Source organism: Schistocerca nitens, chromosome 5, assembly GCF_023898315.1.
Source record: "Schistocerca nitens isolate TAMUIC-IGC-003100 chromosome 5, iqSchNite1.1, whole genome shotgun sequence".
Classification (NCBI taxonomy): Eukaryota; Metazoa; Arthropoda; class Insecta; order Orthoptera; family Acrididae; genus Schistocerca; species Schistocerca nitens.
Window position 1 is genome coordinate 574275237 of NC_064618.1, and position 72089 is coordinate 574347325.

The 72089-nt window shown below is 40.4% G+C and overlaps 1 protein-coding gene across 1 annotated transcript; it reads right to left on the reverse strand.

The window, feature by feature from the left end:
* Nucleotides 1–15084: 15084 nt before the first annotated feature.
* LOC126259996 (V-type proton ATPase subunit e 2-like) lies at nt 15085–40324 on the reverse strand. Its single transcript, XM_049957140.1, has 4 exons — nt 40124–40324; nt 39944–39991; nt 16302–16389; nt 15085–16199 (listed from the first exon to the last, which is right to left on the reverse strand). The coding sequence occupies exons 1-4, from the start codon at nt 40219–40221 to the stop codon at nt 16179–16181; spliced, it is 255 nt and encodes an 84-aa protein (XP_049813097.1). The 5' UTR covers nt 40222–40324; the 3' UTR covers nt 15085–16178.
* Between the last annotated feature and the right edge of the window lie 31765 nt (nt 40325–72089).

Sequence of the window (72089 nt, forward strand, 5' to 3'; positions counted from 1 at the left end):
AAAGTAAGTTAAGTGTCTCAGGGAGGTTTCACAACTGTTCACCAATATTTTTTTTTAAGAGTTCGTGTTCACATGTGGTTGTATATATCGCAAAATCAATAGAAAATGCTGTGTGGAGATCTTTTTTGAAAGTGTATTTAGAAAAATATTCAGTTGGATTTAGTAACTTCTGAAGCAAAGTGTGTTTGGAAGGTTTCACAAGTGTGTCACGATCCTTCTAGAGTCAGTGTTCAAATGCAGTGGTATACATTTCAAAATTGAGGCAAACTACTGCACAGCAATCTTTTTTAAAGCATATGTAGAGACATATTCAGCTGGATGTAGTAACTTCTGAAGCAGCCCTTGCTCAAAGACATGGGTATTTACTACAAAAGTGCACAAAATATCTCAGGGATGGTTTCACAAGTGTGCCTTGCTCCTCTGTTTTTGTGTTTTCATGTTAAGATATTCACAGACAAGATAAGTTTCTAGTTAACTTAACTCTGCCCAAAATGGACAAGTTCTAGTGTGGTGGTATACACCGCAAAATTGGGGTAAACTACTGTGCAGCCATCTTTTTGAAAATGTATTTAGAGACATATTCAATTGGATTCAGTAACTCCTGAAGTAGCTCATGCTCAAAGTTAAGGGTATTTCCCACAAAAGCGCACGGAGTGTTTCAGGGGTAGTTTCACAGGTGTCACGATCTTTTCTTTCAGAGTCCATGTTCAAGTGTGGCAGTGGTGGTATTAAAAAAAAAAAAAAAAGGTGTAACTGATCAATATTCTCACATTATCTGCAAAGTGCTCTCTCTCTCTCTCTCTCTCTCTCTGTGTGTGTGTGTGTGTGTGTGTGTGTGTGTGTGTGTGTGTGTGTGTGTGTGTGCATTGTTTAGTTCCTGTGACATCTTCATGTTATGTATGTGACAATATTCTGCAACACCCGATGTAAAAACTCCAGAAGCAGTTCATATTCAATGACCAAGGATATCCATGTGCTGGGGGAGGGAGGGGGGGGGGGAGGAGGAAGGCCGTAGTTATTTCCAATGTGACAGGAAGTACACGACCACTCCTGCGGCTCCTACGTGGCCATGCCAAAAGCTGGCATGTGGCCTCTGGGAGCAGGGAGTGTGCACACTGGAGTGAATGTCTTCCTCTTCAGAAGACTGACTGACGAATTTTATCGAATGATCTCAAGTTACAGCACATGCTTTTATCAGCATGAGTTGCAAAGTATAATTTAGACCCATCCTACTGAATCTTCATTACATGGTGAAGCATATTCATTTTCACAAAATATCATTGCTATTGAAACAGACATCCGCTACACGATTACAGCTAATATACCCATTAAACTCCTCCTCCTCCTCCAGCACAGAAATCTCATCCACTGCGTACAGTAATCAGTTACATCCATCCTCCCAGTCCATCATCTAGACAAAGACCGAGTCCTTTTCCTACCATTTTTTCCCGAAACTGCCATCTTGGGTTGCATCACAGGAGGGGAGAGGAGGAGGGCTGACATCACCCTCTGGTGGCAATGTTGTGAACTAGGTCAGTTGGAAACCATACCTCATGGTGAACACATCGGATGGAGCTACGTCTATGACAACTCAAATTGTTTGAACAAACAATGCATACTTACGTCTGTCCTATCTGGTAGCCTAGCATAGACTGAGGCCTTTTCCTGCCAATTTCCAGATGGGGGAGGGGAGGCAGTGTTACTTTAGTAGATGTAGCCCAATTGACCCATTTTCCCCTCTAAATCTGAACTTCCCACCATGACGTCACTGTGATGTTGCCACATCTGTGGCCACCACCTTGGATCCTCCATCTTGAATTAATTTGGCAACAACACAGAGTGGGGCCATACTGACATTTTCCCACTGCTCATGAACTGCTCCATTCATTCAGAGATCACATGGTTACAGTGAACATCGAGAAATCATACTTTGGCACCACCTAAGGTCATTTCCTTGGTCACATAATTACTAAGAAGGGAATTTCTCCCGATTCCAAGAAGATAGCAGCAATAGCACAATTCCCACAGCCCACAAGTAAGCATCAGTTACGTGGATTCCTGGGGGCCATTAATTTTTACTGAAAATTCCTACATACCGTGACTTTCAGTAACCCACAAGTCAGTACACTCACTGGAAAGAACACAACATGGCAGTGGGATGAAGAGGCGAAAAAGAAATTTCTAGTGCTAAAATCTGCATTAGTTGATGCAACCACACTGTTGCACCCTAACCTAGGGAAGGATTTTTGCTTAGTGACAGGTAGTTCACTCACAGGCTTAGGTGTCTTGGTCTTTCAACAAAATATGGGAAATGGAACCATGGTCTGGAGGACGATTGCCTTTGGCAGTCGTGTTCTTGCAAAAAGTGAGTGAAACTACTCGGTGACCAAGTCAGAGGCACTCTCTGTGGCTCCAGAAATTCCTCTACTTCTTGTATGGTAGAAGGACAAAAGTGTATACTGACCACAAGGCTCTTGAAGTTTTTTGAAGTGCTAAACTCATAACAGGTGACTAACACATTCAGTACAGCTCCTACAAAAGTACACATTTCAAATTACACACATTAAAGGCAGTGATACAGGGTGTTTAAAAAATGACCGGTATATTTGAAACGGCAATAAAAACTAAACGAGCAGCGATAGAAAGACACCGTTTGTTGCAATATGCTTGGGACAACAGTACATTTTCAGGCAGACAAACTTTCGAAATTACAGTAGTTACAATTTTCAACAACAGATGGCGCTGCGGTCTGGGAAACTCTATAGTACGATATTTTCCACATATCCACCATGCGTAGCAATAATATGGCGTAGTCTCTGAATGAAATTACCCGAAACCTTTGACAACGTGTCTGGCGGAATGGCTTCACATGCAGATGAGATGTACTGCTTCAGCTGTTCAATTGTTTCTGGATTCTGGCGGTACACCTGGTCTTTCAAGTGTCCCCACAGAAAGAAGTCACAGGGGTTCATGTCTGGCGAATAGGGAGGCCAATCCACGCCGCCTCCTGTATGTTTCGGATAGCCCAAAGCAATCACACGATCATCGAAATATTCATTCAGGAAATTAAAGACGTCGGCCGTGCGATGTGGCCGGGCACCATCTTGCATAAACCACCAGGTGTTCGCAGTGTCGTCTAAGGCAGTTTGTACCGCCACAAATTCACGAAGAATGTCCAGATAGCGTGATGCAGTAATTGTTTCGGATCCGAAAAATGGGCCAATGATTCCTTTGGAAGACATGGCGGCCCAGACCGGTACTTTTTGAGGATGCAGGGACGATGGGATGGCAACATGGGGCGTTTCGGTTCCACATATGCGCCAGTTCTGTTTATTGACGAAGCCGTCCAGGTAAAAATAAGCTTCGTCAGTAAACCAAATGCTGCCCACATGCATATCGCCGTCATCAATCCTGTGCACTATATCGTTAGCGAATGTCTCTCATGCAGCAATGGTAGCGGCGCTGAGGGGTTGCCGCGTTTGAATTTTGTATGGATAGAGGTGTAAACTCTGGCGCATGAGACGATACGTGGACGTTGGCGTCATTTGGACCGCAGCTGCAACACAGCGAACGGAAACCCGAGGCCGCTGTTGGATCACCAGCTGCACTAGCTGCGCGTTGCCCTCTGTGGTTGCGGTACGTGGTCGCCCTACCTTTCCAGCACGTTCATCCGTCACGTTCCCAGTCCGTTGAAATTTTGCAAACAGATCCTTTATTGTATCACTTTTCGGTCCTTTGGTTACATTAAACCTCCGTTGAAAACTTCGTCTTGTTGCAACAACACTGTGTTCTAGGCAGTGGAATTCCAACACCAGAAAAATCCTCTGTTCTAAGGAATAAACCATGTTGTCCACAGCACACTTGCACGTTGTGAACAGCACACGCTTACAGCAGAAAGACGACGTACAGAATGGCGCACCCACAGACTGCGTTGTCTTCTATATCTTTCACATCACTTGCAGCACCATCTGTTGTTGAACATTGTAACTACTGTAATTTCGAAAGTTTGTCCGCCTGAAAATGTACTGTTGTCCCAAGCATATTGCAACAAACGGTGTATTTCTATAGCTGCTCGTTTAGTTTTTATTGCCGTTTCAAATATACCGGTCATTTTTGAAACACCCTGTACCACCACTGTGGGCGACTTGTCACGTTCTCCTATAGGCTTCGCAGAAACCACCAACAACGACCTAGAAGACGAACATTTCAGCCTCTGTTATATGAGGAACATCGCGTTTCAAGAAGACGTGTCTGCTACCATGAAGGATACCCACAGTCAACACAACTAGGATCCTAAAATGGTTGAACTCAAACTAAAATACAAGGACAAATGGGAGGCAAATATAAGACAATATTACATACTCAGGAAAGATATTCTATTCCACTGTGGGTGTACTGAAAATGCAACTTGGACACTGTACCTTCCTGAACACCTAGTCAAGAAAGTCATTTGGCATACGCATCTGAGCTACAGCCAATTTTGTGCAAGGAAATGCTTCCTCAAGCAGAGGACCCTCATGCACTTCATCAATATGGAGAGGCTTTTTAGACGAGTACTACCAGTGTGCTAGTCTTACCAGAAATCTGCACATACCATGATGAGCATGCAGACACACCTCTACCCAGTTGTATCAAACAAGATAAAACACATGGCTGCAACAGACTTCACTGGACCGATTCTACATATGAAATGAAGATTCGGCCACATACTTGTGTTTCTGGAACTAACATCCAAATTTGTTACCCTAACTCCCTTGGAATGTATCAAAAGCCTTTCAAAGGGACTTTCTGCCACAAGTTGGACATGTTGGTAAGATGATATCGAACAATGGCCCATAGTTTAGCTCTAACCTCTGGAAAGTTACATTACAAAGTCACAGAGTGAAGTCTGTTTATATATCCTCCCACCATCCCAGCTCAAACCCGTCAGAGCATATCATAAAATAGCTTGGAATCCTGTGTAGGCCCCACTGCTCCAACCAGCACACATCCTGGGAGGTCTTTCTTCCAGATTTCCAGAACATACTGAATGAGGTGTAACCCACATGCCCCCTTCTTGTGCTGCAACAGACTGGACCAATGCTACATACGAAATAAAGATTCTGTCACATACTTGTGTTTCTGGAACTAACCATCGACATTATTGGAAAGTTAGTTGACTTTCCACTGAGAGACAGAAACCAAGACGACACCATTATTGAGTTAGTGCTCAACAGCACAAAGGCAGCGGCACTCTGTAGGAAGACACACGCTGATAAGAAGGCACACATTAGAGTCTCATATGGGCAAAAAAGTCCTCAAATCATTCTGCCTACCCAACAAGGCCAAGCACAAATGCCACAAGTTTTACTCCATTTACAATGCCGTGTTCCGTGTCTGGAGAGCAGCCCATGCAAACTTGCTGGAATTGGAATTTATGAAGTCACACAAGTCTAATGGGTTAGACAACGTATGTCATGTGAAACACTTCTGGAAATGAACAATGTCTATTGCTAGTCCTCACAGACAAATGACAGCACAAATGGTTCAAATGGCTCTGAGCACTAAGGGACTTAACATCTGAGGTCATCAGTCCCCTAGACTACTTAAACCTAACTAACCTAAGGGCATCACACACATCCATGCCCGAGGAAGGATTCGAACCTGCAACAGTAGCAGCAGCGCAGTTCCGGACTGAAGTGCCTAAAACCGCTCGGCCACAACGGCCAGCACAAATGACAGTAATAGCAAATTTTTCTTGTGTATATTAGGCTAATGTTTTGTTCTTCTCTCTGGCTCATGCCATTAGAACGCAAATTAAAAATGGCTGCCACTGGACTCAGTGGTATCCCAATATTAGGTTAGGCTAGTGTTTTTCTTATCTAGTGCCCTAATTAGGCTACTATTAAGATCTCTCTCTCTCTCTCTCTCTCTCTCTCTCTCTCTCTCTCTCTCTCTCTCTATTAAATTTTGTTCAGGGCATAAATATCCAACGTTATTTCAGTGTTGTTCATGTTGCTCTCTTCGCCACATTGGTTGAGCACTTCATGTTAACTGGATGAGTTGCCACTGACAATACTCATTAACCAAACAATAATTGCATCATTTTAAGATAAAATATCATTAACTAATTTTAGATCTTACGAAGTAACATTCAGATGTTCACGTGGGCTTTGTAAGTGGTTCAGCTGATGGAGTGGGGACTCCGGCATGGAAAAATATGCGGAAGGTTTTGAAGGAGGTAGCTGCACAGAATTATGCCATTAATGAGCTGCTGTGCCCCTTTACACAAATAGTGGAGGGAAACTGGTGTTCAAAACATGCTATTTCTGCATCATGTCGATGTGATCTTACCATTGAGGTAATGGCCCCCACGACAGAAACATGCCCTAGCAACATTTTTCAGGCATGAACATATATGACCTTGCTCTTGTAAGGAGGACCACACTCTGCCCACTTCCTTTGCTCGTGAAACTCACTCAACCCTTAGTTGCGACTGGGTTGCAGTATTATCTTCAACAGGCATTGCACACTCGTCACGTAGTGGTAACTGCAAACAACATCGTCACTGTATTATCCACCTTAAGCACAAACCTTCCCCACGACATTAACTGGAACAAAGCAAATTATTCAGTAACTGCGCACGTGCATACACCTCAGATTGACCAATATGATGTGTGACATATCTACAATTTCACAGTTTCTAATGCCACTTGCAAAAGTTTCATATACAAAACTTGCTTAACAAGATGAGAAGGCCTACTACGGCATTGTATTCATGTACCCTGCAGAGATCTGTATGGCCTTGCAGTGAGCCCTCTTCGCAGAGTAGTCATGAAACACCAGAGTGCACAATGCCGCATTCACAATAAGCCTTAGATACTTGGGACCTCTGCCTTGCCTTTCTAATTTGCAATTTTCACATATTCTCATCTTGTTTAACAATATTTTCTACTTGGGTTGGCAAGCAACAAAGAGATGGCGCAAAAAAAAAAAAAAAAGAGCTTGTATAATAATAATTACTTTTGTGCATTTCATAGTTATTTACACAGGCCTGCAGTATTTCAAGCACTATTACCACACCATCACTAACAGTTGCATGCACAAAGGTACTATGGTTGCTTTAGATGGTGCTAAGCGCATTTCTCTTCTTTAACTTTTCCCACGTTTTCCTTCATCACACTAGTTCTAGAACTACAGGGGCACCCCGACGTAAGTTACTTTATTATCCTTACAATAATCACTATTATTGTCTACTGTTTAAAATGTGTAAAATGTTATTTGTTAAAATGTAATTTGTCACAATGTAATAAATCTAGTTTATTCAAGTGTAATGGTTGACTTTCCTTTATAAAGTATTGTGGACAAAACTATGTTGGATGTATTTCATGTCTAGCAAACCGCATGTCGCCAGAGCTGCACCCAGCAGAGACGCCCAAATAGAGACAAAGGTGCAGAACACGTGGAGGGGGACCAACAGGTTCCTGTCACAAGACAAGACAGAAGAGGCAGACACTATGGCACATGGCCTCAAGCAGCTACGCAATGTGGACAGCTGTTCCTTTCAGCAGGAATGCAGCCTGTGCAGGTCAGCCCATGTCATGGAACTGCCATACAGCCCCCCCTCCACCCCCCCCACCCACCCCTACTCCCCTCCACTCTGCATCCCGGACAGGCTTGCAACAGACCAGTGACCCACTTCCTGGTCGCATCCTGGGGAACCCCTTCCTTATGTCGCAGGACACCAGGAGTGGTCTACACTCAGGCCGAGGGCCTCCCAGACTCCCAGTGTCAGGTAGCACGCGCCACCGCATGTAGCACTATCTACACCGTTTGCCCAGCTGCTACAGATGTCTTGCACATGCACCAGTCTGATGTCGTTGATAAGGCAGATGCAATTTAGTGCGCACACTATGTCAGAGGCTACACCAGTGGCACAAGTCGCCACCACCCTCCAAATCACAGCAACAAGACTCTCATGTAGGCCCACAGCCCGACACTACAACAGTGACCAGTGCAACAGAGGTATCCACTACACATCTTCACACCATCACTCCCTCTTGCCATGCCGTGCAACCCACTCTGTTAAGTGCACAATGCACTACACAGTAATTAATGCATGCGGCACTGCAGTGAGTATTGAGGCTTTTTGTGTGCAGTCTTTGTCTTACTTGAATTGTTAGGAAACACGTTCACCGCAATTCTACATCAGTGAGTTTATATGATCAAATTATTGTTATTATTGAATCACCGAAGCTTGACTTGCATGTCATTGGTTTCATTGTATCCATGTCTTAACTGCACAACCAAATACATAATTTCATGATTAGACATTACACACATTTGCTTGATTGCTCATGTCTAGCTTGTCCTAATTCATACCTCTATCTAAATCATAACGTTGAGGCGTGCACCCACACTGTTCTAGCACAGTTTATTCCATTTATGGATTTTTAAATATTTACACGTATTTCGTGTTCATTGGCATTATTATTAGATTATTTCATTAATCTTAGGGTTTTTCATCTCGCTCAAATATTAATTCTCAAGGCTCCTTGATTAAAACTACAGTATTGGGTGACGTTACACTCTTTATCGTGTCACCCCTCCGTTCTTTCCATAATTCTCTCCTGTTGAATACAGTATTTCAAGATAAATTAATTATTACAATTTATATATGATTAATGTCAATATGTCTATACATCTTGCCAGACAATGTGTTATCTTACATTGCCCTCAATGGCGAGAGGTCACCCTTTATTCGTATACAGGTGTCATCATTGGCCATTAATACAACCTCTGTCAATAAAGTTCGGTTAATAGTCCTGTAACATTAACATAGATGAACTATGAACTACAATTACCTTACTGTCTTCAAAATAGTCACCTCCCATAACTATGCCCCACTGAGCTCTGTGATACATATTCTGGAAACGTTGCACAAAGTCTTCTTTCGGGATGGTGGTCAAAAGCCGCATCATGTTGTGTTGGATGTCAGGAATACCACCAAATCTCTTTCTTTTCAAAGTGAGTTTGACTCATGGGCATAGGAAGAAGTCTGGAAGATTGAGACCTGGCGAGTATGGTGGATGTTCAAGTTGTACCACCCCCTTTCTTGCCAGGAACTGTTTGACGATGTTGGCTGTGTGTGGACGAGCATTGCTGTGAACAAAAAACGAGGAACCTTGATGTGCATACTGGGGTCTACTGCATAGACGTTGCATGAAACGGGTGAAAATTTCAATGTACCGTGCAGCGTTCAACGTCGTTCCTTCAGGTAGAAATTCCTTGTGGATAATGCCTTGACTATCATAAAAAGGTGGTGAGTGTCATTTTGATGCACAATTTTTTGACTCTGACCTTTTTCTGACGAGATGATATCAGAATGCCATTCCACGCTTTGCTGTTTCGTTGCAGGGTCGTACTGGAGAAACCAGGTTTTATCCACAGTGACAATACGGTTCAAGAAATTGGGCATCGCACCCACCTTTTCGATAAAATCCTCTGAAGCCTCTAAATGTGCCTGCTTCTGGTCGTCAGTCAAGTGATGTGGTACAAGACAACATGTTTTCCTCTTCCCTAACTACTGGGTAAGGATTTGTCGTACAGATTCATGGTTCATCTGCAGTTCATCCGCTATCATGTGTACATAATGTCCTCACTTTCTCATAGTTTTCGTCACTTACTGCTGTCGCCAGTCGTACGCTAAGGGGATTGTCAGAAACACTTTCCCGGCCTTCTTGAAAATGGGCGAACCATTTGTACACACACTTCACTTCACGGCCAGTGCTTGATCCCCATAAACATGTACCAGCATTGCACACATTTCTTTCGGAGTCTTGCCAAGCTTAAAACAAAACTTTAAACTGATCCTCTGTTCGTTCATTCTCCTGTTCTCAGTTCAGAACCAATGCACTAAACAAGCACATCCTCCAACAGCTCTAACACAGAACACACATAACGCTCAACTGAACTATGGTGGGGGCAGGTTGTCAATACCAGCCACTACACAGGTGCAGTGTTGAGAGTCGCCGGTGTTACCTGATCGACCTTTCTGACTTCATTCACCAAACTTTGTCAGAGGTTGTATATTTACTTTAGTATATTGTCTATCTGTGTTTCATCTAAATTTGTACATACATGTTACACTATGTGGACTGGCACCCAGTCTTTGATTTATGATTGACGTTTGTCCCAATTAGCACATATGTAAGCTACACACACGGAATTTTATAGGACCTGTACCACACCTATCTTGCTCTAAACTACACACAGACCAGCAAAAAATTCTAGTGTTAAGAAGGGGCCAATGTAAGGCGACAACCTATATGGGATGTGTCTACTGGAGGTGCAAGGCCCATAAGAATTGCCACTTTGCCTTTTTTTCTTAATAATTAGAGAAGTAATGACAAGCAGCAGCACTGATGTGAACAAATTTGCGTTTCATCGCACTATGCTAACAGAGATGGCTAAGGAACGAGAAAAGAGAAATGAGAATGTACTGCATTGAGTTAAGTGCAAATAATTTTTGCAGACAGAATTTTGCGTGGGATTGGACCCAGGGAGCCAGTAGCATGAAGCCAGCAGCACTTTAGCCTCAAGGTCAAATTTTACAACCTGCAGCACCCCAGCAGGTGCTGGCCCCGCTAGGCCGGGCACCTTTGATGCTGCCCAACAAGGAGCCGACATTTCCGGGAGAACACTGTGAGGCAAGCAGAATGTCTCTCCAAAACGAATAATGCAGGCAGATGCTGTTTCCCACTCGGCCATGTTGCCCTGGATTCAAGAAAGCATCACAGGCGAAATTGCCAGCAAGGACCCCCACTCCATATTTTTGGAGTGTGGGACAGAGGGGCGGAATGTGTCCGTTTACATGCTGGTGCCAAAGAAATGTCTGGAAAGTTGTTTGGACAAGCGGTGACCCCAATGGCTACTGACTGGGCTGATCGACGTGGCATAAGCAGTGTTTCCCACGCACTTACAGCCGATCGGAAGTAGCACTCATTGCCAAAAAATTTGTTAGAATGTTGCAATAGGATAGACACAATAGTGGAGCCATAAGCCACAAAAGATTTTGGCAGAAATGAGACACTTGCGTTTCAGCGTCTGTTCACCAAGGCCGCAGTAGTCTGTACCATATGATATAGAGTATGGCGGAATAGCTGTGCACCTTATCCGGAACTCTGGATAATTTTGCGGAACTGTGTCATATACACGCACCGCTGTGGTTGCAACACCACACCTGATCATCAAAACAGCACAATACGAACAGCCAGCTGGGGACCCCGTTGTGGAGCAGACTAGGTAACACACACAGCTCCGGCCGTAGCACAATCAGCCTTGCACATCATAGAAGTTAAATGGTTTGTCATTGGCCCTTTGAGCATCGCAGCACATTCTGGCATTAATTTTGTGATTCGATACTGACAGAAAGAACATGACTTAGAATCTTGTGCTCCGATTCCATTCAGGGGAAATGCCAATCCACAGTCCTAAGTTTTATAGATATACATTCACGTTACACTCCTCTCTCTTAAGATATTAATAGTCCACCGTCAAGAGGCATCACTTCAATAATTCAATTTGTTAGTACATGTAATGGTCAACTGGAATAAACCAGATTATCTTTCCCAATATTCAGATTACACATATATATCAGCACACTAACCCTTACCTAAAACAGAGTCACAAATCTTGGCAGTGTTAACTTGATGTTAGTAACTTACAAACTTCAATATTTTCTATGAGGTACACAACCTCACTCAATCCGATTCTTCAACAGAGGCCAGGATTGCACACTCTGATGTCATTAAGCACACAAGGATCGCATTGGGTGAATTTGTAATAGAATTCCGTGTTCAGACAAAAGTTCATTTGCATATAACCTGATATTTGCACAGGAAACTCAGAGGTCACTTCCCAAGCCAACCAACCTAGGTAGCCTCACCGATAACGCTAAGGACTGAGGTTGGGAGAACACGCAGGCACAGACCTAGTCCTCCCTTACCTTCCCCACTGTCAACACTGCAACCCCATCACTGTACTGAATGGCCCTTGTCGATGTTGTTGTTGTGGTCTTCAGTCCAGAGACGGGTTTGATGCAACTCTCCGTGCTACTCTATCCTGTGCAAGCTTCATCTCCCAGTACTTACTGCAACTTACATCCTTCTGAATCTGCTTAGTGTATTCACCTCTTGGTCTCCTTCTATGATTTTTACCCTCCACACTGCCCTCCAATACTAAATTGGTGATCCCTTGATGCCTCAGAATATGCCCTACCAACCGATCCCTTCTTCTAGTCAAGTTGTGCCACAAATTTCTCTTCTCTCCAATTCTATTCAATACCTCCTCATTAGTTATGTGATCTACCCATCTAATCTTCAGCATTCTTCTGTAGAACCACATTTCGAAAGCTTCTATTCTCTTCTTGTCTAAACTATTTATTGTCAACGTTTCACTTCCATACATGGCTACACCCCATACACATACTTTCATGAACGACTTCCTGACACTTAAATCTATACTCGATGTTAACAAATTTCTCTTCTTCAGAAACGCTTTCCTTGCCTTTGCCAGTCTACATTTTATATCCTCTCTACTTCGACCATCATCAGTTATTTTGCTCCCCAAATAGCAAAACTCATTTACTACTTTAAGCGTCTCATTTCCCTTCCCAACCACTGAATCCCTTTCATGCCCCTCGACTCCTATAACTGCCATCTGGTTTCTGGACAAATTGTCAATAGCCTTTCGCTCCATGTATTTTACCCCTGCCACCTTCAGAATTTGAAAGAGAGTATTCCAGTCAACATTGTCAAAAGCTTTCTCTAAGTCCACAAATGCTAGAAACATAAGTCTGCCTTTCCTTAATCTATTTTCTAAGGTAAGTCGTAGGGTTAGTATTGCCTCACGTGTTCCAACATTTCTACGGAATCCAAACTGATCTTCCCCGAGGTCGGCTTCTACCAGTTTTTCCATTCGTCTGTAAAGAATTAGTGTTAGTATTTTGCAGACATGGCTTATTAAACTGATAGTTTGGTAATTTTCACAACTGTCAACACCTGCTTTCTTTGGGCCCTTGTTGATAGCTACTATAATATGCAGTGGGAGAAAGAATGAACCTAGAAGGCAGAGACCTAAATTCTAGTTCATACATTAATCTTAAATGGTGCTCATGTCTTGTCAGAAGGTCCTCCCCCCCCCCCCCCCCCCCCCCCCCCACCACAAATATTGCCTGAAAATGTGCTATTTGCCTTTCTACATGTTGCTTGATCTGTAAACAAGACTGAAGAGATACGGACAACTAATTGACAGTTTGAGCAACCAACCATTAGCTAAAGTTCTGTGTTCAGTTACTGGTGGACAACTCTATGCACCCACTGAATATGATACAGATACATGAAATGACAGAAGTAATCTTCATGTTGTAGTATGAAAAGTAACTAATTACAGTAAAGTTTCGTGTCATCTGGTTCAACAGAATGTGGACAGTATTCTTTCTAGTCAAGCACAGAAGTATTCCTTCACAAACCATCTGTGCTGACGTATATCATGTATCAACAACATGGCATGGAACAGCAGTGAAGGTTAGATGACCAACTTCTTTTATCTGGAAGTACTTTTAGATACAGCAATTCAACTCTGTGTCAGTATATAAAAATTACATCTACTTTCTCATGACAATATTCCCCCACTGATAATCGAAATACCTACCAAGTAAGTTACTGCTGCTACACGTGTAAAACATACTAGACTGTAGTTTAAATTTGAACAAATGTCACATATCACGCTATCTCCATAGAAATTGCGTCAGCAGATCGGCTTCTGTCAATATTATCACTTGATTACCTGACAAAATGAATTTTAATACATCAATATCGAGCTTACACTGTGTAGTCAAAAGTATCCAGATAACTCTATGTAATGTGGAATTGTCCACTAAATGTTACAGGAGCCAGGCATCTCACTGTAAAAGGAGGTGGGGAATATCGTGTTGTCAGTAGAGGGTCAGTTAGAGCTGACTGCATCAGTCAGGAGAGCTCACTGAATGTCACCTGAATAACAAATCTATCACGTTCATTTCCTCCCTTCTAAAGCTTTCCAAGTTGTGTGTAGCAAGTTAAAGCAGACTGATTACAATGGTTGAACAGATCTTCATAAACCACTAATTTCTGTAGTCAAATGCTAAGTGAGCCTTGAGCAGCTGCTGGTGAAGTATCAGTGCAGCAGCAGTGCAGTAGCGAGTCGCATATTTAGCTTTCATATTTGTTTTGTAGTTTGATTCTTAATATATTTTCGAGTGTGTGTGCGCTTGCATATTTAATTACATAAAATCCTTGTGTATTCTCGTATTTGAGAGGAGTAATATTGCTTATTGATAGCCGTAGAGTAAAAATTCGCGGAGTCGTTAGATATTAGCAGTAGGATGGATAGGGTGTGTGCGTGCTGGTCCAACGTTAGGTGTGTGATGGAGCCCCTTAGGGAAATAGCGTACAGGGCTGGAAAGAATTCCAACATGCACTCTGTCTGCTGGGAGGCCTCATACAAGATGTGCAGGCGGCCTTGCCTGCAGCTATCGAGCGTATGGGGTGCAGTCGTCTGCAAGTAGTTGCTCACGTCGGCGCCAATGATGCCTGTCGCTTGGGTTCTGAGGCGATCCTCAGTTCGTACGGGTGGCTGGCGGATTTGGTGAAGACCGCTGGCCTCACACGCAGGGTCCAAGCAGAGCTCTCTATTTGCAACATCGTTCCCAGAGTGGATCGGGGTCCTTTGGTTTGGAGCTGAGTGGAGGGTCTCAACCAAAGGCTTCGTCGACTGTGACAGTCTTGGCTGCAGATTTCTAGACTTGCGCTATTGGGTGGGGAATTGTAGGACACCCCTAGATAGGTCAGGGGTGCACTACACAAAGGAAGCTGATTCGAGTGCCAAAAGTTTCTCAGTATCGTGTTAGGCATGTTAACGTGTTTTGTTTTTGGTGTTTCCATATTTGTTGTCTACCTCCTGCACTTAAAGTGCAAGATCATGCCGCTTTCTATGACCAGTTCCCATAATAAAATACACTAACCTTTAAAGGTGAGCGCAGCACTACAGTGACATCTGGCCAGATTTAAAAGACATGTTTAATCAATTTATTGACAATAATGAAACAAGATATTTTATTACACTGATGAAAAACTTATGTTAGTAGCTTTCACAGATAGTAAGTATCACTGCCAGAAATCTATGCTACTCCAAAACGTTTTAACAGCTGAAAACTGAAAACGATTACTTGTATACAACTACATGACTGTACACAAACACCCTCCTATTACCCTTTGTGGAATGTTTTTTATTAAATGATCACATTAGTTTATCTTAAATAATAAATGTTATTATACAACAGTATTTACAATGCTTTCAGAAATAATAAACAGTTCTGACAATAATATAGACGATAATAACAACTTAATGGAAAGAATAAATTTCTACTTCCACACTGAGCAGCAGACTAGCACAATGAAAGAGAATGCTTGAGATATTCAGTAGGCAGAGCATGTGAACCTCTAGAGTTAATAAATTACTTTCGTTGTTGCAGATACTCTGTTATACAGACTAACTGATGAAGCCTCACCAAGAAATTGTTTCACAAGTTTCAAAATCCAGCCTCATCAGCTCTTTCTTCAAGTTTCTGAGCCACTGGTCATTCAATGATGACAAAATAGATTAGCACTGAAAAGAAGTCTGTTACAAGGAGAAGCAAGGCAATCAAATCTGAATGAGCAGCAGCTACAAAATTTGAAAAGCAGCTCATGGGGCCATATTTTGATGCAATTGTTGAAACACTGACTTGGGGAAACTCTTCCAGCAGCTATAATCAGTATGACAGAGCAACTGCGAGAACAAGTGGAATTAGTGAGCTTTTAAATGTGTGACAGGCTTTGACTGCTGAATATATCTAGCACTCTTGTTCACTGTGCTGCTCTATGAATAAATGCCTCTTCTGTGTGGTCAATAGTTAAGAATCCTTTACATACTGTTATTCCATCTTGGATTTTACATTATTTGAAAATAACTTAATCATTTTCTGCTACATATACACAAACATACAAACACCAACAAATGAACTGACAGTTCTTTCCTGAACTAGAATGGTAACATAAAACCATTTCCTCATGTGTAGAGAGATGTCCTCCCTACTTTATGTCATGTTTGTGACCCATTTATTTTGGTGTGTATCCACTCTGAAACAAACAGTTCAATGCGTTTTTCACGTTAATCATGTTAAGACTGAAAAAGAAGTCAGACATTATGATGCATGTAATCAGAGAACAAATAATACTCACCCACTGAGTGGCCATAATTGCAAGAGTTGTGTTTGAAATTTTAGGGCCAATCAAAGGATTCATCTGAGCCATGTAACAACATAACCAGCTGGAAAATAATAATAATGCAATGAGTGAATAGGAAAACATTCAACCGAGGGCCGCAACATGGAAAAGTACACACACACACACACACACACACACACACACACCTTTAAACCAGCATTGAAGGTTTGTGTGGTGTGGCTAACACTTGAACAGGTTTTTCTTAAAAAGTGCATATTAGCCCTCACTTCACCCTATTACAAGTTGCTGAGGTCCAGTCCTTCTTCTCTCAAGTTCTTGTGTGCAATCTATTCTCTGTGCCCTGTGATACGTTATCCCACACACCACCCTAGGACAATGGCTCCTGTACCAAGGTGGTAGTTCTGAAAGGTAAAGGTACCAGAAGACAAACTCCTTTAAGTATTCACCACATTTTAAGTAAACATATGAGAGGTTGATACATTGTCTAGTCTGCTTTTGTGAGCATTCATTTCAACTGTTTCATTTGGATTCTACGTAAGAAGCATTTTGAGATACATTCCATGAGTTGCTGCCTTTTGAGGAATAGGTGAAGACCACAATAAAGTGTTTCTTAATACTGTTGATCTTACAAATATATTAACTACAATTGCAATGTAGCTTCCTGACCATAAATTACGTATCTTCACATGGTATTATGTCATCTTTAAATGAAAGAAGTATTTCCTGTCTTAGCACACAATTCAAAGACAATGCAAGCACTGTGCTGGACAAAGAATGATTTTCTGTATTTGTTACTGTGCTTTCATTGTGGGTACAATGTGTTCTCTCCAAGTCTACATCATGCTATAAGGAAACCATTTGGACCCTACTTTGGAGGATAAGATTCCCTGAGGCCTAGGAAGAGGTCAAAGAGAGAACGGTTTCATATTTACTGAGGGTTCAACCAATTATCAATTTCAGGCATTGTCAGTGATTTCAAGACAAAGTAATTGTTTGTTGTAGGCCAAGATAAGGAAAGTAAAGATAATTTCATAACAGGACAAAAATCTCATCTGCAGTTCAATGACTACAGAGCTCCCACATGCCTCAGTAGACAAAAAAAACTGTGTGTAGGAGGGCTCCGAGCAGATGGTCTCCATGTCATTAATCTAATAGTGTACACATGCAGCTTGCAACAGTGCAAAGCTGGGCACATTTATTGTGGAATCAGCAACATCAAGACTGGATTGTGAATGGAGAAAAGTTACGTACACCAGCAGCAAAACGCAATCAATACCTTCACTGTGTGATATCACTGGTAATGTTACTGACTAAATGACACTGAAGTGGGGTTTCTACACACAGATTTTTGATATTCTTTTACCACACAATTTGCAGTAAATATTCTTGAATTTGAATCAGTAACAGCTGTCAACATGAGTGATTTAGAGGTACATGTAATGAAGCAACTTCATACAAGTTTTTCAGTCCAGGCTGTAAATGAGGTAAGTCCCTTTCAGAGTATACTGACGAACTAGCTCCACTTTTTAGTAATCATATACAACTTTTCATTTGATGAAAGATCTGTACCTAAAGACTGGAAAGTTTCACAGATCACGCCATTACACAAGACAGGAAATAGAAGTAATATACTGAATTATAGATCCATATTTTGATACAGATCTGTAAAACTATTTTGGAGCACATACCAAGTTCCAGCATTACAAATACCTCTAAGAAAATGATCTACTGACACACAAACAGCACAGATTCAGAAAACGTAGTTTTATTCACAAAAGGTAAAGAGTGTTATAAAAATGGGATCTCAAGTTTATTTCATATTTTTAGACTTCCAGAAGTCTTTTGACATAGTTCCTCACAAGCAGCTGCAGATCAAATTGTGCACATATATCGTATTGTCATGACTATGCAAACTGATTTGTTATTTCCTGCTAGAAAAGTCATACTTTGTAGTAATTGCTGGGAAGTCATCCAGAGGAACTCAAGTAATATGTGGTGTTTTCCAAGGAAGTGTTATAAGTTGTTTCCTATTCTTAACTTACATAAATGATCTGGAGACAACCAGAGCAGTCCACTCATATTATTAGACTGACAGCGTCATCAGCAAATGAAGTTATCAGCCAATATGATTCAGGCAATATCTCTGCATGGTGCAAAAAGTGGCAACTGATCCCAAAAAATAAACAGTGAGGTTCTGCACAAACTAAAAACTTCTGGTTACACGATAAATCAAAGAACTTTAAAGGTAGTGAGCTGAACTCAACATCCTGGGGTTACAGTTACAGATAATGAACTGACACTGTCAGACAACAAAATTTGTGAGGAAGGTGAACCAAAGATTGCATGTTATCACAACAACATTTTAAAGGTGTCACAAATCTAATAAGATGACTGCCTACAGTACACTTGTCCATCCTCACCTGTAGCATAGCTGGACAGTACAGTTTTTGTATTGGATGACAATGATGGAAGACATTCAAAAAGTTCAAAGAAGGGCAGCTCGTTTTGCTTCACCAGGAAAAAGGAGGTACAGTATTCTTAGGAAAAAATGAGGCAGAGTATCACTGATCCGATATTTGAGCTGGAATGTGAATCATTAAAACAAAGCCATTTCTTGTTACCTAGGTATATGAAATTTCAGTCAACTTTCTCCTCCAAACGTAAAAATATTTTGTTCACGCCACCGACACAGGGAGAAATGACTATTGTAGTAAAATATAATACACTGGAGCTTACATGGAGAATCTTAGGTGTCCACTTTTCCCCACCTGCTATATAGGGGTGAAACAGTAGAGAAACAGTCAGAGCAGTTCTATGAACCCTATGCCAAACACAAGAGTGTGAACAACAGAGGAATTATATAGAGGCACCGTTCACAAGAAAATTACATTTTTGTTTGTAGAATGATTCACTTTAATCTGTTGGGAAGTACATCACAGAAAGGTATCAGTTTGGTGGTGGTGTTGGCCAAATGAACACAGTTGATCGAACATATATATGGTGCTTTAAACTTGTGCAAGTGTGTTCAGATTTTTCTATGGATACAAACTTCTTCCTTATGAATGATAATATCTGCCCACGTCATCGAGTGACTTTTCTTGCAGGTGCATTTATTCTCTGCAAGGATACCAAACTTGCCAAAGAGATCTTCAGGTCTACTTTTTGTCATCAATCTGCCGACTGTTCTATGCAGCTCATCATGAATTCTTCCCTTGTGCCAATCTCTTCACCCTACATCCTCAATTATTTGTTGGATGTATTAAAACCTCCATAATCTCCGTCTTCCCTTAAGAGTTTTTACCATTTACAGCACCCTGTAATTCCACGAAGTTATTCCTTAATGTATTAACATGCCTTATCACAGCCCTTTTTGCCAATGTTTTCCGTATGTTTCTTTGTCAATACTGTGGAGAACCTCCTCATTGCCAATCAATAAGATAAGGAATGAGGAGGTTCTCAACAGGACAGACAAAAAGTTCATCTACTTTTAAAATTCTTTTACAGAATATCTTAAATGCTCTTCTTTTCCACTTTTCCCACAGTCCATGATTCACCACTGTACAATACTGTGCTCCAAAAATTTGTTCTCAGAAATTTCTTTCTCAAATTAAGGCTGATTTTTGATACTAACAGACCTCTCTTAGCCATGAATGCCCTCTTTGCCTGTGCTGATCTGCTTTTTATGTCCTCCTTGCTTGATCCATCTTGAAATTTGGTTGCGACACATCAGAATCACTTAATCTGATCTACTCTGTTGTTCCCAACTTTGATGTTAAATTTATTGCTGACCTCATTTCTGCTGCTCCTCATTACTTTTGTCTTCCTTCTGTTTACTCTCAATCCATATTCAGGACTCATTAGACTGTTCATTCTATTTGACACACCCTTTAAGTCTTCTTCACTTTAACTAAGGGTAGCAACGTCACAAGCAATTCATATAACTGATATCCCTTCATTCAGAACTTTAATCCCACTGTTTAATCTTCCTTGTATTTCCATACCTGCTTCTTCACTGTTTACTTTACATGCTACAAGCAAAACACAATCACTGTCTTACGATCTAATTAAAGCACATCATTCTTGGTCTTCCATTCTCACTGTTCCATCTTCTTGTACATACTGTATTTTATCAGTCTTTCCCTATAGCTTACTCCTATTTTTCTCCGAATTCCCAACATCTTGCACCATTTTACATTATCAAAGCTTTTTCTAAGTCAGTGAATCCATTGAATCCGTCTTGAGTTTTCTTCAGTTTTGCTTCCATTGTCAAACACGACATCCGAACTGCATCTCTGGTGCCCTTACCTTTGCGAAAACCAAACTGATCGTCATCTAACGGGTCCTCAACTTTCTTTCCCAGTCTCCTGTACATTATTCTGGTCAGCAACTTGGACACACAAGTCATTAAGCTGAATGTGCGATAATTCTTGCAGTTATCAGCCATTGCTATCTTCAGGATTATGTGGATATATTTTTCTGAAAGTCTGATGTTATGTCTCTCAACTCAGATTCTATACACTGACAAATAGTCACTTGGTTCACAGTTCCCCAAAGATTTCAGAAATTCCCTAGGGATGTTATCTACCTCTTCTACTTACCTTGATCACAAGTCTTCCAAATCTGCATTGAACTGACTAATACTGGATGACCTGTGTCTCCCATATCGACTCCTATTTCTTCCTCTACTACGTCCAACAAGTCCCCGCATTCTTAGAGGCCTTTGGTGTACTCTTTCCACCTACCAGCTCTCTCCTGTCACGTAACTGTGGAATTCTCATTACACTAAGTTTTGCCACTCGAAATTTCACTAAAGGTTGTTTTGACATTTGAAGGGCTCAATGAACTAATGGGGTATCCCCCAGTGTGATGAAAATTTAACTAGGTACACATTATGTGAGCTGTGTCCACCTGGCATCAGTATATTGAACTATCAAAAGTATAGGATAGCTCCACATCAGTACTAAGAAGGGTAAGATAAGAGACCTTACAAAGCAGTCTCAAAACTTCTAAATAGAATAATGGTGTATCCCATTCACTAATACCTGGGTTCTGAATGGCTAACTGGCTACTGAACTGATCAATGGGAGAGCAGCCTTATACCTTGAGTTTATAATAAACGTAGCTGACACATCAAGTGACAATTTTCTTACAAGTAACAAAACTATAAAAATTAAAGGCAGAAAGAAGAAGAGAAATCCAGAACATTGAAAATATTACAGCAGAAAGAAGGCATCTAACAGTGGACAAGAATATATTACAGAGGTAAAATTATACCTGCTAGAAGTGTGCAGCAGCATTCAATGTTGCTAAATACTGTACAATGGTGTAGGTACAAAGATACTGCAGAAGGCAGAAAGAAAGGACTTTGTAATACTTATTATAAAGTACGAGTTCAAAATGCTCAACATGGCTATCTTTTAGGCTCTGTTAAATGAGTTTCTTGGAATAGACAATACATTAAAGACATTAAATGCTGAAGCATGAAGAAGACAAAAGTTTTAAATATAATGTTAAAACAATAACCAAGGTTGAGTTGTGCAAAAAGTGCATTTCTGTTGGTGCATGGAATCTCAAATAAGTAATTCGATTATTTCAAAGGTATGGATTACATTTATTATTTCAAAAAATGATTCTAAGTTTCCTAAATTATATTCTTAATGAAGTTTCAGTTAGTATGAAGGTTATCAACACTATTTTATACCCACAAGGCTACTCCATTGTTGTTGTTGTTGTTGTTGTCGTCTTCAGTCCTGAGACTGGTTTGATGCAGCTCTCCATGCTACTCTATCCTGTGCAAGCTTCATCTCCCAGTACCTACTGCAACCTACATCATTCTGAATCTGTTTGGTGTATTAATCTCTTGGTCTCCCTCTATGATTTTTACCCTCCACACTGCCCTCCAATGCTAAATTGGTGATTCCTTGATGCCTCAGAACATGTCCTACCAATCGATCCCTTCTTTTAGTCAAGTTGTGCCACAAACTTCTCCTCTCCCCAATCCTATTCAATACCTCCTCATTAGTTACGTGATCTACCCATCTAATCTTCAGCATTCTTCTGTAGCAACACATTTTGAAAGCTTCTATTCTCTTTCTTTCCAAATTATTTATCGTCCATGTTTCACTCCCATACACGGCTACACTCGATACAAATACTTTCAGAAATGACTTCCTGACACTTAAATCTATACACTACGTTAACAAATTTCTCTTCTTCAGAAACGCTTTCCTTGCCATTGCCAGTCTACATTTTATATCCTCTCTACATCCTCGTTTTGCTTTTGTTGATGTTCATCTTATATCCTCCTTTCAAGACGCTATCCATTCCGTTCAACTGCTCTTCCAAGTCCTTTGCTGTCTCAAGGTTTTTATTTCTTCTCCATGGATTTTAATACCTACTCCAAATTTTTCTTTTGTTTCCTTCACTGCTTGCTCAATATACAGATTGAATAACACCGGGAAGAGGCTACAACCCTGTCTCACTCCCTTCCCAACCACTGCTTCCCTTTCATGCCCCTCGACTCCTATAACTGCCATCTGGTTTCTGTACAAATTGTAAATAGCCTTTCGCTCCCTGTATTTTAACCCTACCATCTTCAGAATCTGAAAGAGTATTCCAGTCAACATTGTCAAAAGCTTTCTCTAAGTCTACAAATGCTAGAAACGTAGGTTTGCCTTTCCTTAATCTAGCTTCCAAGATAAGTCGTAGGGTCAGTATTGCCTCACGTGTTCCAATATTTCTACAGAATCCAAACTGATCTTCCCCGAGGTCGGCTTCTACTAGTTTTTCCATTCGTCTGTAAAGAATTCGCGTTAGTATTTTGCAGCCGCGACTTATTAAATTGATAGTTCGGTAATTTTTACATCTGTCAACAACTGCTTTCTTTGGGATTGGAATTATTACATTCTCCAAATAGCGCAAATCACATTTTATCGTATTTCAAAACTGAATTTGTAGTTCCTAACAGGAGATAGTCATTGTAAGTATTATTTAAGTTGTTCCTCCAAATACCAATGGCAAGACGTCTAGTTTAAATACTCCAACAGACATAGAAAATACCACAACAGGCCTCATGTGTGCAAAGATGATGTCAAATCTGCAAAGCAGCACACTGCATTGTTCACTAGGTACTGATCTCATTCACTTTCTCAGACTATACATAGACATCATATTCTCAATTTCAGTTCAGTTTAGTTAAGAAATGTATTGACTGTATGTCACATAGTTGCTTTTTAAACCTACGTGAATACAGATTCGTTTTCAGTAACTATTTCAACATAGCCTTCAAACTTCCATGAAGGGCTCATGTAAGATGATGATGAAGCTGCAAGCAGCCCGCTTGAAGATATGGTCTTACATAATCTTCTACATCTAAAGAATACTAACCTGAGCTACAGAAAATGCAAAGAAGCAAAGAAAATGTCTCAATCCCACAAGTGACACACTGATTATTGCAACAGAAAAGCATTACTGACACCTACAATTTCAACCAAAGTTGTGTTTTATTTAAGACAACTATGGACCCAAAACTTTGGTGTTCATGTTTGTAATACAACTTATGTGCTTGCATGTGTTTAGCCAGCAGGACAGGGAGCAGATGAAGTGGGTAGCTGTTTGCTTCAAGCTATCCCAAAATTAGAGAAAACATTTAACACATTTTGATAGTGATTTTTGTGTGGGAAAAAATAAGAACTTTCCCATTACGTGGATTTGGATCTACCTGATTGAAATGGGCTGGATTGAGAGTACGGGGAAAAGATATTTGGTACCTGGCCATACCTATTTGTTTTTTGATGCAGACTCTGACATCATTGGAAAGTTACTGACAAACCCTCAAGATCAGGCAGACCTGATCCGAATGCAAGGAAAAATAAACCATCTGCTGCAGTGGAAATGCAGAAAGATGATTTTGTTGGTTTAACTCTATTAACAAAAATAACAAAAAACCGTCTAGTAGGACCTCCAAAAGATATCAGTTCCAAGATTTCAGGGAGGGCATAAAGTTCATGTACAGTGATATAGGCGACTATATTAGTAGGGCATGTCATTTTTGAGGGCAAAAATAAAATTTCATGATTTTTGTGAATGAGGCGGTCCAAAAATGTGGCTTTTGATGTGTGATATCCTTTTTAAAGGGTTTTTCTTTATTGATAAACATTTAGCTCAGTACATTTGGGCTTGATTATAATACATATATAAATATCCAACAAAAGGGTCATAAATTAATATAAACTAATGAAAAATTGGTTCAAAAAGTGATTTAATGAACTCAAACAATTTTCTTTGCAATCTCCCAAACAATTAAAACACATTATAAAAATGTAAAAGCTTCAGTCACCAATATTCATCAAATCTTGCTCCAATTTGTTCCTAGAAATCATTCTTCTGAGTGCTTTCTGGCCTCTAGCACATCCCCCTTGCTTCTCAGGAATACACGCTTTGCCAGAAGCCTTCGTTCCTTGTTTCACACACCTATCTAGCAATTGTCTATGAAAAGGCTACTTTTGAACATGCATTGGCTCTAGAACAAACTTTCATATTTCTGTTTTGATTTTAAAAGTAACTGAAGATTCACATACTTTTTCTGACCACACTATCAATTCTAAAACAAATTGCATATGAATTTACTGTAGGTGCCTTCCTAGGGTGAACAGATAGGTTCCTGGTGTATCATCATCTTCATACCTCAACTCAGTTACCTTCCTTCTGCGCTCCCTGCTTTCTTTTCTTCTTGGTCTTCCATGCATAAAGTGTCTAACACACCAATTCACTAAATGTGAACCATGATGAGCGTTGAATTGATGGCAAAACAATATATGCTAGTGCCTTCTTGCAGGATTTTAAAAGCTTCAGTTGAAGAATGTGGTGGGGTCCTTACATCTGAGAGAATTTCGATTTTGATTGTAAACCAACAGAGATAGTAAAAGGCATCAATGTATTCCATAACAGTTTTAACACCACCAAGGTATTGCCTTTAAGGCCATGTTTTCAAAGCCATATTCAACAAACCCTATTTGGAGTTGTTAACCAGCAAGAGTGGCTTGCAGGACCAATTTCCAATACTAGCATTTCAGCTGGAAGTACATCTGCCCTTATAGCCGGAGTTATCCTGTGACAACAAGCCCGATACGTAGAGATATCTTTTACAACAGTGTCACTCATTGGAACCAGAAGCTCTGGCAAGGAAATTCTGAGAAACGAGGATTGATTTAAAGTTCTGTTCCACTATGAAGTATGTTGCCAAAGATACAGCTCCACTAGCATTAGACAAAGTTTTCCCATCCAACTGATCAAGTGGCTCAAAGATACTCATTAGTATGAAGAGCACAAACCAACCAGATGAGTTTACGATTCTGCTTTGTCTCAACCCAATGCATGACTCCTTCCCAACCAGTGTTAAAATTCATTCAGTCTCCACCAATAGTTTGCAAACTTCTATAAATACTGCTTCTTTTAAAAAATCCACTAGATGATTATCAATTACATCAGCAGGTTTACTTCCCATTAAGTTGTTCTCTGGAGTAAAATGGCAAAGGTACCTTCCACCTGGCTGACCGCAAACAGTGTAGTGCTCTTCTTTCACAATACTTGGAAACTGACAGCTTGAGTTATCTGCTTGTAACACAGCTTCACTGGAATTTTGGGGTTCATAAAATAACATACATTCAATCTTGCATATCCTGCATCAATCATGAAATTCTTCAAGTGATAGATGATTTTCTCTTGGGTCCTTGTTACTGTATTGTAATAAAACACTAGTCTCCTGTCTCCTTCAATAGTTAATCCAGCACCAAATGTGTAGCTATTTCAATGGCATCTATAGCACACAGAGTGGCATCATATCTAATACCTCACACTGCAACATTGTGCAATTGTAATGTATAATACTAGCTCTTATTTCAAATAGAGGGTTCATCAGGATTATCACATCATGTATGCAAAGGGTCTTCAGAATCTTCATCTTTAACATCATCTGCCTCTTCATCTTTTATCAGACAAAATAATTTCATTTGATTGTAATGTTAACTCTTCCTTCATTTTCTGCCCATATTCAGGAAGTCTTCTTAATTCATTTTCTTGCCTCTTCTGCATTTTAATTTGTCTTCTGTGCTCAGGTAGATCCGTTAACCCAATCTGATGCCGACCAACAGATACAACTTTCTTTCTTTGACCTTTAATAAGCATCAGTCCTTTGACAGGGATCTTCACATCCTTACAAGAGCAAGAGATGTGCACTCCATGTTTACAGTTAGCTTCCCTTTGACATTGACCCTCAAATTCTGAACATAGCTTAATCTCACACTTGCAACTGAGGATATCAAGGTGTTGTCTAACATTGCTATGAAAGTCTCTTTCACTTTTCCTCTGCCAGGTGATATGTTCTGGCATTTTCCCAGTTTTCCTCTCCCTTCTTCAGGACTGTGTTGAGTGTTTATTACACAGCTGATGACTTCTGTACTTGGCTAGTGCGGCTATCTTAACTGCTTAAGCAATGTCTGTTCTAGACCTATTACTCCACGCAGCTAGACTTAACACCACTGCCATAACACTCCCTTATTACATTAGTTTCGATATTCAGCCTTGAAACTCTCGTGATTTACCTCAGGATCCAGCTATGCTGTGCCCCCTTCTTCCTCAGCATTGTACTTCTTTCTTCAAGGTAGATTTCTATAAATGAAGTAGCTATAAAATAAAACACTACTTCTCTACTCAAAGTGGAGATTGGTTCCTATTAACTCTATATATTATCACAAACTTCCACAAAAGGTTACATGTTACATGGAAACTAATAATATTACTGTCTCAAAGGCCTCTCATTAATATTCTATGAGCAGTACACTGATATACATCATATTAGTCTTCCTTTGGGCTGAAAATCTTCCCCAGTAACACAGCTCCTTCATTCCTCCTTGCTCCAAGAGGTTACAAATGACTCCAGCAGGTAGACTCTACACCTATTGAGTAATGCTTTATCACAGTACGTTGCTCCATGTTTACCACGTAATTGCAATCACGCACATCTTTACTTTAAGCTCTATATTTGACATATGTAATACATGCCCTTCCATGAACGGCACGGATCACTACATGCAGTTCTAAAATTTGTAATTGGTATCAAAACAACTATTTCCTAGCGACCACTTTTCAAGCGCTTCTGGATAAATATCCTTTGCAAAGAGTGACTGCTGGGTAATTTCTGACATTCTATCCACTTTGGTCTCTTAGCAGCTGCACATATCTTAGAACATCAAGCAAATTTCAGAGTTCAGAAAGCAGCATTTCTCAATCAGTTCCTATAAAGTTACTCATTTGAGTAGTAGTTTCCAGCCTTGTCTTCCTTTTACTAGCCATGGTTCCTAATTTTCAGATTTTGAAAATGGAAGAAACTATTTGTGCTTGGAAAAAGAAAAACAAGAAACTTAACTATTTGTGCAATATTAAGAAAAAGACACTGCTGTAAACGAGTATTGCTAGTTTAAAAACTTTTACGGGTGGTTTAAAATTATTACAGATTTTATAGTATATTCTTATCCTTAGAGCAGAAGTACAGAGAGAAATAATGATAAGGCAGTTCTTGAAAGAAGACAGTTTGAGCAAATTTTGAGTGAAACATCAAAATACCACGAAACTGCAATAGCTATTTACCAAGCAAAACAACATAACTGCCATTTCTTTTAGATATAATTGCGAATTGCTAACCAAAATACAACTTTAAGACCTCCCTCATTTTTTTGAAATAATGAAGTCAAAATATTTAACATGCCCTACTACACTAGCACAAATCTGCATTAAGGCATAGGTAACCACAGAAAATAACTGACACTGTTTTGGAACGTAAGCATCATAATAGCAGGTCCATCAAAGCTGCTATACTGTGTGACAGAATGTTTATGTTGAAGTTTGTAGCCCTGTTCACAATAGCTTTTATCAAAATTTGAAGTCAGACAATGGAAATGAAATACAAGAAGATAATGAGCATGATTTTATTTAGTGAAGATTTCTGGGACAGCACAGGAATATGCTTTTTAAGCAACTCATGGAATCGCTACAGTTCGTCAAGGCCAGGGGTTTGACGTACCACAAAGCCTGAGATATGGCAACCTTGAGCCAGTGGACACATGACAGCCAAGTTACCTTGTTATCAAACAAAATCCTAAGAATTGAAAAGTTTCAATGACTTCAAGTAACAACAAGATAAATTTGTAGGTACAGGTGCACAGTCCTGACACAGCAAAAACGCACAACTCACGATTTTGCAAGAGAAAATTGATAGCTTTGATACACGGTCCTGTCTTGTATGCTCCAGGCAGTCCCCTGAAGTTCATGCTCACCAGTGCACAGTGGTTCAGAGACTTAATATAGACAATGATTATCCACATACAGTGACAAAGAGACCGTAGGACCCACTATCATTGATTGTGATAGAAAACAGCATTATGCTCAGAATTGATACCTGAGGGACTCCAGTACATATTTGTTGCTGACAGTGAAGCTATCTGGACCCTAAAAAGTCAGAGATAGGAAATTCTGAATAAAAATTGGTAAACTGCCCTAGAAACCACTCACACCTAGTGTAGATAGGGTGTGATGTTGCCAGGTGGTATCTTATGAATCCTGTAGGTCAAAGAACACACCAATCAGATGTTGGTGATGCACAAAAGCACTGTGAACTGCAGATTCCTAACAAGCCAAATGATCCTTTGTGGACTGAAAAGCCCAAAAGCCACTTTCGAATCACAATACATGCCCTCCGGCTTCATGGCACCAACAAAGACGGCGATTGACCATTTGTTCGAACAGCTTACAAAGCCCATTCGTAAGAGCCTGGCCGGTAGTTAGTAACAATGTGTGTCCTTTCCCAGTTTCAGGACAAGAATAATAATACCTTCCCGCATTGAGAGGAAAAGTCTTATTTTCGCAAATATGATTAAAAAACCTGAGAACATGCTTCATGCTGTCAGCACGAAGATGTCCAAGTGTTTGGTTGGAGATTTTGCTGGGTCCTGGGACCATATCTCGACACTCTGCCAAAGGACTTCAAATCTCCCATTCATTAGCGTGAACACTGAATGATAGACAGCCTTTTTTGTTTTGTTTGGTTTTGTTTTAGGGCACAAAAACAGCTAGGATCATACACGCCCATATCAGAACTGCAGAGTATGAAGGCAAAAAAGGAATTTAAATCGGCTACACATTAAGCCCAATTGACAGAAGGAAAGACAGTTAAAAACATGGACTTGGAGAAATGTCCATAAAATACTGCATATATATACAGCAGAAGTCTTGAACTAAAGATTAAATGTCCTCTGCCATATTGCTATGATGGATAAAAAGTAAAACGCGGTTGACAGCCCGCATGTCGTTTGCTAAAAATGGCCAATAACTCAGACAGCAAACATACATGAGAATGTAAGTGATTAAATAATGGCATTCCATCGCGAAATGGATACCATCAGGAAATGGCATACCATCAATGACAGGACAATGAGCACTAAGTGGAGGTGGATCACCACATAACAAATGGCAATGGCCAAAAAGACACTGTTTAATATGGATCCTAGCTATAATTATCTCCTAGCAGCGAGAGGGCCACGAGGTCGGCCAAGCAGCTGGGAGAGGTTTCATTCCCCGGAGCTTGTTTCCTTGAAGGGAAGATCGGTGATGATGCTAAAGTGACATTGCCTGATGACAGAGGGCAACACAGAGATCTCCTAAGGGAAGGGAAGAACTAGTGGGCCGAGGTTCAAGGACTGCAGCTTTGGCAGCACTGTCAGCAGCCCCATTGCCTGTCAGACTGGCGTGACCAGGGACTGACAAACATCACAGTGGTTTCATCAAGAGTGACTAAGTGAAAGCTTTCCTGGACTTGCTGCACTAAGGGATGGAAACTGTACAGCACACAGCGGCTCTGAAGGACACAGAGACTCAGAGCAAATGACAATTTAAAAGTGTGTGTCACCAGATGCACTGTATGGCCTGACACGGGGCTCCACTGTAAATGCTGAGCTGTGTTCCAGAACCCGGTAACAAAAAGTGTTGGTGCCAACAATGAAGGCACACGCAACACCACGGTTAGTCTGAGAGCTATCAGTGTACACAACGGCACAAAGTTGCATGTGAAGGCCAAGAAACTTACAGCAAGCCTGGAGTAGTGTCCTTAGGCAGTGAGTGAAGTCCAAAGTGAACATGGGCTGGCACACGAAGCCAAGGTGGTGAAGGGTTCACACCCATTGGGAAAGTAGCAGGTAACGTGAAGTTAAGCTGCTGGAGCAACTGGCAAAAGCGAACTCCAGGAGATGAGAGAGAAGAGGGACGCATCATATATTGGTGATCAAAGGAGCAACTGAAGATGGGGTGCATAGAATGGGTGGCCAGGCTTGGCAGACAAACAGCACGTGAATCTGCCGCGGAGAAAATCACAGCAGTGTGACAGCAATAGTTCGGCAGTTTCTGCATAGAGGCTCTCAGTCTCCAGCTAGTGTAAAAGGCACCAGTGTCCAAACAGATGTCATGATGGTGCATTGTATTGAGGTGGTGTAAGATGGACAGAGGTGCAGATGCATAAATGAAGCACCCATAGTCAAATGGTTAAGGGACTGGCACAAATGGAGGAGGGAGATCCGATCCGCTCCCCACGAAGTACTGCCAAAGACACATAGGGAGGGACTGGGTACAGCAGGCAGCCAGGTAAGACACATGGAGGACCAAGAAAGTTCCCTATCGAGCATGAGCCTCAGGAATTTTGTAGAGTCAATGAATGGAAGAGCAACAGACCCAAGATGTACAGACACCAGAAATTCACACAAAAGGTTTTGTCAGTGGAAAAAGCAAAAGCCATTGTTGATGCTCCACGAGTAAAGAGAGCTGTCTGCATGGAAGGATAGCGGGCAGCATTCAGTAAGGTGTTTCCAGGTCAGAAAATGAGGATGTAACTACTGTAAGCGGGCACTTCAGTGATGTGTGCCACAAAACATTCACCAATACCACGGGATCAGTGTAGATGTTACCACTGACAACGATGCCAGGAACTGCCTTGGGTGGTGGATGGTCACAAATGCAACACAGTTTAGTCCATATTGGGGATGATGGGGTATGGGATCACATAGATTATACATATTGCTCCCAACACTCGTTTCATTTTCTATATTAAAAACTGCACCTTCACCCATATTCTCTTTAATACTGTTAAATTAGCCACAGAGGGATGGCACTTGTGCCGTTTAAGCTCCCTGCAGCATCTCCTAATAGCTGTGACTGTATCTTCAAATCACCATGGCACTGGTTGTTATCAGGATGAGCTGGAGGAGTAGAGCATCATTGCTGCTACAACATGAATAGTATCAATAGTATTCTGTATCACTTTGTCGACATCCGTCACAAGAACGGCTGCTAAAGTAGCTGTAGAGGAGAAAGCCTGACAGTCACTTTCCTGAAGATATCAACGTGAAGCATGTCCATGATGTCTGAGTGGAGAGGGAAAGAACAATAGGAAAATAGTCGCTGACACAAAGATCACCACGGACACGCCATTGAATCAGGGGTAAAACACTCAGGTTGCAAAATGTGAGATCAATAGTTGACAGTGTTCCATGGTCTGAACTGAAATGTGTTGCACTTCCAGTGTTGAGTAGGCAGACGTCCATTTCTGAAAGGAGGTTTCTTATACTCTCCGTCTGCAAGAGTGTGCCACCGCCCCACAGAGGATTATGGACACACTGTGCGGGTTGGTCATAATAGCTATCCTCACGAGACACCAGACCACATGCCCTACAGACAGTCTCATTAGAACAGCGGGAGGACATGTATCCAAACATTTGGCACCTAAAACATCTATCAGAGGAGGGAAATAAGGTCGACATCACACCGATAAACCATGACCTTAATCTTGTCAGGCAAAACATTGCCTTCAAAGGCTAGGATAAAAGCTCCGGTATCCACTATTATCCTTGGGTCCCCTCTGGATGTGCCTAACAAAACAGACTCCATGCTGCACCAGATCAGTATGCATATCTTCGTCAGTTTGTAGCATTAGGTCCCAACAGAAGATAACACCTTTAATTTTATTGAGCTTGTTATGAGGAGAATTGGTGACTGGTATATCTCTTATCTTGACACAGGCCTGAAGTGCTTGCGATTGGTTGGCATGATGTGTTTTGATCAGCAAATACCTATTTCTCATGACTGAGGTCTGTCTGACCGAAAGCTTTGTTTTCCAGTCTTCTGTTGTGCCTATCTGTGACTCAGCTTCTCTGCTTCACTGTGAGTAGCAACTATCTTTTTCATATTATTGTCATTATTCTACCCTGAATTTTCCAATGTTGCTGACTGCAAAATAAACATGCGCAGCTTTGCACTGCCATAAGCTTCACATACAGCATTAGATGAATGGCATGAAGACCAACTGCTCAGCTTCCTACACAGTTTTTATATCTACTGAGGCAGCTGTAAACTCTGCTGACACTAAATTGCAGAATGCAGTTCAGATGAGACTTTTGTCCTATTAAGGAGTTATCTCTGTTTTCCTTATTTTAGCCTATAACAAACATTTCCTTGGGTATTTTGGTTGGTGAAGGTGTTGATGTGACTAACAGCTGTGTGAGAAAGCTGAAATGCAACTCTAGTTACTGTCTTTCAACTGTCCTAAGCAACACTATATTCTTGTCTTCACCCATTGCTCAGAAGGCAGCAACTAGTGGCATGCACCACAGAAATGCCTGTGACTGCAGAACCCAAATGAAACAGTTGAAATGAAGGCTCACAGAAGTGCATTACACAATGTATCATCGTCCCATATATTTACTTAAAATATAGTGTATACTTAAAGCAGTTATTATCTTCTGGTAACTCTAAATGCAGAATTGAAAGGGCACGTGACCGTAGGTGGAATGAGGACTACCACCGGGCAATCATTTGCTGGGAGGAACTCTTGTGTAAATTCAGAACCATGTAAGTAACACTGGTGTCAGACCTATCTGAATTAAAGAGGAAAAAATCCAGAAAATTCATTGCATTGCATTGGAGAATTTCCTCACAAGCCCTCTGCTACATTCTCCTGTTTTGAAGATAATATAGAGAATCTCAAGAAGGGGAACTACATCTCAGCGAAACAGCTGGTGCCCATTAGCAACTGAATAAATAGTTCTTGTGTTAGAGAGAGAGAGAGAGAGAGAGAGAGATAGAGAGAGAGAGAGAGATCCAACACAGCAGAATCAGGTTTTAACTCCAAATAGTATTAAAGGTGTAAGTGTTAATGTTTTTGAACAAACTCTAACTCTGCAGTCATCCTGCCACTCCTGGAAAGTAGTAGGTGTGATTTCAGTCATCAGAACAACAACAACAAGAATAACAGTAATGCACACTTCGGAATAAGTCCTATGACCCTGTTTCATGGTTGCTTCATTACTAATATCCCGTTTATTTTCCAACTGCTAGAATATAAATCTTCTGACAGCCTCATGACCAAAACTATGCAATTAGAATTAGCTATACAATTCATTATCTTACATAGAATTTCATTTACATGCTGACAACGTGAGCTGGCAAATGCTTGAAAATAGATGCCAACTATGCCACGAAAGATTATTAAAAAAATTTCAACATTTAACATTAAGTGAGACATTTAAAAATATACCCCAAGTCTACATAATGGACAATTAAGACAACATTAGACTAATAACAGTATGCACAGAGGCATTTAAGCTATCATTCTTCCCATGTTCCCAGACAAATGAAATTGGAAGTACACTCTGCTATAGACTGCTGTAGTTTGCAGAACAAAAATGCAGAATGTTCTCAAGATTATCCATTCCCCAAATCTGGCTCAAATCACGGCTTGTTGGTGCACTTCACATTCAGAATGTAAATTTTTAGGATAGCCACTACATACAGAAATAAATAAATAGGATACAGGATCTCTAGCTTTTGGACCACAGATACATTCTTCTGGAGACATAAAAGGAAAATGTTTTAATTGTATCTGTCACAAACTTTTACTACCTTCGATTTCTCAATTCCTCCAATTCCCTTTACCTCACCTGCCTTCCAACTTACATCTTTCTGGTTCATATTACCCTGTGTTATTCATGACCTGTTCTGCCTCTCACCCCCCCCCCCCCCAATCATTTACCTCTTTGACAAGGATCTTATTGCTTGTTTGTCATTTGTGAGAGTCTACTGGAGTTCTACCTCATGAAGGTAAGAACAGAGGAGCCCAACTTCCACTCCTGAAAACAACAAAATCCAGAATGAAACTTTTCTTTTCATATAAACATATACTTACATAACTTGTGAGAGACAAATTGCCAGTGGTTCTATTAAAACCGAGTTGGTTACATCAATAAACTTCTGCCCTGTCAACACAGGTTGAATGAAATAGGTCATATAGGATTTCTCAGGCTGATTAAAATTTTTTGCAACCGAGATGATAGTTTTTATGCTTTTGAGCAATGAACAGTAAGGTTATAAGTGTCTAATCATATACCTAACCAAAAAGATGCAGTTTAAAACATGTAAAATTCTATGAATCCACTCAAATACAGTGATTAAAACACCCTGCTCATTGGAAATTTGCCATGACCACATAATAATTCTGCTTAAATTTCACTAATGGAGCATGTGATGCAGCAGCACCTGAACAAGTGGAGTAATTATAATAATAACATTAATACTAAACTGGATATGGGGGATTCATCACTAAAACATGCATACATAGGATGAACAAGACACCAAGAGACATTTAAAATCACTGGGGCCTGACAACAGAAAATTTTAAAACCATTCATATTCCATTTCCCTTTAGGTTGCTTGAGAAGATGAAGTCCTCTACTATCCGCACTCAACAATTCTCTCCTGTTAATTTGCAGCGCATCACAGTTGCATATTTACAATAAATACTGCCTTTGAAATAGAAAAGTAACTTAGTTCAGCCATATTTGGACTTAGAAGCATTGCAAATCTTGGGGAGAGACAAATCAGTAATTTGACATATTTTCATTCAATAATGTCATACAGAATAATGTTCTGGGGTAACTCATCTTTAGAAAAGAAAGTCTTCATTGCACAAAAATATGCTACGAGACTAATATGTGGTGCTCACCCACAATCATCTTTTAGACATCTGTTTAAGGTGTTGTGCATACAGACTTGCTTCACAGTATATTTATTCCCTCCTGAAGTTTGTTGTAAATGATCCACTACAGTTCAAGAGGAACAATGAGGTACCTAAGTACAGTACCAGAAGGAGAAAGGACATTCATTACTTTACATTAAGGTTGTCTTCAGCACAAAAAGGCATGCACAATACTGCAACAAAAATATTTAAACATTTACCCACTGATATGAAGTCTGGCAGACAGCAAAGTAAAATTTGATAAACTGAGAGTTTCTCCATGACAACTCCTATTCCATAGAAGAATTTCTATTACTTTAATGTGCAAAAGATAGTGGGTATGAATTACTAACTCACATCTATATCTTTTTTTATTTTTGTAAGAAACAAAAAAATTGGAAAGATTCAAAATATCACCATATGTAAAAATTTGTGATGTGAGTGTATGACGACTTGCATGACAGATCATTACGATATACCATGCAAAAATGATCCACGGAACATGCTAGTAACTAAATGACTAACAAAAAATTATTAAAAAAGAAAATTGAAATGTCGGTCACATTGTGTACATTATACCATTATTAGCAATAAAGCTCTACTTACAATGCTCTCCTGAATTACTCTGCTCTCTCGAGTGAAGTGGCCAGTGTGTGTCCATTTTTGCAGCAAAATGACAGCTCCATTTGAAATTATATTGCGAGCTCTGGGTCATATCCTCAAATTTCAATTTATGTAACTGTTCCATGTAATATAACACCAAGAGGTTTTTCTAGCTTTTATCTAGGTCAAAAAATATTCCAAGGAGGTATTGTTTGTTTAGGGAAATCTCCTATACTGAAATAATCTATTTCAGTCAGATTGTCTAGTGGGCACTGATAAGCCTAAACCGAATCTCGAAGTTATTTACAAGATAATGGAGCTATAGGATGCTAATTCAAAATTTAACCTATTTCATGATACCTTTGTGAGTATATTTGGAAACAGATTCCCTAAGAAAACAGTGAAACATAATTGTAAGAAACCATGTAAAAAGTCATGTCTTACTATTGGGGGTAAAAATATCTTGTAAACAGACAAGGGAAATGTATCTTATAGCTAGGAGTAGTAATGATCCCAAAAAAGTGAAACTTTATAAAACTACTGCACTGCATTAAGAAAAGTTATTAAAAAGTCCAGAAGTATGTGCATTATGTCAGATTAGCACATCTGATAATAAAATTAAAACAATTTGGAATATTGTTTAAAGGGAAACCGGGCAAGCAAGAACACAGGAAGACTGTATTTCCATCGAACACAATAAAAAGTTTGTTAACAAGAAATCAGAAGTAGAAAACATTATTAAAAATCATTTTTCAAGTGTTATAGAGAAAATAGAATCCAGTTATTCATTAGAAAATGCAAGGCAGTATGTGGAAGAGGCAGTACCTATGCAATTTGATAAAATTGAAATTCAACCCACCTCTCCTACTGAAATTAGGAAAATAATAAATTTACTCAAAAGTAGAAGCTCACATGGAATTGATGGCATTTCCAACAGAGTACTAAAAGCTTGTTCCCAATAAATAAGTAGGATTCCCAGCCACATGGGCAGCAGCTCACTGAAACAGGGCATTTTTTCAGACAGACTTTAACAACTGAACATCAACCAATGGGATATTTTGTGGTCTCTCAAAGGCTTTTGATGGCGTGAATCATGAAATTCTTCTAGATAAGTTTAAGTATTGTGGCATGAGTGGGACAGTGCACAAATGGTTTCATTCATACTTACTGGAAGAATGCAGAAGGTTTAAATTAACAGTACAGATAGTCTGCAAAAACCAGCAGTCCTCTACCTGGAGAGGCATCAAGAATGGTGTCCCACAGGGTTCAGTCTTGGGTCCCTTATTGTTAATATATATTAACGACTTGCCACTCTATACTCATTAAGATGCAAAGCTAGTTCTTGTTGCTGATGATACAAGTGTAGTAATCACACCCAAGAAGCAAGAATCAGCTGAGGAAATTGCAAAACAATGTCTTTCAGAAAATTATTAAGTGGTTCTTTGCAAATGGACTCACTAAATTGTGAGAAAACACAGTTTATACAATTCTGTACAGTAAATGGCATAACACCATTGATAAATACAGACTATGAACATAAGTCTGTTGCTAAGGTGGAACACTCTAAATTTCTGGGTGGGTGCATTGATGAGAAATTGAACTGGAAGAAACACATCAATGATCTGCTGAAACGGTTAGAGTCAACTACTTATGCTATAAGGGTTATAGCAAAATTTGTGATAAACATATCAGTAAATTAGCCTACTATACCTATTTTCATTCACTGCTTTCATATGGTATCATATTTTGGGGCAATTCGTCATTAAGAGAGATAGTGTTCATTGCACAAAAGCATGTACTCAGAATAATAGCTGAAGCCCACCCAAGATCACCATGCAGACATTTATTTATGGAATTCAGGATATTCACTTATGAAATTTGTCATTAATAACCCATACCAATTCAAAAATAACAGTGCAGTGCATAGCTACAACACTAGAAGAAAGGATGATCTTCACTACTCAGGATTAAATCTCACTTTGGCACAGAAAGGGGTGAATTATGCTGCCACAAAAATCTTTGGTCATTTGCCAAATAGCATTAAAAGTCTGACAGTTAGCCAACCACCATTTAAAAACAAATTAAAAGAATTTATGAATGACAACTCCTCCTACTCAATAAATAAATTCTTAGATATGAAGTAACTAAAAAAAATCAATTAATTATTTTGTGTAAAGAAAACTTACGTTAAAGTGACACATTCCACATCATTACAAAATGTATTCATGATCTATGGAACAAGGATTAATGTATGTATGTATGTATGTACGTACGTATGTATGTATGATACAATGGTCTAGAATCCATTTCGGTAACTTTATTACATATACAGTGCAATGTTATGATTCACTATGGGCGAGATGTTTTCCTTCTGTTGTGAGATTGATGTCCTCTTTTCAAAATTTGGGGTCAAAACCAGCTTACCACATATTATTGAACAACCAGACTACAATATCTTTTTGACTAAAGACTGATACCACATAACACGTGGAGAACTGATAGTTGTAGACTTTACTGCCTGAATAAAAATTTTCCTGTCACCTTCATTATCTGCTGTCATGAATGAGAAACAGGATTTAGACTGGTTGTGCCTGATGCCAGAAAAAAATACTTAACGATTTTCAGTAATCTAACTTCATTCAGTAGTGAGTGTAACTTCCTTAAAAGCATTAGATACTTTTGTGCATTCCTTTTCATCGAAGAGCCTTCCGATTAACTCCAAAACTCTACAAAGTGTTGTGAAAAAACTAATATGACAAGCACAAATACGCGAGCGATTATTTAATCTCAGGCTAGTAAATAGTGTGGTTAGTGTTAACCCAAGGAAACTAAGTCTATACAGTATTCTGTAGTCTGGTTGCATTTAAACCCAATTACAGAGCTGCATCTGTCAATTCATCAATGGCAAGACAATGTAAGACTTCCCTGAAATAATGGGAATGGCCATGAATGCTCAAGGATCGCTATAATGGTGTAGTTTAGTCAATCCTCTATGTTCAAATACTGTTGATGGCATTGTATCAAGGTTGGCTTACTGCAGAAGAGAAAGAAGTCATTTTTTGGAACACTGATTACCTACAACATTGAGTTTAGAGAGCAAATATGTTCACCTAGACTTCGCTAATGATTTGTTTTGATCCTGATTATCGTTATAGCACCTCAGTGTAATATGCATAATACAAAGTCCTTCATTACAATTACACGATACATAACACGCAGGAACTTACAGGGCCATGATCCACTAATTTTAGAGAACACCATAAAGTAATTCACTGTGCATTTTCCTCCTTAACAAAACATAAGCTTCCTTTACAAGTTCAACAAAACAACGCTATTTTGTAATCAGTAAACAATTTCGACTATTCAACAAATGGGCAAGGAAGAACTCTTCTCAGATGCTTAACAACTTCTGTTTCAAGTACTCATTTGTCAGTATTTACTAACTATGATGCACCCTTAGGTAACATTTTCATCGATTCCTCATAGCCTTATCTCCAAGATCGTTCAGGGCAAAATTATGACCAACCGACTTTGTTGTATTGCGAATAACGTCTTACCAGCCTGTAAAGAGCTTTCATAGATAATTATGCTGAAACGTATTCATTGGAATGTAATAATATATTCAGTGTCTGCAAACTACAACATCGTGTATCGGGATACAAAATACATACTGTACCAAAATTTTTAATCAATATTGAGCCTCTCTCTCTCTCAATCTGCAGTTTTGTCACAAGCAATAAAATAATGCAAGATTTGCTGCATACCTAGTTCAGAAAGTCTTTCTCTAATTTCACAACAATCCTACCAAAAAAACGAAATACCTATATCCCCCCCGGCACTGTATGAATTTATACTCTTCAAGTCTTTAGATTGTTGTGAACGAGAGCTAAGAGACTGCGAAAAGAAGGAAAAAAATTTTACTTACAAGAGCCAACAAGTTGCAGCCGTCAGCATCAATACAACTTGTAATACCCTGTGAAAAGTTTTAACTGTTAGCTTTCTGTAAGTAACATACGCATGAAATATTCATGGCATAAAAGCAGAAACTATATCACTGTAACATAAATCGGACAAATTCTCTCGTTTGACAACCCAATTTCCTTACCCTCTGTTGGGTCCTTTAGGCACTACAAATGGTAAAACAATACCAACAACACCCCAAATTGCAGTAAAGACAATAATAGGAGTGGCTGCGGCTCCCATCTCGTTCAGTGCGTTTTAATAACAACGATTCGAAGTTTCTTCGACGTACACGCCTTCTTTTCTCCTGTTCAGCTATCACTAATCATATGATCTGTTACGTCAGTGATACAAACATTGTAACAAAAGGTTCTCAAACTTCGAAAGGATGTCGATTTCTCCTGATCGATATAATAAGAAGATGCATTGTACTGGTAGCAATACATCATAACAACAACTTACCTCCTGTGCAGCCGATGTACATTAATTTCTATATCTAAAAGATATCCGAGTTTGGAGAAGTGCTGATTGTTAGGTTTTGGATATTCTTCTTAAGACCCTTAACACGCAACAGATTGCCTGCGCAAAATTCTGTGAATACCGTATCTGCGCAAAATGATATTTGCGTGTGAGAAGAAGATTTGCGCAGATACGACATGTGCGCAAAACTTGATGTTTTGAGGAGTTTGAGAGAGACTACTCAAATTTTTAGGTTCAGATCACATCTTTACAAACAAACTGTAGTGTGTGGATAGGAGACAGCAGCAACTCTGGTGCTAAAACGTGTTTGAGTCAGCAGTTTGTTCAGTCAGTGAAATAGACGTGACCTCTTTGAGGATGTCCACGTTGAAACTGGTATCACTGACAATGGCGCGTTTGTGGCAACAATGATTACCAAAGTTCAAAGGACAACTAAAATAATATATACTTTCAGTAAACTACATGAAAAATCAGTCATATCTCAGTCAGAAACTTGAAACTGTCAGCACAGGATGGGACCATGTAAAGGATCTCTGGCTTAAGTTTAAAATAATAGTTGACCATGCACTGGATAGACACAAGTACTCAGTAGAAAAGTTCATAATAGAAGGGAACCTGCGTTGTATACAGTCACTCTAAAGAAACTTTTAAACAATTAGTGTATACTAGGTGTAAAACAAAGCTTAGGGCTGCCCCTACAGCAAATACAGAAACGGAACATAATTTTAAAAACTCATTTCATTGTGAAATGTTTACTACAAAAAGCTAACCAAAGTAACTAAACCTATTCAATGTAGTGCTGGGGGATTGTTGGCATACTTTCACTCAGTACTATCCTGTGTAATAAACTAATGTCAGTCATGACAGTGTAGCAAAAAAAAAGTACACCATGTTTGTTCTAAGGAAATATACACCCAGAATATTGTGTTCAGCTGATAATGGAAGAACTTGGAACAGTCCGTCTGGGAACATAGTCATTACGACACTTCTCATACAAGCAAATATAATTTGTGCTTCATAAAAAGAGTGATTTAGAGGTGAACTGTATTATTTGGTTTTCTCACGTGCATATATCTCCCACCTAGAGCTCCAAAATAATTTGGAAAATGAGTTTGTAAATAAAACATTCTGATTTATTTATCCAGCTCCAGTTGTCTTTTTGACATACAAATAGGTTGGAGTCATTTCCACAATTTAATAAATGTATCTCTAACTATTTCTTTAACAGTTGTACTGTCAAGAAAATATTCGGAATCTAGGGACTGGAAGCTGTTCCCTATGAATAAATATCTGTGGACAGTATTATTAATAGTTTACATGTTTTATAAACCCACGTAAAATTGAAAACAGTGCATGTATTTTATTTTTTACAGAAAAAAATAAATTTATTGTCAAAATTTAAGAACTTGTTTTAAAAAGGAGTGTAACACATGGTTTGAAAAGACCGTGCATGCCACAAGGGAGGGAAAAAATACAACAATTTTGATAAGTTGTTTTTTCTGTTACCACCATTAATGGAATGGCAGACCACTTGCAATGTTTTCATACATCACACACAAACTTTGATATCAGTGAGATCATCAGCTGCAGCAGACTGTTTGAGCACAGAAGACCCATCCAGTGCAACAGTATCTTGAAATCCACTGAAGCGCCAAAGAAACTGGTATAGGCATGCGTGTTTAAATACAGAAATATGTAAACAAGCAGAAATCGGCGCTGCGGTCGGCAATGCATATATAAAACGACATGCGTCTGGCACAGTTGATAGATCAGTTACTGCTGTTACAATGGCGGGTTATCAAGATTTAATTGAGTTTGAATGTGATGTCACAGTCGGCGCACGAGCGATGGGACACAGCATCTCCATTGTAGGGATGAAGTAGAGTATGTACGAACATTTCAGGAGCGTACCGTGAACATCAGGAATCGGGTAAAACATCAAATCTCCGACAGCTCTGCAGCCGGGAAAAGATCCTGCAAGAAGGAGACCAACGACGACTGAAGAGAATCGTGCAATCCTCCCGCAAACTGCTGCACATTTCAATGCTGGGCTATCAACAAGTGTCAGTGTGCGAACCATTCAACGAAACATCATCGATATGGGCTTTGGGAAACGAATGCCCACTCGTATATCCTTGATGACTGCGTGACTCAAAACTTTACCCCACCTGGGCCCATTAACACCGAAAATGGACTATTGGCGACTTGAAACATGTTGCGTGGTCAGACGAATCTCGTTTCAAATTGTATCGAGCAGATTGACATGTACAGGTATGGAGACAACTTCATGAATCCAAGGACCTGCATGTCAGCAGGGGACTGTTCAAGCTGGTGGAGGCTCTTTAATGATAGGCGGCCTGTGCAGTTGGAGTGGTACAGGATCCATGATATGTCTAGATACGACTCTGACAGTAGACACATACACAAGCATCCTGTCTGGTCACCTGCAGACCCCACACATCCAGAATTACTACAGAGTGCCTCCAGGAACACTCTTCAGCATGAACATTATTGAGCATATCTGAGATGCCTTGCAGCTTGCTGTTCAGAAGAGATCTCCACTCCCTCATACTCTTACGGATTTATGGACAGGCCTGTAGGATTCATGGCATCAATTCCCTCCAACACTACTTTAGACATTAGTCGAGTCCATGCCACGTCGTGTTGTGGCACTTCTGGGTGCTATCGGGGCCCTACGTGGTATTAGGCATGTGTACCATTTTTTTATTTATTTTTTGCTCTGTAGTGTATAAATACAACATTTTGTAGTATAGGTGTGAGATATCAATCCAACCCACATGAAGTTATACACCTGTTGGTGTCCCGAAAAAGTAAATAGAAATATTGGTGTAATTATAAATAAACAAATACCATCTGTGTCACTTCTTTTATTACTAACTACCAGTTTCAGTCTGCACTGTGGATCATTTTCATGTCTGGCACCTCAAAGTGCAGTCTGCCACTAACATAAAATACTTGTTAGGCAGCAAACTGTCCTTTGCGGTTCCAGATCTGAAGATGAACTGCAGTGCAGATTGAAACACTAGTCTGTTAGAACAGAAGTAGGCCTAAATTTAAATTGCGATTTTCATAAATTTTTGACAACAGTAGGACTATTCTCATTCAGAAACAATCCATCCCTAGTTTCATTATATAATTACGTGAGAAATTGTTTTATTTTTGATAATTTGCAAATTCTTATAGAAAAGTTTTTGAAAATTTTTCTCAGTTACAAGTGTTGCGGATAACTTATTTGGTAGAAAATCAGCGTCTGTGATTTACAGTTACTGTCAAAGAAAACTTACCCTGAATTGCAGGGCATATCAACAGGAATAAAAATACAATTTTGAAAACATTCAGAAGTTACAATCGTCGTGTGCATAAACTACTTCGTAATAAATCAGCGTTTCTGATCTATGAAGTGAGCAAGTGAAGTCTTATCGCCAAAATTGTGATGTGTCACGCTGGGGTGGTGTGTGGGTTTCTGAGACAGAAACCAAAAGCATGGGAGAACAAAATACTGTAGAAATATTGTTATATACTCAACTTGGTGTAATGAATCCTCGTTAAAATGCAATTACAAGTCCTTTGGCATCGATAGAGCAAGTTAAAACCCTTAATCGTTCACACCTCATGTCCAGCTTGCAAATCCACAGAAATAAACATACGTCTTGAGGCTTAGTTGCTCCACTACACCCATAGAGAATGTTGCGACTGCCGCTCGACGATACTCGACTTCTGCTAGACTGGAACTACTCAACTCTGGAGAGATGTAGTTGAGTGGCCCCTTCTAGATGTGATCCATAGCGCTGGTGGCGCTTCAGCTCATGGGGAGGGGGGAGGGAGTGGCACTCATGCAACTCTGGGTTGTTGGGTAGCATTGCTCTCGTCGCTGCTGCTGTCTGTACCTGAAAATATTCCCCCTGTGTGATATCGAGAGGCTATGATACCATATTCCTGCCCCCAGACTTCCTCACCATCGCCTTGTAATGAGCAAAACAACAGTGGGTGGGGGGGGGGGGGGGGGGAGGCTTGCCCACATGTGTCACTGAGGAAGCAGGAGCTAGGGCAACAGCCAATGCAGGGTCCCTGTACACACCCCAGCATTTGCCTTGTGGATGCCCACTAACATCGGTCGAAAAGCCAGGCGTATGGTGCAAACCTGTGACTGACCTGAACCTGGTATCAGAAGCAGCGGGCGCTGAGATGCAATCAGCGCCACTGCATCAATCTCCATAATCTCCATGTCAGGCACTAGTAGCGTCGAAACCAAGGGACACGTGGACAGCATTGGCAACAAGACCAGTGTGGCACAGAATCTGAAACTGAGAGATCTGAGGCAGGATCACACAGCCAACACGCACAAATTTTGTTGTAGTGCCTTCTGTGAACACTGTAAGGACCTTGAATGATGAAAAGAGAACGACCCAAAATTTTAAAAATGGGTCCACATTCCCATCTTCTGCAGGTTCTGAACAGTTTGGTAAAGACAACACTGTTAATTTTGAACTGAGTATTTTAAGAGTACTTAGCTAACTGTTGAAATTGCTGCAGTAGGCGAAGCAGAGTTCTATGGTAGTGGTCATGAATCAATTCCACATGTGATTTGCCGTCTCTCGGCTGGGACTGGTAGGCTGCCAGATATGTTAGTAGGGCCTGTTTCCGTCTGTTGAATGCAGCTGGCAGTCAACTTTTCGATCTGGGAGTGCACCCCGATCCAAGTCCAATGTAGTCAGGCAAGTTGTTTTCTTCTGACCATGCTCCAGTAACCTCTGTGCAATAAATGAGGTATGTCTTGTTGTAAAAACCATAGTACAAGCATTTTTGAATGATTTGATTCCATATGGAGGAGAAACACACCTTGCTGAATTGGTAGATCAAGTCGTTCTGGAAAATATGAGTTCTGAATCGCTTTGGCTGTACACAGCGAACTGGTGCAGAGGTGCTGAACCTACACTTGTAAATAAGGATCCACCACCATTTCCTGAGTAGCCATCATATGCGCGATTGGGAAATCTTGGCGCACTGCCACATCCAGCGCACTCAAGTAAAAGCATGAGTCCTCTGAATGCTCAAAAACTTAGTCACTTTCAACAGATAATTGCGAAAGGGTACCAACATTGGAGTCCTTAGTCATACAACAGCAGACAACCTCACACTGATAATTAGACAGAATGAGAGACCAGCGCTGCAGTTTCTGAGATATGTATGGCAGGATGAACAGTGACGCCAATGGTTTGTGGTCTGTGATAAGATAGAATTTACGCCTGCACAGGTACTGATGAAACTTAGTGATATCATAAATCATTGCAGAGCTTCTATCGCTGATTGGAAGTAATTACATTGCTTTTTCTGCAACTCTGATGCAAATGCAATTGCTCTGTCTGCTCCCTTGATTCTGTAAGACAGAACTGCCCCAATTCCATACAAAGAAGTGTCAACTGCCAAAATTACTGGTTTGGCTGGATCCAAATGCGTCGGCAACTGTTACTCAACAAATTGTATTTTAAATTCCTGAAATTTGAAGCACAGTCATGGGACCACACTAACTGGACGTTCTTCGTATGAAGTTGATGTAACAGAACTGCGTTTCGAACAGCATTCAGGATAAGTCGAATATAATACGTAAGTTTACAGAACACTGCTTGTAATTCACTGACATTGCAGGGCTCTGGTAAGTCGCGAATGCCTGAGAGATGCGCCTATTATGTATGAATGCCTTGTGCATTAAAACAAGTCGAAGATGGGCGAACTCTGTCTGAAAAAATGAACATTTGTCCTTGTTGCATAAGAGACCCACAGAAGGAAAGCATGCCCAAAAGACTTCACTGATTTGACAAATGTTCTTCTGACATGTGACAAGAAACCACAAAATCGTCCAAATAATTGGAGCAATTACTGTCAGCTGTTCAAAGTATCACTGGAACATGGCAGACACTGACACTCTCCCAAAAGATAACTGTAGAAACTCCAACAAGTCCATGTGCGTGTTGATCACAAAAAACTGCTGTTATTGTTCATCCAAGGATATCTGAAAATATGCATCTTGCAAGTCAATTTTGGAAAAGTATTGCCCAACACCTAATCTGGTAATTAGTTCTTCTGACTGTGGCAAAGGATATGAATCTACAACTGTCTGAGGTTTACAGTGGACTTGGAGTCAACACACAAGCGTAACTTGTTGTTCAGTTTGACGAGGATTACAAGAGGAGAAAAACCATGGGCTTGCAATAACTGTCCAAAACAGCTTGCAGGACCGGCTGTGCCCGGAAGAATTTCGATTGTGCATTACCTTTTAATGTTATGTGCACCTCAAAATTATTAGCTTAGCCTAACATGGCCTGAAAGCGTTCGTGAAACACACTACATAACCTCGAGACACTGTCTTTAGGCACAAAAGTATTCACTGAGAACATATTGTCTTTTATCTGTGTCTCAAAAAGGCTGAAGGTGTTCAGAATGGTTCAAATGGCTCTAAGTACATCTGAGGTCATCAGTCCCCTTAGAACTACTTAAACCTAACTAACCTAAGGACATCACACACATCCACGCCTGAGGCAGGATTCGAACCTGCGACCGTAACAGCAGCGTGGTTCTGGACTGAAGCGCCTTGATCCGCTCGGCCACAGCGGACGGCGCTGAAGGTGTCTCTACCTAAAATGTTTGGACTGTCCTTTGCACAGAGAACCACCAATGAAACTGTTTTTGAAACTTTCTTGAATGTGACAGGGAAGTACAAACACCTAAGATAAGGATATCATCACCACTAAATGTAGACAACATTGTGCCTGACAAAATTGAGGCTGACCTAGCTGTTCAGAGGTATGGCTATTCAAAAGTATAATAGATACTCCAGTATCAAGATGCATGAAAACGTCCTACTTGTAATTGACCAACGACACAAACAACTTGTTCACATGAAACTTCCTGGCAGATTAAAACTGTGTGCCCGACCGAGACTCGAACTGGGGACCTTTGCCTTTCGCGGGCAAGTGCTCTACCAGCTGAGCTACCGAAGCACGACTCACGCCCGGTACTCACAGCTTTACTTCTGCCAGTACCTCGTCTCCTACCTTCCAAACTTTACAGAAGCTCTCCTGCGAAACTTGCAGAACTAGCACTCCTGAAAGAAAGGATATTGCGGAGACATGGCTTAGCCACAGCCTGGGGGATGTTTCCAGAATGAGATTTTCACTCTGCAGCACAGTGTGCGCTGATATGAAACTTCCTGGCAGATTAATCTGCCAGGAAGTTTCATATCAGCGCACACTCCGCTGCAGAGTGAAAATCTCATTCTGGAAACTTGTTCACATGTCTTTGAATAGAACACAAGTTCTGAAAACCAGACACTGACTTTGATTTTGATGTAACACTCTTCTTCCTGATTAGCCAATTTGAACCTGATTACATTAACATATACAGCTTGATGTTTAGAGAAATTAACTCCTCACTTTGTCTGAATGATCTTTTTTATACAAATTGTATGAATGACCATACTTGCCAGAACTGTAACATTGTGAATTTCGGCAAGTATATGCCTGCTGCTTGTGAGACTTAAAACACTGTGGACAGGATTTTAGACCTCGCACAGGATTACTTGGTCAGTGTGCAGAAACGCATTTTCATTCTCAATGCTGGGCGAGTCCTTCCCTTTATTCCAAAGGGGCGGGTGTCCCAGTTGCCTGTCCCCTGCACAGCTGTGGGCTCCATCCGTTAAAATGAAACATTCTCTTTCTGCCTCAGGTGTACTGTGAGAACAGAGGTGTGAGCATGCCAATTGGACTGCATTCTTTCTCAGACTATTTTAAAGAAACTATTTGGCAAAAACGTTATTCTTATACATCTCATAGCCTCATTATCATCTTCATGATGAACTTCCTGTCATTTTGTTATCCGCCGTAGTTATTGTAATGTTTGTGTTTTCAGTAAAGTACTGTGCTAAATTCGAATACCTTGAAATGAAAAACTGGGGTCGCTCTGAGTTTGTCTTTGGTCCATGTTAGCCCGCATGTTGCTGTGTATGAAATGGAGCTAACATACTGAATTTTTCTTTAAACTCGAGACGAGCTCTGTACCTATCGACATTCTTGAGAAATTGGATTGTATGTAGCGTACTCACTTCCAGTTGTCTGCGAAAACGAGAGTGGATGTCCGTCTTGCAATACACAGAATTAAACATAAGTCAAGTCTTGAGACAGTTCTGTTGCACTACATTTGTAGGGAAAGATGCGACTGCAGCTACAACGATATTCGAGTGCTGCTAGACTGGAACTACTCAAATGAGGAGAGCTACAGTCAGACATCCTCTTAAGCACATTATCCATGGTGCTAGTGGCGCCTCAGCTCTAGACACAAGGCACTCACACAGCCAACATTTGGACGGCACCGGTCGCTGTTGCTGCCACTGTTGGACAACAGCTGGACCTCATAGTGCCAACCTCTGTACCTGTAACAGTTGCCCTCTGTGTGATATTGACAGGCTACAATATAACAATCTAGTTACTGTAGCACATATTGTAAAATAATGTGGTTTGTGTAGTTTTTCCTTTCCAGACAAGTATATATCATCTATGCTTATCATAAATTAACGCTTTTTTCGAGTTTATTAGCTAATTAAACCTCAAAAGTTTTTAGGAAACTAGTAATTTTTAACAGAGTTTTTCTGTTACTTTAACGGAAAGCTCGTTTTTTGTACTAACTGCTTTAGTTCTTAAAGGGAATTAGTAATACATTTAGCTCAACAGATAAATAGAAAATCAGCACACTTGCTTTAAAGTTTTTTGCTTACAGTCCTGTAAAACATTGCAGCAGCTATACAACAGCCCCATCGTGAATGCTGTTCTCTCACACAGGATAAGTTGGTTGACGTTTCTTAAGTAGCTGGAAATCACCCTGACTACTGTCAAATGGCTAGCATCAGCTGTCAATCTGTGCATTGAGAAAACTCTCCAGAGTTTTATATCAGAGATATCAATGGTACCTCTTATATATGTTCTCCTGTGGATCCTGTCTCCTCTGCAGGAAGTATGGAATCTATCATTAGTCGTCCACTTGATTGTGAGCAGTGTGTCACTGATAGTGCTGGGCGCCCTGCAAGGAACGGAGGGGCAGGGAGAGCTCATGGTGTTATACTGGTACCCTTAACCAACAAGTCTGGGGTGCTTCCTTTCACTGAAAATGCAACTGAGCCAGTGAGAGTCACTTCATTTGATGGGAAACCTGTTGTGTCCTGTGTCAAGTGCAGGCAAACAAAATGGGTCTATTAATTTTCGGCAGTCCAAACATACAGCGTATAATAGTACCCCTTAGGAGAATGGCAGTAAGGGAGAGGAAAGAACACAAAATACATTGACGTATTTCACATTGTCTATATCCCTAGACAATAGTCTCATATTTTCAGCACTGAATGCTTGCAGCTTAATTCTGTATTTCTGCATTAGTAAGAATAAGACTATGGTGAATCAAGACCTATGAATAATCATCTAGTTCCCACCTTAGCATGTAATATTTACATTGGTGGCGACTGACAGTTGTTTGAAATTAGATCGAAATAACTCAGTTGTATAGGGATATAGACAGTGCGACATATGGAAGTTTTGGGTCAGTCTGAGAGGTGTGCACAGATAGCCTAATGCTAAGGTGACTTCTCGCAATAAGAAGGAAATCTGGGTTCCAGTCCCAGTCTGGCATATATTGTCAATTGCACATAACACAGGTGACACAAGCTATTCGCACTCAGCCAATTTATTTTGATCTAATTTTGAGCTGCTGTCAATCATCATTAATGTAAATATTACGTGCTGAGTTGGGCATTAGATAACAATTCATAGATATTGATTCCCCAAAGTCTTATTCTCACTAATGTGGGAATACAGAATTAAGCTGTGAGCATTCAGAGATGAAAGTTCGAGGTTATTATAAAGGGAAGTAGACAGTGTGACATATATAAGCATTGGTTGGTCCAGGTCACGTGCACAGATAAGCTAAAGGTAAGGCGACCACTCACGATAAGTGGGAAATCCGGCTTCGAATCCCAGTCCAGTAAAAATTTTCATGTCACCAACAGGTAGAGCAACTGCACCTAATACAACTGACGCCAACTTATTCTCTTTCAGCAAATTTATTTCGATTTAAAAGAACAGATGACTGTGCACTGGATAAATATACACCCAGTTGAATGGTTCATAATGGCAGGGACCCTCCATGGCATACAGTCCCTGTAGAGAAGCTTCTAAGGAAACAGAGACTGCTGCATAATAGGTGTAAAACAAAGCACAGGGCTATAGATGGAGAGATGCTGAATGAAATGCTTTTAGCTGTGAAGAGAGCAATGTGCAAAGCCTTCGTTGACAACTTTAGTAGAATACTGCCAAAAGATCTTTCACAAGACCCAAAGAAATTCTGGTCATATGTAAAGGCTGTCTCGGTGACACTAAATTAAGCATACCAAGACAGGAACTGAAATTGACATTGACAAAGCAAAAGCAGACATTCTTATCTCTGTTTTCAAATGGTTCTTTACAAAGGAAAAGTCAGGAGTAGTGACCCAATTTAAATTTCGTAGCACAGAAAAGATTAGTGAAACAGACATCAGTGTTAGTGGCATTGAGAAATACCTGAAAGCGTTAAAATTGTAAAAAAGTTCCTGGGCCAGCTCGAATCCTGTAAAAAAATAAATTGTCCTTTCGCACTGATGGCATCCAGATAAATTAAACACAATAAATGTATTGTTTCTGTACTTGTAGATATAATTAACGGTTCTTTCAGCACTGGTACTTACCCTGAAGAACATAAACTATCAATTACAGAACCATTACATGAAGACAGTGATACTTACGATGTACAAAATTACAAACCTCTACAAGAGTCTTGTTTCTCAAAAATTATAGAATGAATAATATGTGAAAGACTCTTTGCTTTCCTGACCAAAAGTCGAATATTTGTCAGTGAATGAAATGGTATTAGAAAATAATAAATCAACTGAAACTGCTATATATAATTTCCTAAAACTTGTTTTAAACTCCATTGATCATAATGAAGCAAACTGTGGGGTGTATATAGATTTATCCAAGGCATTTGATATTAATGATCATAATCTCTTGCTCAAAAACCTATACCACTGCAAAGTCCACAGTATTGCTCACACAGGGCATAAATCATACTTATCTAATGGATACCAGAAAATAGGAATAGCTCATGAAGGGAACTCACAATTTTCTGGATATAAAGAAGTTAGTTGTGGAGTGACCCAAGGTTAAATGCCAGGAAGCATGTTGTATTTGATATTCATAAATGATTTATCAAGCTATTTATCACAAGCTGATGCTGTACTTTTTACTGATGATGCAAGTCCCATTATTAAATCTCAGAATGAGATCTGAGTTTCACAAAAAAATAGAAAGAAGAAGAAGCAGGTAATTGTTTATTTGCAATTGAGGAAAAAATTATGGATGAATAATATGAAGCCCAAAATAATTGTGAAGTTTGGCTAACCAGAGATACAAAAAACTCCAAATAAAAACTTTTAGAAATTTTGTTAGATGAGCTTCTAAAGAGGGGTAAACATTCAGAAATAAATATAAATAGAAAAAACATTCAGAAATAAAAAGTCTCACCCTCAGTTTCCTTCTTCAACAGTGGAATCCATAAATATCCAATAAGACACAGTAATGCTTTTCGTAGAGAAACACATAAGTAAGCCCAGTATCACAAAATCACAATATATCATCTCAAAATTCTTCTTAGTGCTCTAGTCTTCAGAACTAAAAGGATAGCGAAGTTGTGAAGTTTTAAAAATGAGCTTAAAAATGGTAATAAGTGAAAAATTTTATAGTGTTAGAGAATACTTTAATTTTCAGAATTTCAGTATGCCTACTGCATAATTGAAGTTACATGCAGCCATGTGGCCCTGGATATATGGACTGACTGATGCACTGAGACATACAGAAATTCGTTGTTCATAATTAGCAGTGCTATTATCAAGAGCTGCTTAAGGTAGCGTCAACCACATGGTACAGTGGTCAGTATAATTTACTCATTTTTATGTACACATAGAAAGTAATTAAAATGTAATTAATCTGCCAATAAAGCGTATTAAATAACTAGTTGTTTCTATCAATCATATATATATATATATATATATATATATATATATATATATATATATATGATTATAAGTTGTGTGTATGTGTGTGTGTGTGTGTGTGTGAGTGTGTGTGTGTGTGTGTGTGTGTGTGTGTGTGTGTGTGTGTGTGTGTGTGTGTGTGATTTACTACTAATTTTAATTGGTTTACTGTGTTTACTGCGCTGCTGTAAGTTTATGTCATGAAAATTTAATTTATTTGGTTTATGTATCTGTTTTTCAGATTTGTTCACAGACACTATTACATAAGATGCTTTTATTAATTTTTTTCTGTATCAGCACATGACAAAGTCCATATCATTGCACATCATAAAATGGACAGTCAATAAATAATAATAATAATAATAATGTCTATAAGATTCCACACTGGATTTGTAGCTGACTTAGCCCCTTTAGTAATTATAATCTAATGTAGGTTCTGCAAACAAAAGAACACGCTCAGAAGCTGGAAGAAAGCTCGGGTCACACTCATCTGCAAGAAGGGTAACAGATGCAAGCCACAAAACTACCACATCTTTGACAACAATTTGTTTTGAATCTTAGAACATATTATTAGCTCAAACATAATGCCAACAGAATTACCTCCTCCATGGGAAAGAGCATGTGAAACCCACCTTGCACTTTTCTCACATGACATACTGAAAGCCTTGGGTCAAGGCAGTCAGGTAGTGCAGTATTTCTCGATTTCCGAAAACCATTTGATTCAGTACTGCATCTCTGCTTATTATCAAAAGTATGATCATTTGGAATATCAAGATAAGTTTCTGAGTGGACTGAAGATATTTTGGTAGAGAGGATGCAGCGAGTTACGCTGGATGGATGATCATCAACAGATGTATAAGTAACTTGAAAAAGACATAGTATCCTAGTACTACAGCACCAGTGAGGCACACTTGGAATCGACCAATTCATGCAAATATCTGAGTTGAACACTTCACACTTCGTAGGGATGTAAAATGGAATGATCACATTCGGTTCAGTCATGTGTAAAGCAGGTGGTATATTTCAAGTTACTGGTACTGTATGCACTCAGTCTACAAAGGAGAGTGCTTAGATATCATTTCAGTGACCCATCCTAGAATATCTCTGATGTGTGTTGAACCTGTACCAAATTGGACTAAGGTCATTAGCTTCAGTCCATAGTTCCGTGGAACTGCATTTTGTTGAAACAATGGAAAATAGCAGTGACAATGTGTGTTACAGAACGACTTTAGCAACATATCTAACAAATTTGAAATAAAATCTCACTTTTCAAAATGGGAATTGTTGTTTTGGTGTGTTTTCTTAACTTAGGGTAGCTAAAAGCCTTTCTGTGCTTGAAATACTATCTCAAAGAACATTTTGGTATGTAATATGAGAGGAAATAATAGGAAGTAACATATCAAAGTGGTTGCGCAACATTCTGTTGGAGTCCCAACATTTTGAAAGGTTAATGTCAATTCTTCATATGAAATATTAAATTCATGAAACTTCCTGGAAGATTAAAACCGTGTGACAGGACGAGACTCGACCTCGGGACCTTTGTCTTTCACAGGCAATTGCTTTACTATCTCAGCTACCCAAACATGACTCACACCTGTTCTTCACAGCTTTATATCAGCCAGTACCTTGTCTCCTACCTTCCAAGCTTCACAGAAGATCTCCTGCGAAATTTCATTATTTTCATCTTTCACTTGACTTGCATTTAATACTGAGTGCACCTAACATTTTTACCACTGTTTCTTCTGTCATTATGTTAAATGTAGGGTTTAAACACTTGTCACTATTTCCAGATTCCTATCTGTGTAAGATGTATGAGACAGGCGAAATACCCTCAGACTTCAAGAAGTATACAATAATTCCAATCCCAAAGAAAGCAGGTGTTGACAGATGTGAAAATTACCGAACTATCAGTTTAATAAGTCACGGCTGCAAAATACTAACACGAAATCTTTACAGACGAATGGAAAAACTAGTAGAAGCCGACCTCGGGGAAGATCAGTTTGGATTCCGTAAAAATATCGGAACACGTGAGGCAATACTGACCCTACGACTTTTCTTGGAAGCTAGATTAAGGAAAGGCAAACCTACTTCTCTAGCATTTGTAGACTTAGAAAAAGCTTTTGACAATGTTGACTGGAATACTCTCTTTCAAATTCTAAAGGTGACAGGGGTAAAATACGGGAGCGAAAGGCTATTTACAATTTGTACAGAAACCAGATGGCAGTTATAAGAGTCGAGGGACATGAAAGGGAAGCAGTGGTTGGGAAGGGAGTGAGACAGTGTTGTGGCCTCTCCTCGATGTTATTCAATCTGTACATTGAGCAAGCAGTAAAGGAAACAAAAGAAAAATTCGGAGTAGGTATTAAAATCCACGGAGAAGAAATAAAAACTTTGAGGTTCGCCGATGACAATGTAATTCTGTCACAGACAGCAAAGACCTAGTAAGAGCAGTTGAATGGAATGGACGGTGTCTTGAAAGGAGGGTATGAGATGAACATCAACAAAAGCAAAACAAGGATAATGGAATGTAGTCGAATTAAGTCGGGTGATGCTGAGGGAATTAGATTAGGAAATGAGACACTTAAAGTAGTAAAGGAGTTTTGCTATTTGGGGAGCAAAATAACTGATGATGGTCGAAGTAGAAAGGATATAAAATGTAGACTGGCAATGGCAAGGAAAGTATTTCTGAAGAAGAGAAATTTGTTAACATCGAGTATAGGTTTAAGTGTCAGGAATTCGTTTCTGAAAGTATTTGTATGGAGTGTAGCCATGTATGGAAGTGAAACATGGACGATAAATAGTTTGGACAAGAAGAGAATAGACGCTTTGGAAATATGGTGCTACAGAAGAATGTTGAAGATTAGATGGGTAGATCACATAACTAATGAGGAGATATTGAATAGAATTGGGGAGAAGAGGAGTTTGTGGAACAACTTGACCAGAAGAAGGGAACGGTTGGTAGGCATCAAGGGATCACCAGTTTAGTATTGGAGGGCAGCGTGGAGGGTAAAAATCGTGGAGGGAGACCATGAGATGAATATACTAAGCAGATTCAGAAGGATGTAGGTTGCAGTAGGTACTGGGAGATGAAGAAGCTTGCACAGGATAGAGTAGTGTGGAGAGCTGCATCAAACCAGTCTCAGGACTGAAGACCACAAAAACAACAACATCTGTGTAAATTGTCAATAAGTGATAAAATGTTAATGCATGAGCTGGCCACGGTGGTCTCGCGTTTCTAGGCCCGCAGTCCAGAACCGTGCGACTGCTACGGTCGCAGGTTCGAATCCTGCCTCGGGCATGGATGTGTGTGATGTCCTTAGGTTAGTTAGGTTTAAGTAGTTCTAAGTTCTAGGGGACTGATGACCACAGCAGTTGAGTCCCATAGTGCTCAGAGCCATTTTGTTAATGCATGTGAACTACCAACACCCAGTTTACAAAATGTCACTGCACACTGATTGGCTAAATGATAGTCAAATGACACAAGAATCGATCGTGCACACCTAGCCTTAGATGCACACAAGAGAAATTTTTTGGCGTCGGCATACATTTCCCCCAAAATCGAGTCTATGTTATAGTGTAAAGTTTTCCTGCAAGTGCCCTGCAGATTTGAATATCATTGCTTTGGCAGTACAGAAAAATCTTGTTCTAAAGTATTGTGGAAAATGTACACTTGATCCATAGGCACCTTAACAATTTGTAATCGATTTTTGGAATATATTTAGTTTAAAACTGTGAAGAGGTAAATGCAAGGGCATTTTGATTCTTTATGATAAATGTCACAGTTTAGCTGTTGATATGGTTTTGTTGTAGGAAAGAAGACATAAGCACTGCTATTGTTTAGGCTTTTCCCTGCAGTTGATCGTACTTGCAAGTTTCTGTTTTAGTATATTATCCTGCAGTGGCATTGAGAAATGGCTTTGTAGAACGTCAAAGTGAAAAATCTCCAGAAAAACGTCGCGGTGCAGCTATGACATGCGGCTAGTGAACGATTTATCATAGGCTTGAAGTTTTTGAGGGACCAAGTTCTTCCGTTTTTTCTCTGTGTGGTCTTTTTATTCTAGTTTCAAACAACATAAACAATGTTTTGTGAATGTCTGCAGCTGTGTGAATAATTATTTTAAAAATAAAGTGAAACACTAAGAAAATTGCCATAAAACGATTGAAAACATTGGCACATAACACATCAAGAAATATTTAAATACCCCTTCACAGAGCCTTTTACCTTATCCACTATGTTTATTTTCTTTTTAAGAACAAAATAACATAAGAACCGCTGTCTTTCTCCTTCAGTACAGCTGACAGTAAGGGGACAAGGCTGTTTGTGGTGCTTTTTATTAGTGCGGGTTGCCTACATCAGGGGCAGGTATTCACTCAGGTATTCAAACCTATTGTTCTGTAATTGCTTTTCCATGTCAACCTATTATTCTCCTGTGATTGACAGGTACTTAACCTATTGTTCTGCTAAGTGCTTTCCCATGTCGCTGCACTTAACCTATTGTCCCCCAGCACCTCCCACTTCCCTTCCCCTTAGGAAAAGGATGCTGACACATTTTGTTAGTGTGGGTTGCCTATATCAGGGGCAGGTATGCACTCAGAGGCAATCCTGTTGTTCTCCTTTGATTGACAGGCACTTAACATAATGTCCTACCACCCCTCCCCCACCCCCAACCCCCTCCCCCCTCACTGCTACAGGTACACTTTCAGGTCTCAGTTCACCTATTGTTCTGTTAAGTGCTTTTCCATGTCATCCCAATTTTCTTTTGATTGACAGGCACGTAACCTAATATACCCTCTCCGCCTCCCCCTCCCCCAACCCCCTCCCCCTTGCTGCTACAGGTACACTTCCAGCTCTGAGTTATTAGAATAGGCCCCCCCTCTCACTCTTACTTAATTAAATTGGTCAATTGATAAACCTCTCTCATGGGAAGTTCAAATTCCATCAGGACAATGGAACCTCTACTAATCTAATAAAATGGCAGGAAGATAGGTCACATTGATACTTAATTAAATAAATCAATTAATTAACCTCTCTGGTGGAAAAGTGCTACACCCCCCTGCCACACCCCCTCCCAGGCGGAAAATTCTAATTTTGTCAGATTTTTGCGAGGTCCATGCCCACCTGGACTTGGAATGAAATAGTTAGTCTCCACCACGATCCTCAACCGACCGCCATGTCCCCTTACCAACCCATGTTAGCAGGCTAATGTGCACTAACAAGTACTAAAGTGCACTAACGTGCACAAGGCACAGCCTCATCCAAGATGGCGGCCATGACGTCACTTGATGATGCAAGTGCCACACCCCCCTGGCTGCAAGTTTGAATTTTGGCAGGTAAAAAGGGCAGTTTGGCTACCTCCACTAACCTAAGTCATCTGACCGCCACCTCTATCTAGGAATTGGCGGGAAAAAGACTCAGTTGATCGATCATTTGTAGGGAATTCGATTGCACTGTGTGGGATATTGTTTAAACAATTTAGACAATGTGTCGAATATGGAGATGGTATATTGTTTATTTATAAAAAAATCACTTTGTGGAGGTTGGATTTCTCTTGCTCATAATTCTCGACAGTTTGGAAGCAAGTAGGTCTTGCAAGAACTAATTACATGGGGGAAACATGTTGCATAACCTAATGTTAGGCACTGTACTGTGGGTGTCTTAACCTAATGTTTTGGCCTTTGTCGGCACTTAACCTATTGTTCTGTTAAGTGGATTTTTGTGTCACCGTACTTAAACTATTGTACCGTCTTTGATATCAAATTAAGTAATCAGTTATGTCCTCCCGCCATTTTCCAGAACACTTTTCGAATTTCATATGCTTTTCAGTGCTATTTCTGGCGCATTCTTCTTTGTCACACACCCCTTTAAACTATTGTACTGCGTTTTACATAAAAATTATGCAACTTAATGTAGTGTTCTGCACATAACCTATTCTTCAGCTCCAAGTCACCCACTCATGCACTCCCTCCCATTAACTACTGTACCGCTAACACCACATTGATATAAAAAATATTACGTAAATCAATTAAATCGGTATTCTTCACATGTATGGAGTAGTTTTGTTCATTCGCAACATCCTATTGGTCGGTGAAATAGATGGAATATAGTTTAAACAAAAGATTGCTAATAAAAAACACATCTCGCCACTCGACGCCCGACGTCGCCGCCGCCGCCGCCGCCCCGGCCCCCGCTGCAGCCGCAGCCGCCGCCGCGAGCCACCGCCAGTCACAAGCCAGTGCGCGCCATCGCTCTCACACAGCTGCAGGTGAAAGTTGGGCATATTTTCTTGTATACAGTCAGAATTCTTCGAGTGTTATACTGTCACAGAACTCCAAGGCGCGCTCACGCAGCTCTCATATGCGAGAGACCTCTCGGCAGCACTTGTCTTTACCATTGATGACAGAGTAGCACAGGGCGCATTGTTCCTATCGCGACATTGGAGACGTCTCTATCCGTGCTTAACTGCCCAGCGTGACTAACGTAACACCGCGAAATGCGCACGCGTAGCTACAAACCCTTGCAAGCGCATCTAACAATATTCTCAATCTTATACTGATGCACATGACTATGTAAAAAATAAGAGCCAAGTCGACCTCGCTGAAATTGCATAGTGATCCAGAAATAGTTAACGCCCGCTTTCTTGATGTCTCAGCTTGCAAGCACGGAAATTCTTGCCGTAACAGAACTTGTTTACGAAAATAGCGTGGAATTAAGCCGGATTTAGTCTTCCTCGCGGACCTAATGTGGTACCCAGTCCATCATGTGTTACCCTTCGTACTTTCAACACACACAAACGTTCCCTCCGCTATGTAGAGGCTCCTATATCCCAGCACAAAGGATGTGAATTAATCGAGCATTATGATTGGATCGGATCGAATTTACCCACCGAATACAGAAAACAGAGCAAACGCTCTCCGAATGTAGAGGTGACTGGATACAGTCGAGTACAATGCTATATTACACCTCCAATCAGTGCATTTAGGCTAGATGTTGGTAGCTGTGCTAGATTTACAGGCAATTTTAGAACACAGAACGAGAGGTTATGTCATGATCTCATGGATAGATCTGACATCGATAGAATTGCGAAAAATGATGAGCGAATAGGTATAAATTGACCGAATATACACTGAAATGCGGAGAAATTGAGGAAGTACTTCTGGTTCGCGCCAAACAATTTGTACGTGGGAACAAGTATGTGGCAACAAGAGGAATCCGTGAATATGTCGACATCGAAACGAAGGGAATCAGGGAGGCAGTCAACTTTTTTCCGTCGACGCAGTATTATAACGTATGTCTAATGAGGTACCGGTGATATACGTGAGTTGACTACTGATTTGATGCTTTTCAGGAGGACAGAGAAGCATTCACCTCTAAACTTACTTGCATCTGCATTAAAGGATAACAGAGAGTGGACAGGGTGATCTATTGAGCTGGAGCTGTAACAGGTACGATTTAATAGTTGACTGATGCATTCTCGAGAAGAAGTTGCTGCAGGTCAGTTTTTCCAGTGTTCTGTCCAGATGCATCAGTCACGTGACTCGTATACAGCTATGTGTTTTGTATGTGGTTTAAAGCACTGTCTACTTGCGATCGTTAATGGTAAACCAGTCGGTCAGCAGAGGACTTCCATCTCATGTGTGATGAAACTTGACACATTCATCTAAACGAACGTTGATTTACGCGATGTACTCCATCACCCTTGTCGCATCTTGGGTGTAAAATCGAGACTTCAGCATCGTAACTTAAATTAGCGATGGGAGCTTGTGAGGTGCTGCAATCCCCGTGTACACATTTGCCTGACAGACGTGCTGTTTACAGAGTTTGTGACGGAATGACTTGTAATTTTCACATGTCAGATGCTCTGCTATGCGTTTATCTGTTTCTTTGTAGGAGGTATCCCCTGCTACTAACGATCATTTTATATAGGTCTGATGTAGGCATCGTTTAATTTCTGAACCGTGGTCAGATGTGAACATTGGACACTATATGTCTCCGGAAAGCTATATTGTGCTCGTATCATGTAGAGCAAATGTTTTACGGAAGTAGTTTTTTCGTTTTACTGTCCGATAACATAGTTTATCGTAGAGAAACCAGGAAGAAGGATGTATGTCATGCGCTTGAAATATATTTCTTACATTGGAATATTAACAACGCTACATTCCCAACGACTGATAGGTTCGAAATGCAGGCGATCTAACATTATAGCTCGTTTTAAGTGCAGAACGTTGTAGCCTCAGGAGTGCGTGTATTTATGTCTCTCTTACCGATACCTTCCAGGTACCGATCCTAGACTCTAGAACAATACTTTAGAGTTGATAGCTTGGGTCATTTACGTAAAAATACCTTGAACTCCAGCCGTCTGGATCTCCATCATACATAAAAATCAGTCGTTTATTGTTCTTCTTAATCATCTGCTATTACATCACGACACTTGGAAATCTTTTACTATTCATCGATAAGGAGTGCTAAGCTCCTCGAATGGGTGCATCTCAAGAAATCTCTTGCACTTGGATGGGTGAGGAATCGGAAAGCTCCATTCATCCAGGAGACGTGGAGTGTTGCGATCTTCTTCTGGACGGTTGCATATTAATTCGATAACGGTGCTGCATGTCGGGTTGGTCAATGGCAGTGTGAGGAGGGTCTTTCACTCTCTCATTTTACCCTAAGACAGCGAGAATGCTCTGTGACTTCCATACACATAGAGATAGATCGTAAATTAATCATTATGCTCGAGGTGTTAGAAATATGTGGGGCACTGTCTGGTATACTTTGATGATTTATGTGTTCGAGAATTAACACTGAATGGAGGTGCTGCACAGTCATCTATCCACGTTCGCAATGGTACTCGCAAAGTGGAGAAGGGGTGGTTTAGCTATGACACTGAAATTGGGGAAACGTGCTGTCACATCATTGGTCTGTGTTGAAGTTACTATAAAATTGCTAAAATTGTTTGTGCTATCAACTGTGATGCTTATTATTACAGTACATCGGCGGTGTCTTTTCCCATCCGTGCATTGGCGCTGTTGGTTACCACATAATGACTGACTGACAGCGCTTGTCTGAGTTGGGGAATGAGTTTTGTGGAGGGGTGACATCTTCTGATGGTTGCTAGTGTTGAGTGGTACTTAAGATACTGTATGTAAATAAATTAGTGAAATCAAAGTGAAGTAGAAATTAGAAAATAAATGAAAACTTAGTTTAGTTTAGAAGAATTACACACTGGCAAACAGCGGGCAGAGCATCAGAGCAGAAGAGACAATGACCGTGAAGTCAGCAAGTTCAGAAGCCATCGCCCTCCCCACATAAGCGGACGCTGTCGATTCAGCTGTCAGGGCATCGCCCGACCGGCTCACGTGTTTCTCAGTTGTCACATGTGATCAAAGGCCCTCGCCTACATTCCAAGAGCCAATGACCGACGTTAAGAAGATTCTTCGAGAAGCTTTTCAACGTGACAGAAGAGGCAATGTCTGTGAAGTCGTTCACCTCCAGTAAACTGAAGTGAATAAATACGCGAGACGCAGTGGGCCAGACAGACGAAGGAAGAAGAGAAGAGTAGCAGTTGTTTTCAGTCAATTTCGGTGCTGAAGACCGTCTTGCAAGAAGACACTACATCATACACAGACGCACCAAGTCCGCCGCTGTAATGGAATAGCAAGCAGCAGCCTCAGCGCCAGAAGACAGAAGTTAAAAAGTATTTGAAGTCTGATTTTTACGTACCCAGGTGACTCGTGAGGACGGGAAGGAGGCGGCCTCACATCAGCAGTCACCTGTGAGCTGGGATGAAGATCTGAGCCGAAGACAGGCAAGCGGGAGTCCGTTGTTCGAGTCCGGGACACTCGCCTTCCCTCGCCGCGCCGCTCCGCTGGCCGACGCACAACACACGCGGCCGCTTAGAGAAGAGAAACACTGGGACGCCACATCCAAGGTATCACCATCCGATGCACGACATCGCTCTCAATAATTAAACGGGCCACCGCACGAGGCGCGTCTGCAGTCAACTGGGCGAGACGGCGACACGAGATACACACCGCCAGGCGTAATCAGACGCCGCTGCTGCCACAGCAGAAGGCTTCGCAAACGACACAGCTGCCGCTCTCTGAGCCAGAACATCCAGTAAGAAACAGTTGTACAAAACTTTCAAGAAAAGTTATCTTATGTAAAAATGCTGTTTCATTCTACCTCATACCCGAGCCAAGGAAGAACCCACCCTGTCCACATGTTGTTAAGAGAGAAAAATTAATTTATTTAGGATTTTCACCCTGACATAATGCTTTAGAATTAAATGCCCATTGCAGTAATGCTCATCCTGACAACTGACTAGCATCAAAAGAGAAAACTCAGTTACATTTAGTGACAGAAGTGTTACAATTAGTGTCAGAACTGTTACACTAGCAGCGAAACAGTGCTTGCATACGTGACTGCAATATGAAGAATCAGTCGAAATGCAACGTAGAGTTATCAGCTATTCCGTCAGTGTGAGAGGCGAGTCTAAATGTAGAGCTCATGAATCACCTTTGGACTGTAGTTTGGAGACTCTGCACAACACGAGCAGACTCTTCCGGTTTTCTTATGTTGTAACAGTATTTTGATCCATGGCTTGTTATGGTATCTGCCATAAGAACATGATTTACACCATGCAACGTCTAGTTTTCTACGAAAGGCCGTGGATCAGAACTTCTTAATGTCAGTTTTGAACCTGGCACAGGAGCTGAACTCTTGGCAGAAAAACGAAATGTTTGGCATTGTACAAAAGTGAGTTAGAAAACAGTGGTTCAAACAACTAAATAGTACCAGAGGGAGCGTCTCTTGCGACTTAGTATAGTCTGTGGGATAAGATCATTCGCCTAGGGTATAGGTGATCAAACTTTGAAGTGGCCTCTGCAGTGCCTGTATATTTAATAAGATCTTGTCATACAGGCAGCAGTTTGATGCGTAAATTCGGTGAGGGAGGGGGTATACCGTTAGGAATGCATGGAGGGCTGCACGCTGCGCTATTCTAGGGAGCATTGCGAAATCCCTTTCTCCACGCTGGACCGCACTGCAGCTTTGCGTCATTGCGCCAGCATCGGTGCCTAGGTGATTTCTATATTGGATGAAGTTAGTGGACCTTTTATAGTTTGTAATTTTTCTCTGTTGATGGGTAGAGAATAACGATGATAGCATGTTAGACTTGAATGGACATGGATCTGCTTCGGACTGTAGTAGCTGTATCTAGTTTGGATACGTAGCACATTGCACACATTTCCGCTGAATGGTCAAAACACGGTTCTGTTGCACTAACTCAGGTCGTTCTGTTTCTACACGGGTTGCAGAAGGTGGTGGATACGTCTTTCTCCGATTTCTGCGCAGTTCCAACTTAAATTAGAATGATCACATGCGGAAAGCTGTAGAAATGAAATCAGTTGCAAGGTGCGTAGGGGGTGACTAAAACCACGTTGGAATTTTACTGTAGCTGCTAGGCTCGGGAAAGTTGCCTCGTTTCAAGATATGAGAGTGCCAGAAATGTGATTGAGTAGTGGTTGTAATCATTAAAGGAATTGTCAATAGGATCCAACGCAGGTATGTACTTGAATGGAAGGACCTGTTTCAAAATACCAGACATCATTTCTAGCGGATAGCGTAACACTAGAGATCTGAGAAGCTAGTGTACATTTTCTTATGACCTCAATCAGAACATCATCTACTACTACTGTTTGTGTTCCTTCTCAATCAATCATCGCCTATAATTCAGTGGATATATCACGGAACCTCTGATATGGTATCGACACAGAATGCATTACAAATGCTATAGAATTATCTAGCTGGGGCGGTGTGAGGGAGTCGCAAATATCGCTTACATACCACGTTTCTTAGCTGAATCACTTTTAAAATGCGTTAATTTTATCACAAGATTGCATCGTGGGCTACGTGTTGGTCTGATAATACACATTCCTACGATCACCATCATGGTATGTGTCTGGAAAAAACAACCTCATTCAGAGGTAATGTTGTACCTCGATTTGTAAACCAGGTATAGCTTTTAACATGGATACTTGTGTACACCTGTAGAACCAAGGCCGCTTGTGACAGTAATATACAGTTGTTGCGATCTGGTTTTTTTTTTAACATCTGGCCGATTACATCTCTCTTTCCAAGACACAGTGGTAGCACTCACAAGAAAAACCTAAGAGACATGCTCACCCATCGTTGATTTTCGGTCAGTATTATTTTGCATCGTGTGGAATCATTTATTGGTCAAGTATTATACTTAGTAGTAGTGGGGGGCTCGTGATATGTTAGCATTTGAGCATCAGGCTTATAATGGATGTGTTTGTGTTTCGACATGTGTAAAGGAAATGACTATGTCCAGTCATAAGGAAGTTACAGGTATTTCCATTTCCAGAGCCACAGCCGTCATCAAGGTGTATTTCCAATACTGCACTCAATGTCGAATGCCGTTCAATTGGACCGCGATCGTAACATTTAGTTGTAAGTACGGGGATAAAATATATATGTGACCGATTTCTTAGGATGACTGATTCTACCTATGCATGCTCAGCCTGCAGCGCCGGTGACCTGTGTGGGAATGATTCACGTTTCCATTTAATGGCAGCAGCTGTCTGAATGCAAAGGCCTGTTGGAGTGTAGGAATGCATCTGAGTTAACTTTGCCGTCCTCTATACGATCGAATAGCGAACTAATAATTAGCATGTTTTGGGCGGCTTTCGTGATCAAGTAGAAATTTGAAAAGATTGTGTATGGATGTGCATTTGTGCTGAACCATTATTCCCTCCTATGTAAATTGTTTGGTTGACTGCTTCTGCACATTTCGCGCCTTTATTTAGTTGAGAGAAGATCGATTGTGGGGTGTGCATCTAGCATGTGGAAGACGCAGTTGCCGGTTCTCTAGACATGAGAAACACCTTAGTTGACCTTGTAAATTATAGGGATGATTTCGAATTAGTTACATCACCAGGATCGGTATTCATGGGTGGAAATATTAGTTTTCTTTTGTTTGTTTCTAGTTACTCAGTGGTCTACAGCATAATCCACCTAGCTAAAGTTTTGGGTTTGTATAGAAATAATTCCTAGTCTATATCTTCGGAATTATGTTGCGTGAGCGACCAGTAGGATGCTGCCTAGTGCTTGATATCGAGAAGTACCGCGGAAATGGGATAATATTGTGGCGAACCATGCGAAAATACGTGTGTTCTTGCAATCCCCAAACCTGGAGATGTGTGTAGAAAAGTGAGCAATCAAGGAAGCAGGTTTGGGGCAGAAACATTAACGTGTTTGTGCCGAGGGGAAACGATCCCGAATTTGTAGAACAGTTTTGAGAGTGACTTCGGTCCTCTGAGGGTGCTCTGATCGCACGTGGGGGATGGATGAATCGTGATCGTCGGCTGTGAGAAAATATCTAGTGCTGTGGGGAGTATACATATGGTACTGTCCGTCTTCGCAGTATATGTACGAATGATGTAAAAGGGTTGATTTTGTTTGGGACAGGATTCGAATTGCATGTTTACTACATCAACGCGGTACGCAGTGATATATCGCTGGGTTGGAGATCAGTTCCATGCACTAATATTCAAGCTCCTGTCCTTGGTGGGAGAGCAGTGTAATTGAGTAGGAGTCTTTCCGTATTTTACTATATGTATGGTAGTTTGTAAAATTTAATTGCCAGTGCAATATGGCGATATGTGTAAAATAACTGCTGAAAGTCTCGTCCGCAGAAAGAAAAAAAATGGCGGACAGTGTTTCGATACTGGCGGCATCAGTAATTCTGTGGGTAAATTCGATAAGAGACAATCATAATGCTTGATTCATTCACATCCTTTGTGCTGGGATATAGGAGCCTCTACACAGATGAGGGAACGTTTGTGTGTGATGAAAGCAGGAAGGGTAACACATGATGGACTGGGTACCACGTTAGGTCCGCGAGGAGGACTACGTTCGGCGTTATTCCACGCTATTTTCGTAAACAGGTTCTGTTATGGCAAGAATTTCCGTGCTTGCAAGCTGAGACATCAAGAAAGCGAGCGTTAACTATTTCTGGGACACTATGCAATTTCAGCGAGGTCGACTTGGCTCTTATGTTGTTAGATGCGCATGCAAGGGTTCGCAGCTGTGCGATAGCACTTCGCGGTGTTGCGTGTCACGCTGGGCGGTTAATCACGGTTAGAGATGTCTCTAATATCTCGCTAGGAACAATGCGCCCTGTGCTACTCTGTCATCAACGGTAAAGACAAGTGCTGCCGAGAGGTCTCTCGCATACGAGAGCTGTGTGAGCGAGCCTTGGAGTTCTGTGACATAAGTATAACACTCGAAGAATTCTGACTATATACAAGAAAATAGACCCAACTTTCACCTGCAGCTGTGTGAGAGCGATGGCTCGCTCTGGCTTGTGACTGGCGGGGGCTCGCGGCGGCGGCTGCGGCTGCAGCGGGGCCGGCGGCGGCGGCGTCGAGTGGCGGGATGTGTTTTTTACTAGCAATCTTTTGTTTAAACTATGTTCCATCGATGTCACCGACCCATAGGATGTTGCGAATTAAATAAAACTACTCCATACATGTGAAGAATTTAATTAATTTGCATAATTTTTTTATATCAATGTGTTGTTAGCGGTACAGTAGTTAATGGGAGGGAGTGCATGAGTGGGTGACTTGGAGCAGAAGAGCAGGTTATGTGCAGAACACTACGCTCATTTGCATAATTTTTATGTAAATCGCAGTACAATAGTTTAAAGGGGTGTGTGACGAAGAAGAATGCGCCAGAAATAGCACTGAAAAGCATACGAAATTCGAAAAGTGTTCTGGAAAATGGCGGGAGGACATAACTGATTACTTAATTTGATATCAAAGGCGGTATAGTAGTTTAAGTGCTGTGACGCGGAAAACCACTTAACAGAACAATAGGTTAAGTGCCGACAAAGGCCAAAACATTAGGTTAAGACACCCACAGTACAGTGACTAACATTGGGTTATGCAACATGTTTCCCCCATGTAATTAGTTCCTTCAAGACCTACATGCTTCCAAACTGTCGAGAATTATGAGCAAGAGAAATCCAACCTCCACGAAGTGATTTTTTTATAAATAAACAATATACCATCTCCATATTCCATACATTGTCTAAATTGTTTAAACAATATCCCACACAGTGCAATCGAATTCCCTACAAATGATCGATCAACTGAGTCTTTTTCCCGCCAATTCCTAGATAGAGGTGGCGGTCAGATGACTTAGGTTAGCGGAGGTAGCCAAACTGCCCTTTTTTCTCGCCAAAATTCGTACTTGCAGCCAGGGGGTGTGTGGCACTTGCATCATCAACGGACGTCACCGCCACCATCTTGTATGAGGCCGTGCGCTGTGCACATTAGTACTCATTACTGCACATTAGTACATGTTAGTGCACATTAGTGCTGGCCAGTGTGGCCGAGCGGTTCTAGGCGCGGCAGTCTGTAACCGCGTGACCGCTACGGTCGCAGGTTCGAATCCTGCCTCGGGCATGGATGTGTGTGCTGTCCTTATGTTAGTTAGGTTTAAGTAGTTCTAAGTTTTAGGGAACTGATGACCTCAGATGTTAAGTCCCATGGTACTTAGGGCCATTTGAACATTAGCCTGCCGACATGGGTTGGTAAGGGGATGTGGCGATCGGTTGAGGATCATGGTGGAGACTTTAACTATTTCATTCCAAGTCCAGGTGGGCATGGCACTCGCGAAAATTTGAGTTTCCCACCATGGAGGGGGGCATCTCAGGGGGGCATGGCACTTTCCCACCAGAGAGGTTAATTAATTGATCAATTTAATCAAGCAGTCAATGTGATCTAACTTCCTGCCATTTTTTGGGTTAGTAAAGGTTGTGTTGTCCTGATGGAATTTGGACTTCCCACCAGAGAGGTTAATTAATTGATCAGTTTAATTAAGTATTCAATCAAATTGATAAGAGGGAGAGGGGGCCTGCTCCAATAGCTCAGACCTGAAAATGTACCTTAGCAGTGAAGGGGGGGGGGGGGGTTGTGGGAGGCAGAGGGGTTGGGGAACAATATGTTAAGTGCAGTGACGTGGAAAAGCACTTAGCAGAACAATAGGTTAAGTACCTGTCAATTAAAGGAGAACAATAGGTTGACATGGAAAAGCACTTAGCAGAACAATAGGTTGACATGGAAAAGCAATTACAGAACAATAGGTTTGAATACCTGAGTGAGTACCTGCTCCTGATGTAGACAACCTGCACTAACAAAAAGCACCACAAACGGCCTTGTCCCCCTACTGCTGACTTCTTTAATGAAAACGGGTTCATCTCTTCTGTTTTTATGTGCAGTATGGGTTTTCTCATTCACCACATATTGTGAAATCTAAATGATTTCCTCTTTCAAGTATCTGGGCTCTCTCATGAAAGAACACTCACAGAAAGCATAGCCAAGTCGTCATAGAAAAATGTGCAGCTCTCCCTCACTGGGTGTTGACAGTGTTCCCACATCAGACAGTTAATAGGAAATCAACTTTCGCCAATTTACAGAAGCAATAAAAGTCAACAGGCTACCAGGATTTTAATAATGATTATCTGTGTAGTCTGTGATCATGTACGCTATCAAAACGTTCATACTTTTGGGGGATATTTGATTTAGTGTGGAGACTGAATAAGATAGTGGAGACAGAAAAATCAACAGCAGTTTTAACAGAAAAAATATATTTATTCAGGAATTATTGTTTCGCAATATTCAGCCTTCACTAACGTTAAGCATTACTAAATGCAAGTACATGAATAGAATGCTCAGGTAAACTGCAGTGAAATTACACAATTCAATGTAAATTTATTTGACCTGTAGAAAGGGAAGTGATGTGCTGATGTTGGAGGGAATTCACTTAAGCCAGAAAGAGAACAGTGAACCATAAGATTCAGGCTACAAAGAGAAAGTCGTGACGAAGTTTTATGGCATGTCTGGTGCTATCAGTATGTAGAAATGCCGCGAGATAGTTGCACTAGCCACACGATGAAGTGTTGTGTGTATATGAGCGACATTGCTAAGTTGTGTTCACGTTCAGCTTTTACCAAATGCAATGCGGCAAGTGCCTTTAGCAAAACATGACTGCAACAGACATGAAGCTGTATCTGTTGGGCGGCAAACACCTTTTTGTTCAACAAAAGAAATAAGAAACGACACTCCATACACACTTATAATTTGGGATATATATATATATATATATATATATATATATATATATATATATATATATATATATATATATATATATATATATAAACGCAAAGGGAGTGGAAATGCATTTTGTGCTTACTTGGAGGGCGTACTGTGACCTACCGCTGCACTTGACTCTGCACTATACAGACAGACAGAAATGAGTGTGGTGGCAATAAATCCCTGGAGCAAACAGACTGGTGTCAGCTGAGGCCATTTACGCTTTAGTGGTCTCCCACTGTGTTTAAGCAGCTCATCTATAATGTAGGAGGGTGTCATGAGGAGTCAGGTAGATACCTACAGTGACCCAGACTAGCAGTTCCATTACTTTTCTTACCGATAGACTGCCAGGGTCGCCCAATTATGTCACTGCCGACATTTCAAACAATACACCAAAGGTCTCCTTCTCACATCCTACCTTGAGTAAAGTTACACTCAACAGACATGCACCTTGACTAACACGAATTTTGATAATGCTGAAATTGTCATTAATCACTTCAAAATGGTACAGTCGTTTTTATTTCTTGCATTGTCCGTTAGACCTTTACAGATAATGGTGACTCACTGGCTTATAATTCTAGAGCTATACATATAGATATTATTTTTTCTGTTTTTTGGTTACTTTCTTTATTGATTGTGCATCTACACTATATTACATGTCTGTGTTGACAGTTTAAGTTTTTTTAAATGGTCATATTCGGATTATGTTTAATTTCTATACATGTGGACTCAATTGTCATGAAAATATAACACAAAATTGTTTTGTATTGAAACTGTTTGTAAACAACACTTATTTTACAAGTGGTTAATAGGGTATTGTTGCACTTTGTAAATGTCTACGGCATATTTCGTGAAATCTTCTTTTTATCTTTATACATTTCACTGTTTTTTGTTTTCATTAATGTAATGTGTTACCGGATAGTGAGGTAGCATTTGCTTCAGTATGAGAAAATAATTGTGTGTTACTTGATATAAAATCTGTTAAGTGCATCAAGATAATGCATAACAGGATTCTGCGTGACTCTTTGGAGAAATGGAATCATTTCTGCTGTCCTGAAATGTTGGAAAAATCATCTGCCAGACTGGAAGTTTTCAAGTTTTGTGGATGAAAACGGAAAACAGTTATGTCCAATCCATATGGCTGATGAGAATGGCTGCCTTCTTCCTTCACATCAAGATTCTCATGAATTAATTTTAACACCACGTGATGATGAGAACTTCAAAAAGTAACTTTCTGCTGGATACCCACAAACCATACAGTTTTTCCAGCCTCAACTTAAGCCAACAGGGCAGAATGTCTGTAGATAATGTTACAACAAACATCTGGAAAGGTGATATAGTTTTAAACGCTGTTAAACATATGTTCTCTGGCAATGATGGAATATTCCTAAAATTATGTAGTTCAGAAAAGATCATGATGTACAATAGAATCCAGGGCTGTGAGATAGTTAAAACCAACAAATATAACAAATTTCCCACAAAGATGATCGAGCACTGTGTTGGAGAATGAGTAACTAAAGGATGCTTTTGATTATTTTTTACATATCATTACTACTATCTTTAATGAATTACGTTCCCTCACCAATAAACGTAATGATTAATTGTACAGAAGATAAAGTAAACATCTTACTTTAATAACTTATGGATTTTGCTGAAAATTTACTGTGACGAATCTTACACTAATAATGACTACAGATATTCATATGCCAATCTGAAAAAGGTTTAGAGAAGAGATATCGTTTCTGCAAAGAAAAAGGGCAATGATAACTACATTTTTTTTAGTCCAGTGACAAATATAAATGAGCTTGAAAAACTGGACTCACTGTGCAGGTGCAAAAGAGCAGATACCGTCCTCTCTCTGAAAAGTTATGGCTTAAATATCGAAATTAATGATCCAACTGAAGACATTAATTATAAACTGTCAGAGCAGCTAGTCATCTCACTAAAATTTCGCTCACTTCTAATGTCATCACATGAAGTGCTACAATAATAGCGCTTGTATTTGATTAAGCAGAAATGTTGCAAATAAGGACAGGAAAGCTAGTACAATGAGCGTCAGTTTCGGCCGTTATGTGGAGGGGTACCATACAGTCCCAACAGCCTGCCGCTGAGAGCGCCTCCATTGCCTCCATTGCTTCCATTGCCTTTGGTACTACTTGGCCATGTTTTGCCAGATGCAGGGTCATCGCCGTTGTTTTAGACTAAGGAAGAGTCAAGAGTTATTATTTTGGTTCATCCAAACTTGTGTTGGTACCTAGAACGAAGTGATAGGAGACTTTCGCCCCCTTTCTACACAACCTTGACAAACATGGACAGGATTTCATGAAGATAT

What these genes read in the sequence shown, in the direction of transcription:
- LOC126259996 (XM_049957140.1), bottom strand. Translation starts at nt 40,221, where the DNA reads ATGGGAGCCGCAGCCACTCCTATTATTGTCTTTACTGCAATTTGGGGT. An exon ending in CCTAAAGGACCCAACAGAGG is followed by an intron (nt 39,992 to 40,123) that starts GTAAGGAAATTG and finishes AACTTTTCACAG; the next exon opens with GGTATTACAAGTTGTATTGA. An exon ending in GCTGCAACTTGTTGGCTCTT is followed by an intron (nt 16,390 to 39,943) that starts GTAAGTAAAATT and finishes ATTATTTTCCAG; the next exon opens with CTGGTTATGTTGTTACATGG.